This window comes from Elaeis guineensis, chromosome 5 (genome assembly GCF_000442705.2).
Source record: "Elaeis guineensis isolate ETL-2024a chromosome 5, EG11, whole genome shotgun sequence".
Lineage (NCBI taxonomy): Eukaryota > Viridiplantae > Streptophyta > Magnoliopsida > Arecales > Arecaceae > Elaeis > Elaeis guineensis.
In genome coordinates this window covers 129552911-129624999 of record NC_025997.2, presented here as the reverse complement: position 1 = coordinate 129624999, position 72089 = coordinate 129552911, and the positions used below count along the sequence as shown (strand labels likewise).

The window sequence follows — 72089 nt, the reverse complement described above, 5'->3', positions numbered from 1 at the left end:
ATTAATTATAAATATTTCTCTAACTTCCTATCCACAATCCGTTATAATCAAAGAAGTTGAATCAAAGTTAATAAGGTGCCAAGATATTTCATGCCAAAATTCATTTTCTTTTCTTGATGTTTTTGTCACCTATAATGAAGAATATTTATTTTTTTTCTTAAAAAAATGTAGCTGGCAGTACATTGTTTTTTTAAAAAAATAATTACTTATGTTTACATGGTATGAAACATGTTTACACTTAAATATGAAGGTCTTAAAACAAAATCAAAGGACAACATTAAGTGCAAATGAGCATAAGCAATAACAATAGGATGGATAAAGGCCTAGGTAAAAACTGAAGTGAGATCAATAAGCTCCCATGGGAGAGGTGCCTTTGCTGAACTAATATGCTATTTCATTGCCTGCAATTAGCAGGCTGCAGTTGTAGTCAGCTGTAAGTAAATGGTACGCATCCAAAAAAAAAAAAAGTGTTTTTGTAATTGCAATTGCAAGCTACAACTCAACTGCGAGAAAGCCCTAAAACTTATTACCGGAACTACAATCAAAATTAGTCACAATACAAACTGAAAAAGACATGTAATCAGAAAGCTCTTTAGAAGAGGCCCCCTCATCACTCCAACTGTTCCCCTTCTTTCCTTCTCAATAGTATACTTATAGTAAAATAATAATAATATTATTACAACAGCAGTTGCTAAATGAATATATAATATTATAACATTGCTATCTTATTATATTTTGGTATTTGTTACTATAATTATGGTAATATTGTATTATAATAATAATAATCATAATATTACATCATACTATAGCTATATGATAATTGATTATTGTAATATTGTAATATTCTTTTACAATATATTACAATATTATTATATGTTAACATCATAATATGTTACTACTTTATGTTTAAGATTATAGCATTATAATTACTATAATATTATCATGTATAATAATAAGTACAATTACATGTAATAAATATTATATCATAATTATTAATTACTATAATGTATATGATAAATAATACGTCTATGTATTATATTATTGAATTATTTTGTATTCATATATTACTATAGTAATATTCTTGTACTAATATAATATAATTTAATAGTAATATTATTTTTCTATTTTAATTATAAAAAAATATGATAAATATTATAGTGTAATAGAAAATCTGAATAGTTTATTGTTTCCAAAAGAGGTAACCTTGCCAACTCAATTACAATACAACCCTACATCTTTCTACATCAAGCAACCAAAAAATTGGTAATTGCACATACTATTATCGATCAAGAACTACAAAATAAGGCTTCTTTCTCTAACTACAAACAATTGAATTGCAGCCTGTAGTTGAATTGCATGCAAATCACAAACAATCAAGCAGTCCCTAGCAATTATTGGGTAACATATTCATCTTTTGTATCCACATAAAATATTTACTGTCTTAGCCAATCGGTACTCTTAATATGCATTATCATCGTGAGGCATCTTTTGAAGGACAAAACTGTGAGGCCCATACACTAGAGTAGATAATACTTTACGTGTCAAGCCATGAGCTCTTGGCCGCAATAGGTATAATTGTCTAACGTGATGCTTTTTAAGAAAAAACTTTTGGAATCATCCAATTCCATCAAATTAGCTCAATTAATTTTGACCCAGTCAAATGAACACGCCCTTCCTCATATTAACTAGTCAAAGATACAGTAACACCACAGTGTTCCATTATTCTAATTGAATGAACTTGGTCCTCCCTTGATGGAAGACTATTCGCAACCAGCTACCAAATATTCGGTCTCTGGCAACGCGCAGACAGTTTAAATTTGGAAGTCCAAAAGATCAATATGGGAACAAATTTCAAATGTGGGAAAAAGAAACAAATGGGTGTTTGCCAAAAATAATGGTAAACAAAACACAAATCTGAGCCGTAGGACATGCCGAGAGCAACCGATGGAACAGACAGTCAATTAGATGCCGCCGGTCGGCGATTCCCGTCTAATCGGTGGACCCCACCAAATGCACCAAACTCAACTACGTTGCTATCCGAATATCTTTGGGTTGGCGACGCTCCAGTAGTCCATGTTGACGCCTCACCGGCCCAATTAGATTCCCCTGCCCAGCCCCCAGCCCCCAGCCCCCAGCCCCCGTCACCTACGTTGCTCTCCTGGAAGTGGAACCACACGTTGAATTATGTGACATACACCGTTAAAAGACCATGGCCCATCATACGTTGTGTGATGGCCCGTTGATACGAGCGATTATACCCTACACTACGTGCACCACGTGATGTGTACGCAGCAAAGCAAAGTGAAAGTTGAATTCCCCTTTTGTTCTTCCCTTTCAATTCACTTAGATGTCATCCATTTCATCTATTTTTTTTGAATCTTTCTGCTCTTCTGAGCAACGGAAGGATCTTCTTTGGTGGCACCCTCTTGTTTCTATTTAGTCTCCGTCATTTGTAAAAATTTTTTTTACATTGGTTTCCTTCTCACTCTCTCCTCTTTCTTTTATTTCTGAGGTTTCTTTCCGAATCTTAATGACAATAGGCGACAGCATTTTGCCTAGATAGTAGACATCGGTGATAAATAAGAGAATATCAAAAATTCAAACTATAAAATTTTTCAATTCTAATGTAAGATACTTATTAGATCGAATAGAATGATTTTTTTTTGTATCTAGAATCATACAAATTTAATTTATTTTATAAATAAAATGTGACAAATTAACTGGCCAATTATTCTTATGAGCTCCATTCTTCGTGGGCTTGTCTCAAATAGAAGAATTTATTAGGTGGATCAATTCTAGTGGACCAATCCAATAGTCGCTTGACCCGACGCCCCTTTTGTATTTAAACTATTCAGGATCAAAATAAAGATGAGTATTTATTGTGTTACCCACCACATATGTGCTGCACCTTCTCTCATCCTATCTTGGCTTGATCATGAGGTGCATCGCTGATGTGATGCATATGGTGTAGAGTATGCTTTTTTCATTGATCTGGATCTTCTGACGAGTATAGCTCTCCCTAAAAGTACACTCTCGGTGTGGCCTGATTGAATAATTGAAGATGGAATTGACTCGTGTACAAATGAAAGGGTCTATGTATCACTATGATAGTGGTCCAAACTATTATTTACTTAATTAGGGAGGAGTAATAGATGCATCGACCTCCAATCTCACAAAAAGAAGGGTGGGACATGGACAGGGGCATTAGGACCACTATTAATTCAAATAGTTGCCGTCAAGCTTATTTGTAAAGGGTGATCATTGCCTGCATTATTGATATTGCATGATCGATCAGAATATAGCACAAGGGTTGCAATTCACTTTAGTTTAGAGAGGCTATCATCCTTCTTGAGGTGGAGGAGAAAGTTGCATGTTGTAGTGAAGTGTTCACGGGGATGGCATGGTGACAATGAAAGAAAGGGTGATCTGTAATTTTTGCAGGAGATGGTTAACCAATGGAAGGTTAACTTGCAAAGCATCCTCCCTCCTTTTACCTTTTAGGCCTTGAAGGAGAGCAGATATACCAATATGGAAACTTACTCATAATAGCACCTTCTCAATGGAGTCCCATAGATTCATTAATAATGGAAGCCTAGTCCGTCCATACTACAAAGCCAATTGAAAAGTGGAAAAAGTTAAAAGTATTCCTGTAGCCAGCCTTGGAGAACAGACTGTATATATATAAGGGAGGTCTTTGCTAGAAAATGTTGGATGGTGAAAAGATTCTGCTGCTCATTTATTCATTAAATGCTCTTTTACTAAAAATATTTGGTGTACTATTAAGACAATTCTTGAGAGGATGGCTACCCTTGGAGAAGGAAAAAAATCCAACCGTCCATTAGAAAAGCGTGGGATCAATTATTGATTACTATAAGATGGAAAATTTGGCACGAGCGAACGGAACGCGAGAATCTTCGTAAGAAGATAAAGTTCCATCTTTTGGCAAACCTTTCATCATTAGGGGAATCTTTATAATGACAAGGTGATTGATGGTTATAGAAGGATTTTGAGTTCTAGACGTATTTTTGACACCTTCTGGTGCTCGCTATCTCAACTCATACTTGTAACATCTCACTTTGTATATAATCTGGACATCATCTCTCCATTAATAAATCAGAGAGAAGTGTCTCACTTCATCGCGCATGTTACCAGTATGACAGGAGTATGTCATCTCGATCACTGCATCGGATAGCTATGCATAAAATTGATTGAGACCGGGGCGGCTAGTTTTGATGTGCATCACGTCATTTTGATGATCTAAATCAGGTTCAAGTGCTCATGGATTCATTTTGACAGATGCAGAAATATCTACCTCTCATTCACCATGATGTTTGAGGCGAGCAACCATGTACATACATCACATGGACGGACACATCCATGCACCACATATTTCATATGTATATCTTGCTGCATGGTACTGTTGCATGATCCAATGAGCATCGACTGTTCTCAGATTCCTAGTTTTAGTTAACTCACATGAAAATTTTTAGTTAATCATGGATGGACGACAATACCACACCGCTCACCCTCCATCTTATGTATGAATATGCTAATGTTGCCACAAGATGAATGGTGTTGATTAAACCGGATTGAGAAAAACTGGGCTAAAATATGACGGTTGTATCACTTGTATTCCCTTTTGCGAGAAGTCATTTGGGTTTGAATTTGGCAGCATCATGCATGCCATGGAACGAGTGTGGTGGTTGGTGAAGCCCTTAGACCGTCGTATCTGATGCAGTGCTAATCATGCGCCGAGTCTCGAGCCTAAATTATATTTAATTTTAGTTGAGTTTCGGATCAAAATTATTTAAAATTTGATATTTTCGAAACCCAAGTTTTACCTTATGGTCAGCTCTAACCTCACCACTAGATTAAAATGTTGTCTACAAGGGGATAATCAGGTGCGGATAATCCCTTCAATTTTAACAAAAATAAATAAATAAAAATGGTAGCGTTTCTTCTTCTGTGCGTAACATTGCAATTCTCGTAGGACGTCGATGGTTAGTCTAAAAGCATAAATAATTTACGCCCGAGAGCGACAGTTTCCGTGACTCCGTAAACTGACGGGTGAGTAACTTGTGCACGGCCCGTCAAACGTATCAAGCGCCTGAAACAAGCGAGCATTCCGTAACGAGAAAAGCTTGGGAGGGATTCCGCTAGATGTTTCTCGGGTTGACCGTCCGGGCCTTGAATTGATTATAATTAAAAGCTAAAGGTGGGGGAATAAAACTTAGGCATGGGATTCTCTCGGATTTTGCCACCCAATGGTCCGATCGATGTGACCACTCTCCTTTTGGGTAGACACGGCGGGGAGGCAAGACCTCAGCCGTGGATCCACCCGAACCCTACCATGATCTTTTGGCTTCTGTTTGCTCATTGCTCCGAAGGGACCAAAGAATGGTTGTCAAACATGGATTGGGCTGCCCAGCTTTGGGATTTTCCAACGCTGATCACTGTTTTACCGCTTTCAGTGTTGCGTAAGCCAACACATCAGGGTAGGATTGCGGTTCTGGACCACCTACAGGTGCAAGCGAAACTAACGTTGCTTTGGAGGTTCTGTTACATATGGTGCATGTAGGTGTTTCCTTTTTCTTCTACGTTTCTTTGACACTGCTTGGCCCTCCTTTAAATTCTTGCAACTTTGAATAAATAAACTGTCTACATATACTGATGCCATCGTCTACGTTCGTTCAAGACTACGCTACTTTTCTCTCTGCAGAATTCTAAGAGTTCGTCTATGTTTTGATTTGCACCTCTTCCAAGTCCTTGGTGGGCCTCTTTATTCTGCTTTATTGAGAGAGAGAGAGAGAGAGAGAGAGGACGGGGAGGAGCATGGGGGCCATAAGTATCCCATCCGAAGTGTGACCATCAGGTAAAGCCGCCATTCACTTGGTGGACTTGATATCAAATGCAAACTTGTTCAGGGCTGACGACTTTGGAAAAAGCATCGACTATGCGACTTCAAAATATGTCCATAAAATTTTGCTAGTAAAAAGACAATATCAAGTGAGCACATAGAGAAGTCTATCTGAATGCCCTGTATATCATCTCAAAAATGTTCATGCACAACCAAACCCCGTGGCATCTCACCTAAAAAAGATTGACACGGGATGTTAACCAAAGCCTGCATGGAAGAAGACAGCATTGTTGTCGGCCACCCTTACCAAAGCAGACCATGACATTGGAGATGGAAACGAGTTGAACATGAGCCAGGCCACGCCTACTCGTTTAATTTCAAGTCAAATTTGAACTATCGAAATGCAATTAAAAATTTAATATTATTTATAACTTTCGTTTTATACAATTTGGCTTAATAATCTAAACTATAACTCAAATACATTCTATTCTACTTAACATATACTAATTTATAATTAATAATTATAAAAATCCTCATATTATTTATTATTTTATAAAAAGTTTGAAGAGTACCATACAAACATAAATTATTATATCACAAAATATTCGGGTTACTTATACAATAATAAATCAAGCAAATCTGATTGTCGCTTGCCTTGCTTTTCAAGCCATGAGCCATCATGGCCACATAGATCCGCACGCACCATAGGGCAAGGCCAACGGCCCAAAAGCCCAATACTTAGTCAGGCATCCGACACAGACGAGACAAACAGATACACGGGTGCCAGAATCCACAGGAAAAACAACAGGATATATAAGAATATTTAAGATAATATATAAATCTAACTAAATTTAAACAAAAAATAATACAAATTATTGAAAAGAAATTTGTCTCCATTCTAATCAACTTAAAAATTTTAATAAAAATATTATTCAATAAAATTACTTTAATATTTCTATCTTTAGCGAATCTTAAAGTAGAGCACCTACCCACGAGTATCAAAATCCTTATTTAAATAGTTCACCTCCATTTTAAAGAGTTAATTATCTTAGAACAAGATGAAACTTGAAAGCAAAATAACATAGGGTAGCTCTTGAAGAGCATAACTGGGTAAAAATCACTATCAAAAGAATGACCCATGACACAGAGCAGCCATGGGTATCCATAAGCCAATAGAAAGTGTTCTGGAAGCAAAGTTAAACTGATCATAATTCAAAACCCGGCATGCCACAGCCCCGAATTTAATCGACCTCCTCAATCTTGGGGCCAGACCCACTGCCGCCAGCCGAGGGAGCATCATCATTCATTCCAGCACCCATGTCGGCACCAGCACCCTGGTACATCTTGGCAATAATGGGGTTGCAGATGCTTTCCAGCTCCTTCATTTTATCCTCGAACTCATCAGCCTCGGCCAACTGGTTCCCGTCAAGCCATTGGATAGCCTGCTCAATGGCGTCCTCGATCTTCTTCTTGTCTTCGGCAGTCAGCTTGGATGAAATCTTATCATCCTTGACAGTGTTCCTCATGTTGTAGGCATAATTTTCCAAGGCATTCTTAGCCTCCACCTTTTTCTTGTGCTCCTCATCCTCAGACTTATACTTCTCTGCATCTTGGACCATCTTCTCGATCTCCTCCTTGCTCAACCTACCCTTGTCGTTGGTGATGGTGATCTTGTTCTTTTGTCCGGTGGTCTTGTCCTCAGCAGAGACGTTCAGGATACCATTGGCATCAATGTCAAAGCAAACCGTAATCTGAGGAACACCCCTTGGAGCTGGAGGAATGCCGGAGAGCTCAAATTTACCAAGGAGGTTGTTGTCCCTGGTCCTGGCCCTTTCACCTTCATAAACTTGAATCAGCACACCAGGCTGGTTGTCAGAGTAAGTAGAGAAGACCTGCTCCTTCTTGGTGGGAATGGTTGTGTTTCTTGGAATTAAGACAGTCATGACACCTCCTGCAGTCTCCAGTCCAAGGGACAGGGGGGTAACATCCAACAGAAGAAGATCCTGCACCTTCTCATTACCCTCGCCACTCAAAATGGCAGCCTGCACAGCAGCCCCATAAGCCACTGCCTCGTCAGGGTTGATATTCTTGCATAACTCCTTCCCATTAAAGAAATCCTGCAACAACTGCTGCACCCTCGGAATTCTAGTGGAGCCACCAACAAGGACAACTTCATGGACGCTACTCTTATCCATTTTGGAATCCCTCAGACACTTCTCTACGGGCTCCATGCACTTCCTGAAGAGATCCATGTTAAGCTCTTCAAACCTGGCACGGGTGATGGTGGAGTAGAAATCGATGCCCTCATACAGGGAATCAATCTCAATTGTGGTTTGGGCAGTAGATGAAAGGGTCCTCTTCGCCCTCTCACAAGCTGTCCTCAGCCTCCTAAGAGCCCTAGCATTTCCGGTGATGTCCTTCTTGTGTTTCCTCTTGAACTCCTGGACGAAGTGGTTCACCAAGCGGTTGTCAAAGTCTTCTCCACCAAGGTGGGTGTCCCCAGCAGTGGCCTTCACCTCAAAGATACCCTCTTCAATGGTAAGGAGAGAGACATCAAAAGTGCCCCCACCAAGGTCAAAGATAAGAACATTCTTCTCACCAACACTGGCAGCCTTCTTATCAAGACCATATGCAATAGCAGCAGCTGTGGGTTCGTTGATAATTCGCATAACGTTAAGGCCAGCAATAACTCCAGCATCCTTTGTTGCCTGGCGCTGGGAGTCATTGAAGTAGGCAGGTACAGTGACAACAGCATTCTTGACAGTGTATCCCAGGTAGGCTTCTGCAATCTCACGCATCTTCATTAGGACCATAGACGATATTTCTTCTGCAGCAAACTGCTTATCCTCACCCTTGTACTGAACAACAATCATGGGCTTATCCCCAGGGCCAGGAATAACCTTGAAGGGCCAGAGCTTGATATCACTCTGGACAGAAGCATCAGAGAACCGACGGCCAATCAGGCGCTTGGCATCTGTAAAGCAAAGAACAGTAAGAACGGTAACGTAAGAATAAAAATCCATTTACAACAATAGGCCCAAAAAGATGCCATGTGAGGGATGCAGAAAGATCCAAACAAGTAACATCATGCGCGCTAATCATAACAAACGTAGAAGATTCAGAATCAGCTGGCCTATTTCTAGAGTTCAAGGATCTGCTAGAGAATAAAAGATGATGTAAAACTAAATTCAGCGAAAACAACATGCGATGGTTAACAAAATTCCCTAATCAAGATGTAGCACAACTGAAAGCCCCCTATCTCTGGTAACCTCCTGTCAGATGTGGAAACAGTTCTAAACAAAATAAAATCTTAAGGCATGCTAGTTTTTCAAATATGCATTACACTTAATTAACAACAGCTACAATATCCAGCAATACTGAATAACTGTCTTCACGCACTTTCAAATGACCCAAATTCAGCTTATTGATACTTATAAACTATAAGATATCGTGTATCACAAGATTTTCCTCCATTGGGTTTGTTGCTATCAAAATAAAAAAACTTCATGGAAAAGACTTCCACTCAAACAGAAAGAAGATCAGAATCTCAAATATACATGTTTAATCTGTAATTTGCCATTATAAACCACTTATCTTTTACTGACCTGAACGCTTGGTACAATCCCCGCATACCTCCTTCCCCCAGTGCAACTCCACCAAAAGGTACAACACACAAATTAACTCCAATTATATTTGTATTCCTACATTACTGAGTCACAAGACTAATTTTGGACAATCGAAAGTCAGGAAAAAGAGTTGGTTTATCATATTTTATATGAATCTATCCCATCACACATCAAGTAAAACGATACACTTTGATCATACATTATCGCAACCATCCACCCATTGTATCTCAATAACCAATGCTCTCGATCTACTGGGAACATCATGAAATGCAACATATGCATGTGCTTACACATATAAATCACCATAGACAGCTATTGTTTATGCAAAAAAAATCATAATTATTTCTCAAAAAGACACTATATATTTTAAGAAATCATAAAAATGTAACCATATCAAAGATGCTATTGCACCTGCATATGCAATGCTTGCACAGCCAGTGTTCCATGGAGAGCATATATGATCATCATTCCCTTAACAGTATGGTATATTTCATACATTTAAAAGCCTGAAATTTTCCTCCTAGCAAGCCAGTGAACCCAGTTACACCACCCTCCCATCACACATCAAGTAAAACGATACACTTTGATCATACATTATCGCAACCATCCACCCATTGTATCTCAATAACCAATGCTCTCGATCCACTGGGAACATCATGAAATGCAACATATGCATGTGCTTACACATATAAATCACCATAGACAGCTATTGTTTATGCAAAAAAAATCATAATTATTTCTCAAAAAGACACTATATATTTTAAGAAATCATAAAAATGTAACCATATCAAAGATGCTATTGCACCTGCATATGCAATGCTTGCACAGCCAGTGTTCCATGGAGAGCATATAAGATCATCATTCCCTTAACAGTATGGTATATTTCATACATTTAAAAGCCTGAAATTTTCCTCCTAGCAAGCCAGTGAACCCAGTTACACCACCCTACCCCCCAACAACAAAAAAAGGGGAAAAAACCACCACCAAAAAAGAAAGGAAAAACGAAAACAGGTGAGAAAACCTTATACTAGGTCTGGCTCCAAAAAAGGTTATTTCACTCAAACATAAAACCAAGTCTGTTCCATGTCTATGGATTCAAATCCATGTCTATGTCAGATAGAGAATTATTGTCCAATGTAGACCTTATACTACAAATATACACTACAAAAGAACGACAAATTGCATTCTGCTGATATATCAGATAGAACACCAGGGCCAGGTCAACCAAATCAGAGTTGGATCTACATCAGACTGAAGTGACCAAACGTCGATATTTTTGTACTATTATAAATACATGACTAACACCTAGCCTACATCTCATCTCAATAAAGCCAAAGTAAAACCTAAGATCTTAGGATTCAACATGAGGCATGTCGAATTCTTCATTTTAAGAGAAACAGTCCTAAAGAGTGCCCTTTTTTCTGGGTTTAAGATAAGGGATCCCTCTGCTAATCACATATGGGAGGTTGCTAATCACATATGGGAGGTTCCAAGCTGAGGTGTTCTGATACAAATTTGCCTTCTTCCTTTCATAATCAATAAAATTTGATCTGGTAAAATATAAAGAGAGAAAATAATGTACTCCAAATATTTCATCACACTGCTATACATTGGATCTCAAACAGTAATGTTTAATATGATTCACCATGGGAAGCATAATACATACTCAAATAAAAATTTTACATAAAGTATGTGGGTGGTGCAGTAAAAACAAGGTTTTTATGTTTTTACTCCTACCTTAGATCATAAACGGACAGAAGGAATTATTTCTGATTCAAGGAAAGATCTCAGTTATTATAAAACAACTGGATTTCCATGCTGATTCCCTTTTTTGTCTTAACAAGTTAAACTTCCTCTCTAGCAATATAACATGCTATGTCCAAAATATGATTCATAAACTGGAGCCACAACAAGATAAAAATAAGGATCACAGGCAAAATAACCAACCATATTTCAGTGACAAATCTTGCTGTGATGTTTGACGTAAATCTAAATAAAAGAAACCGAAATTTTTAAGTAAAAACCTCCGCAACTAGTTGGGAACAAGGAAAAAATCACTTTTTTAAGTTAGCCGAAAACATTGATAGAGAAAGAAATATAAATTGTTTCCCTGATTTAAAGGAAAAGATATTCATGGCAACCAAAAAGATTCAGATCTATCAAGGTGATTCAAATCAACCTAACGAGACACACGAGATGACAGATCTAACAGGTTTAAGATCGACAGATGAGAGATCAGATCGACAGATGAGAGATCCACAGGAATAAATACAGATCTACTTAATGTACCAACAACAGATCTAGGAAAGGAGACATCGGAGGGCAAGAGACTCACCGAAGACGGTGTTGGTAGGGTTCATGGCGACCTGGTTCTTGGCGGCATCGCCGATGAGCCGCTCGGTGTCGGTGAAAGCGACGTAGGAGGGGGTGGTGCGGTTGCCCTGGTCGTTGGCGATGATCTCCACCCGATCGTGCTGCCACACGCCGACGCAAGAGTAGGTCGTCCCGAGATCGATCCCGATCGCAGGACCTTCGCCCTTCCCGGCCATTGCGTCGACGGATCACAGAGAGTGGAGGCGAGAAGAAGAAGAGGAGAGGAGAGAAACAGAGCCAAGCGGGACGGCGCAGCTAGGGTTTCTGAGAAGGAGGAGAAGGGGAGACGTCCCAATGTCATTATATAAGAGGTCTAGGGTTCTGGAAAGTTCCGAAGACTTTGTTGGGCCGCCCGATCTAATTGGACGGTTCAGATTTGCTGTTTTTTCTCGGGAAGGAGGTGGGGTGGACGTGGACTCTAACTCTCCTCCGCTTCCGAGCGACAGGGGACGCGAATGAGGTCCCCTAACGAAGCGCGCTGATTCGTTGATAGAGCGACGGGAGATTGGGACCCACGCATGATGTAGGGCTGTGAGTGGAGATTGGCTGGCAACCGGGTTATGGAGGGTTTTCGTCCACGTTGAGGATTATAAAACGCGACTGATCTAAAAGTTGGAATCATCCGGACGTGAAAACTATTTCCAATCTGCTTGGAAGCGTTTGGTAGCAGAGAAAAGTTCATGCGGGTCCCCGCAGTCCGTATCATATACGAACTGCTTTGCTCTTCTCCGTTCCGACAAAAAGATTATGCTATGCCGCGCCACCACATTTACCGATCGACACCATCCTACGTGGAGTTGATGTGGCTCCCGGTTTCCCGTTATTATAACCAATGAACTCGTGCCACATCAAGAGAGCATCAAGCAATCAGAAGACAGGTGCAGCGTAGTAATTTTTTGCAAATCACTTGGAAGAGCATCTTACTTAAATTTCAATACTATATGCCGTTGGAATGCAAAGAGAGATTGAGAATGAATGATTTCCAAGTCATTGGACTGAGAAAAAAATTATTTTTATTTTAATTTTTAAAAATAAATAATTTTTTTTAATTCTTAAAATTTAATTTCTATTGTTCTATGGTATTCAAATTTTGTTTGGATTTCAATCATAAATCAAACATGTTAAAGAATATGGCTGTTTCAATTTCTATTTCAATTTTGATTCGAATTCTAATTGTAAAATTGTCACATCCCGAACTCAATATTCGGATCAGATACGTGATGGCCGCACACTCCTTAGAGTAAGCCCTTAAGAATATACAAGATCAAATTAAATCATTACAACCTTAATATCTATAACAATTAATTTCAACAATAATTCGTAAAATTTTGGATAATTACAAATTAAATTTTTTCAATTCTCTGATCAGATACTATGACACTCTATCTATCCATCTGCTCATCCATAAATCCAAGCCATAGCCAATCATAAATATCCTGTAATTCTGAGAAGAAAAAGAAAAATGAAGGGTGTAAGCTTCACAATCCAGTAAGAATTTTCATATCACATCAATATATTAATATAATCTAAAAATAAGAATAAATAATAAAATATAAAATTCGATGTTCAATGTCCAGAATAATGCAAACATTCACAAATTATCTATCTTGTCAAAAGAGATGCATCATCATATATTAACAAATAAAATATTTTTTTATTCAACAATTGTTTCATATCTTATCTTTTATTTTTTTTTCATAATCACATGATTTTTAATATTTTCTTTCTAGTTCTGGACTAACCAAGTCTATACCTCAGTCATCATCCGAATCAATTTTCACTTAAAAGCTTTTCAAAGCTGTCCCAAGATAAGCTTCTAGCCAGTTGTCCCACGTACGAAAGCCCGCGAGAAGCTGTCTCAGACATAAGCTCCTGGCGGACTGTCTCAGGTATGAGCTCCTGACCGGCTGATCCACATATAAGCCAGTGGGGGCTGTCCCAGGCATAAGCTCCTGACGGACTGTCTCAGACATTAGCTTCTGATGAGCCGTTCCACATGATAAGACTAGTCCAAACCATATCTCTTTTTTATTTAATCATTATATGTTGATTTCATCAAATCAATTTCAATTTACGCTATGATTAAATTAGATATGTCATATCCATATAATCATGCCATTAATCACTGATATATATATATTGACATAATATACTCATGCTCAAAAATCATATAAGCAAATAACAATGTTTCAGATATAGCAAATTCATCGATCTCAAATCCAACGATGCAAAATCAATAATGTAAGACCAACGATAAAATAGCATGTATAATGGTGATCATGTACAGAAATTCTTACCTTTATCGGTGACTGATCCAAGCATAGAAATCAATGTTCTTCTTTGATTTATGAATTTTGAAAATAAGATATTCCGCTCGACATCTTATGCAAACAATCGTATCTCTTTATGATCCTACGATCCTTATGCAAAATTTCGGCGATCCTTGTCGTTGGCTCCCGATTTCTTGATGGGAGGGAGAGGGGAGAGATCTCCTCCTTAAATAGAGCTGGAGGGGAAGGAGTTTGACTCCTCCTCGGGGATTTTCCGACTCTGATTAGGAGCCGGTCGGGAGGAAGAAGACTCTCGTAGGGAGAAGACTCCTACAGGAGTCTTCTTCAATTTGTTTTTTGTGGGATTTAGGCTTCTCAGATTTTGGGCCTGATCCAAGGCCCAAATGGACCGGGTATTACAAAAATAAATGCCCTTATAGTTCAACCTACCAAGCCAACTCATAAAATAGTATAAGATGAGCTAATTTAGGTTTGGCATTAACAAACTCGGATCATAAACTGGTTGACCCAAGTTATTTATTAAATAGTCTCAATTCAACTTTAAAATCATGACGTGTTTAACATGTTTTGTGCCGATACTAATTTGGCCTAATTATAACATTAAGGCATGCTCAACACATTTAAGACTCTTTAATCAATTTAAAACCCATTTAACTTCTTTGACCCAATTGAGTCGGATTAGGTTATCTAACTAATAAACAGGTAGAATTTGGCTTCCGATTTCTAACATACCAATATCCAAGTTGGTTACCGGTTTTCCCTAATTCCAATATCTCAATCTGTCAGGAACTTGACCCATCACCACCTCCAGTTAGGTCAACCGATGCTTTATCCAGTCCATGCTTTGACCGGGTTAAACCAACATCTTTATGGCATATGTCGAGTACTAGTCAATCTAGACTGGCTTAAAGTGTGCTAGGGACATGGGTTGTGACTTGTGAGCCCAATAGCTATAGGAGGGCCAACCTAATATGTAACGTACGTAGCCCAGGCATGTATGTATGTCAAGCATGGGTTATGTATACATAATACATGCATATGTACATCAGATCAATATCTGCTTCAATATCGTGTGCCAAGGGTGCTTCGAATGTCTGTGGGGGATAAGACCGACGGGCGGTAGAACATGATAACTGTTACCAACGATAGTGGCGGGCCGAGCAAGTAGGGAATTCAGAAGATGGCTCAAGTTGCTGAGAAGTGCAGATTTGAAGATGAGGTGCAGGGGACGTCTGCTCACTATAATTTTTTTTTTTCTTTATGAATGTAAATTTTTTTTTAATTTTTTTTGACTCACAATCACTGTAGGACTATTAGTGCCCTTCACATTATTAGAACTATAACAGAACCCCTAGTCAAAAAGGATTCTGATCATGAACCTCACGATTTTTTTTTTTAAAAGACGTATTATGTAGAAAAAAAAATTTTTCTCCTTATAAATACGAATCTTTCTTGATTCACAACCGATGTGAGACTGTTAGGAAGTCTCCTTTGACTCACAATCGATGTGGGACTATTAGAGAGTCCTCCTTAACTCACAATTGATGTAGGACTATTAGTGCCCTTTACATTATTAGAACCACAACAGAGTCCTCTAGTCAAGAGGGACTCTGATGTGTATAGTCCGAAAAGTTCTACAGTCAGTCGAGACAGACCTCGATCCCTTTCTGGTGCGTTATTGTTGTAGATAAAGACTCAATCCGTCACATGAGATATTGTCTATTCTGATTTATGAGCCTCATGATTTTATCTTTTAAAAAATATCTCATATATTTATAAATATAAATTTTTTTTGATTCAAAATCGATATGAAATTATTGATACCCTTTGTATTATCAGAATCACAGCACCAAGATTTGTAGATTTTATTTGGCCTTACTGCGATGTAGACTTGTGGCTGTTGGTCCATGGTACTTTTAATGTTTTGATACCCAATACAATTGTTCCTCTTTGAAGCACACGATACCCGTGTTTTTCTGGTTCTGGCTGCTTTTACTATTGAATTGAATATTTAGTCCGTTAGTCAAAAACTCTTATTAGTTATTTAAGAATTAACCAAAATTTAGATATTCATGTCTCCTGTTTCATGTCACTGAAACTGGTTTATTTTAACTTGATGAACATTATCTTGATTACAGAAATAGGCTGGTCCTTAGGATCTATCTATATATCCTGATTAACTGGACATTGCTCTTGCTATAGATAATGCTTTGATCAACTGCTCATTGGTCTTGCTATAGATTATGTATGTTTTATCAAATATCTGTGATAGAAGCGTGTGCATGCTTGATAAAGGTTGAACTCCGTTCCAACTGATTCTTTAGCGAGGTAGTTGTAGGGACTTCCTATGACTGGCGTTGCAGAGACTCCTGCAGCAGAATTTTGTACTTGAATTTAGTGTATCTATTTTCATCCAAAAAAAAAGAACAGGAATTTAGCATATGTATTTTCATCCCATAAAGAAAAAAAAATTAATATATGTGTTGGGGTGGATGTCTGACCAGGATACAATTTTTTAGGATTTTTTCAGTATCACGCGATGCAGCAGGAAGAAAGAAGAAATAAAATAAAAATAATTAAAATATGTGGATCAGCCACAAAAGAGTTCTTCTCCACGGGACATGCAAACTTCACTACGAAAAAGAAATTTTACAAGAGGACTCACTTTCAATCTTTATACACCAAATTTCTCTCTCAATTGAAGTTCTCCCTCACAAAAGCTCTCTCTCTTGAAAGACCCTCTGAACTTCTGAAGCGACCGCTATCCAGGAGCCATACTCTTTCTCAGCGTCGTAGGTTCTCTCTCTTTCTCATATGGGTTTTCTATTGTGGTTGGGTTTTCTGTGCCCACGCAGGACCACTAGGCCACCATCCCTTTATTTCCCGCGATAAAAAAAAACCACCACACATTCCACAGTTCACGCACAGGTCTTTTATAAGCTAAAACTCGTATTAGATTAGGATTTTCAATCCTAATCAAGCCCAAGCACAGCTCAAATAACCCAAATCAAGATCTCAGACCGTCGGATCAAGATCGGAAGCCACCCACATTGTCTGATCACGCTCCGATCCATGGAATAGTGCCATAGACCGTGAGAAATATCCAGATAGTCTACAGACCCAGCCATGGACCGTCCGGTCCACAGTGGATCGGGGTACAGGCCCAGGCGCAGCACCTGGGCCTGGGCTGGCCCGTGCGTGCGGGCCTAGGCCGCACCCGCGCCGGGTGCCAAGGCCCGGGCCGCACCCCGTGGGCCTGCACGTGGCCTGGGCCGCACGCCCGCCTGGGACGCGCGCTCGCTTGGGACGCGCGCCCGCCTGGGCTACACGCCCCGTGCGTTGGCCCCGCCTGGGCCGTGCTCCGCCGCCTGCGGTCGCACCGCAGGCAATCCTCCGTCGCCTCGGATCTCATGCAATCTTCGAAAACTCGTATATTTTCCATCCGAGCTCCGTTTGGGGTGATCTTGGTCTCGTTGGACTCCGTTTTTCACCGCGGACCTCACTGTGGGCTCAATGTGGATCGAATCTCAAGGTGTTAAATCCTAACAATCTCCATCTTGACTCGATATTCGGCCTCCTCCTAACTCTGAGAGTTTCTGGATCTCCTCACCCCTATGCCTTGGGGCAATCACCTGCTGATCATGGATGGACAAATATGGGAGTCGAGCCAGGCCGCTCGATCCCATCTCCGTCGTATGCTGTGCTCCTCCTGACCTGAGACCTACTCGGGGCATCATCCTGTGGTAATAGAAATCTCACCTTACGACGTCGTCTCTCATCCTTCCGAGTCTCCTGTCTCGTGCCCGATTCACCTCACTTGGCTCTGGGCTCCACCTGGCTCCTGAGGCTCCACCTCACACTGGACTCTCCGTTAGGTAATAATGTCCTTTGCTCTCCTTCTTCCCCTTCAGCACAATCCTATCGTCGCGTAGCACCCTTAGGATTCCTCCACCAGCTACCGTCCTGTAGCCTCTCGAATCTGGTCTGCTAAGTGAAATAAGATTCTGCTTGAAATTGGATATGTATCAGACCTCCCCCAATCTCCTTACTACATCATCATGTGTCGTCCAGCTGACCGTCCCAATGCCTCTAATCGTACAGCTCGATCCATCCGGCAGATATATAGTGCTTTCACTGTTCTTTAGGGAGTCAAACTGCTCCTTTCTATAACATACATGATAGGAGCATGCAGAATCTAATATCCACTGCTGAGAAGAAGTAGATAGCTCATCAGATATCTCTAGGACATCTTCATCTGAATCGCTGCCAGCCGTCGTTACAGCAGCCACCATCTGATTTTTGAGTTGAGGGCAATCTCTGGCTAGATGCCCTAACTCCTCACACCGGTAACACCTAATTTTGCTCAAGTCCTTCCTGGACTTGGACCGCCCTCATCACGATCTCCTATCGTTTCGTCTACCACCTCCTGCTCTTTCAGAAGCCACCAAAACTGAGCTATTGTCATTTGAGCTCGAAGCCGAATTCTCCCTTTTGAGAACCTCATTCTGGAGTATCGCCGTGGTGATCTCGTCCATCTTGATGATACTCTTCCCTACTAGAAGAGCAGTCACCAAGGACTCATACGAAGGTGGAAGCGACACTAGCAAAACCAGCATCCTGATCTTCTCCTCAACATTCTCACCAATGTTGAGGAGGTCGATGAAGATCTTCTAGAAGTGACTTACATGCTCTTGCACACTCTGTCCCTCAGTCATCTGTAGCTGGTAAAACTGCCTCCAGAGGAAAAGAGTATTGGTGAGAGACTTTGCCATGTACAACTTTTCGAGCTTCGACCACAGCACCGTCGGAGAAGTCTCGCTCAGCACATGGATCCCACCTCATCCGTTAGGTACATGCGGATGATACTCACCACCTGCATCTGTAGCCATTTCCAATCCTGCACCTCAATGGTGGTCGGCTTTTCATCGCACAAGAGAGCATCGATCAACCCTTGTTGGATGAGCACGTCTTTCATCCTTGCCTACCACAAAGAGAAATTGCTCTTACCATTAAATTTGTTGATCTTCATCTTGATTGTTTCTGTCTTCTCCATCTTTAGTCTTGCTCACCACCATTGCAATCTACATCCTTGTACCGCCTCGCTCTGATACCACTTGTCGGGATGGATGTCTGGCCAGGACACCACCTTTCAGGATCTTTTCAGTACCACACGATGCAGCAGGAAGAAAGAAGAAATAAAATAAAAACAATCAAAATACATGGATCAGCCACAAAAGGGCTCGCCTCCACGGGGCATACAAACTTCACTATGAAAAAAAAATTTTACAAGAGGAGATCTCACCCTCAACCTTCGTACATCCAATTTCTCTCTCACCTGAAGTTCTCCCTCACAAAAGCTCTCTCTCTTAGAAGACCCCCTGAACCCCTGAAGCGACCGCTGTCCGCTGTCCACTGTCCAGGAGCCTTGCTCCTTCTCAGCATCACAGGTTCTCTCTCTTCCTCATGTGGGTTCTCTACTGTGGTTGGGTTTTCTACGCCCATGCAGGACCACCAGGCCATCGTCCCTTTATTTCCCGTGATCAAAAAAAACCACCACACATCCCACAGTTCACGCATAGGCCTTTTATAGGTTAAAACTCATATTAGATTAGAATTTCCAATCCTAATCAAGCCCAAACACAGCTCAAATAACCCAGAACAAGGCCCCAGACCGTCGGATCAAGACCGGAAGCCACCCACGTTGTCCGATCGTGCTTCGGTCCACGAAATAGTGCCGTGGACTACGAGAAACATCTGAAAAATGCCCAGGTAGTCCACAGACCCGGTCATGGACCGTCCGGTCCATGGTGGACCGGGGTACAGACTCAGGCGCAGCACCTGGGCCTGGGTTGGCCCGTGCGCATGGGCCTGGGTTGGCCCGTGCGCATGGGCCTGGGCCGCACTGGTGCCGAGCGCCTGGGCCCAGGCCGCGCCCTCCAGGCCTGCGCATGGGCCAGGCCGTGCGCCCTGCACGTTGGCCCCACCTGGGCCGCGCTCCGCCACCGGCCGTTGGCAATCTTCCGCCGTCTCGGATCTCGTGCAAGCTTCGAAAACTCGTATCTTCTCCGTCCGAGCTCCGTTTGGGATGATCTTGATCTTGTTGGACTCCGTTTTTTACCGTAGATCTCGCTGTGGGCTCAATATGGATCGAATCTCGAGACGTCAAATCCTAACAATATGTATACTTCTTTATGTGCTACTCTCCTTCCATTTGTTATGCAATTCTTGTATTATTTATTTTCTTTGCAAATCCAGTATGACACTAGTATTTAACATTTTCAATTAGCTATATTCACTTCTTTCAAGAAAATTAGATGTATTCGCAAGGTAAGTTTTGCTATGAGGTGCTTAGTTCGTAATCGGAATCAGAATCGAAATGGATTGGAATGGGAATCGGAATGACTAAATTTTTTGAAATATTTGGTTCATGATCGAAATTGGAATCAGAATAAAATTTGAATCCATAGGAAAGAATAGGAATTGAGTTTAGGTAGCTTAGACCATTCTCATTCTATCACAAAATTAGAATTAGAATGGAATTTCTCCCAACCAAGCTGCTGTGATTGGAATCGCTTATTCCGATCCTTACTTCAAACCTCCATTCTTTTCAATCAAACATCCCCTCAATGTAGTTATTTATTTGTGAATGCATGTTAAGAATCTTGCTGCCAATCATTAAGCTAGCTGTTGCTTTATAACCTCACAAACACTTATGAAAGAACACTTATTTGATAATAGCAGCGTTTTTCTTGCGCCACCTGCTGAGAATATCTTATTACATTTATTACAAGTTGTGGGAATGGAATGTAAGTCAAATCTCTGCCTAGATCAACTATGTGGATTTGGCATGCACAAAACAGCTCAATTTTCAATAGGGGACACCAAGAAGACATTTATATGGACGAATATGCTATTGAGATGCAGCTTATGTATGCTACACATGTAATTACAATTGTTTATATCAACAGGGATGCGCAATTACATAGCAAGTAATTCATGATCTCTACATGTGCAAAAGATAGTTGCTACAATTGGTCCAGTATTAACTCAACCCAAGCTGAGAAACCTTAAGAAGACTAGTGGAAGGTGTACTTGCATTTTAGAATGTTATGCCCAGCCATTTTATTCCAACTCTTTTAGGATAAAAGTGGGATTGTTAGATTTTACACTTGTTGTCACATATTATCATGCGATTTTGTGATGTGTACACTGTAATATGTGATGTGTGCATTATGATTCTTGCATTCCAATCATAAGTTTATTATTATGAAATGATCGCTGTACACTAAGACTAGCTTTTATTCAATATCTGAAGTTTTTTACCATGTCAATCTCAAGTTTTACATTGTGTCATTCGTATCTGTCTTGTTTGCTAACCTGAGAATGTCAACGTCAAACTTGGTGGTGAGTGGCAGTTTAAGGTGTTCAGAAAGTTGCTTGTTTGATCCCCTAATTTCTGCTTCACCAGTGGATGCTGTGTAAGCATATTAGTTTCGTAGTCATACGATACTAGGATTTCTTCTTTCTGAAAATTAGTGGAAGTTTCCTTCAATTTCATTTTAGATAGCTACCGGGAGTCAGAAAATGTAATCTTTGCTGTGTAGCCAAAGAAATGCCAGCACAGCTTCTGAAATCTAGCATGAGAAATTGATAAAAAAATGCAGAGAATTTTAGTTTAAAAGTTGATTTAAGCAAAAATTATAATACTACTCGTCCCAGAGAGAATTCTAATACAGCCTTGGGAAAATTTTAGCATGAGGATTTCATGAGAGATCACCCATCCTACTACTTTCGCTCACGCATGTTTAACTACAGAATTCTGATGGGATCTGATCCATGAGCCCTGATATATTCTCACCCTGGATACATTCCAGTTTTGAAATGTGGAAGAGAGCCAATGGAGTTTGATACAAAGCAGCATTTTGGTGTAAACATATTATAATTGTTGATTTGAATTCTGCACATATTGTGACATTCACATGCCATGTAAAGGTGTTGAAGGCCTTGTCGGGTGGGGGTGCCGAGCTTTCTTTTCTTCATTATTAGCACTGCACTCTAGAACATCTGCGGCCCCAGCAACCCCTTGATATCCCGCAATAGCTCTATCATATTAACTTTTCTCAATTTAAATTTGCATTCTTTTCATAATAGCTTATGATTATTATCTGTGTGGTAATATAGCTTTAGAAAATAGGAATATAGCTCTCTGAACTTCTGCTTTGATATTTCTGCAGGGAGGTTGATAGTGGATCAAGCTTCCTGCTTTGAAGCATGGTAACAAAATTCTACAAATGTTTTTTTTTTTTTTTTTAAATCATGAATAATTTGTCTCTAAATATTTGATCAAATTATTCGATGAATAACTCATTAATATATTACTATATCTTGAAAAAAATCCATTAAGATAGTAAAAGTCATGAATATTCATGACTTTCTGAATTATTCGGTGATGATGAAAACCGAAAAGGTTTGTTTCTTCTTCTCTTCGCCTCCTCGATCCTATATTGTTTCTTCTCCTCTCCACACTTGCTTTTTTCTCAGCCTCCGGTGCAGCGGCTCATGGGTTGTAGCCTTGAAGGCTCCCTCTAAAAAGGTGGCTAGCTGGTTTGTGCACTCATAATTTTGACATAAGTATAAAGTAAATCATATTCCAAATTTTTTATTTTAATCTGAAATTTTAAATTTTTAGTTTATATATTTCCTATTTTCACTTTTTTTTTTTGTTAACTCTTTTTAAGATTCAGTGACATTGGTTATAAATATCTACCATATTGTCACATTGTGTTTTATATAAACAATATACATTCATGTTCACAAAATTTCAGTTTTTTATTTAAATTACTTTGGATTCTTTGTTTTGTTCCTTTCCTGAACTTTACCAGATTTTTGCCAAATTCTGAACTTGTAGATCATGATGAGTCTTCTGGAACACAAAATTGTAGGCTATGCCTTTGAGGCACTTTTGGACATGATCATTCATGTGAGTTTAGGCTCTTAGACTCTTTCAGCTTATTTGTTAGTTCATGAACATATGCTTCCAATGGTTTGACATATTGGCAATTTGGCATAGACAATATCAATGTTTATAATAGCCAGGAGGTTTGGCAAGCAGCCAAAGCCATCCATAGCGGTAGATTGTGGGAGAGGCAATAGAGAGAGTTGCAAGGCTTCCTACTTCCTGCTTGAGCTCAAAAGAACATCGGTAATTTCGAATCTCCTTGATCAAGAAAAAGCATTATATCTCTTCCACCAAAACAGGCCCACACGTGTGAGTGGAAAACACGCCCACACTTGTGAGTGCAAGGCAAATCGACCAAAGCATCCGGTGGATCAGATGTCCAGATCATGGCCCCTCTTCCCCGCAATCAGCAACCCTACTTGCAATGCGCTCTGAGAACGACATAATCATTATAATTTGTTGATGATTGGTCCGTAGAGAAGGTTATGAGTACAAGCCATTAAGGTACCAGCTTTACATTTTGGTTTTGGTTTGATGTGTAAAAGTGGTGAGGTCCTTGATTCATTTATAGATTGGAAGGTGGAGATGTGGTCCTCCAACTTTTTTTGATAATTAGATTCCCTCTCCAAAGTATGTTAGTGGAAGATGGGAGAACGGCTAAAGAATAAATTGAGGTTTGGATGAAAGTTATCAAGAGTTCTAACGATTTAGATTTTTTTTTGTATATCATTTATATTTTTTATTTTCAAAATCAATTTTTGTATGTACTCAAATTTTTTAGGCAAACAAACCATCTCTAAACCAGTTTTTAAACTTATTTCAAGTTGCAAACTGGATGCCACTCTCTATCATATATGAAAAAAATATGATGCATTCCATGAAAGATTTTTTCTTTTTTTTTTTTTTTTGCGCTTGGCAAACTTCATGTGCTAGTTGTCACAGATGGAAGCACCAACCTAGGCCTTCCTTTACGCACTGTAAATGAGTACTCACAACAGCAACTCCAACCTGTGGAGTATCAATTATCAAAATGGCTTTTATCACTTATTGGATGTGACTAGATAGGAATAGCCAGGCGGCACCTTGCAGCTTACTAGGTTCATCTTGGAGAGAGCCTTAGTCTAGATGACAAAGATCACCAATTTTCCTTCAGATGGAGTGATGTTGATAGCTTGGTACAATGGGCGCATGGAGCATACTTTAGTTTTTATCATCTGGAAGCTTCCACTCTTGGGTTTTCTTAAGATCAATTTCAATGGCAACATGATTGATGACAATGACTTTCGTCATTTTGGGCTAGAGGGCCTCATTGCGGCAATAATCACATTTTTTATGTTTCAATTTTTGAAGCTGAGTTGAGAACAACTTGTGCTGGCATCAATCATGCGTGGTGGATCCTGAGAGCAGATCATTTAATTATCGAAGAGAACTCTACCACGATGGTAGGATGGACCCATAGCTTGCCGGATGCAATTCAAAGCCATCCTCTTTTGTATCATATTCGGAGAGAATCTTAATGCGTGTGCCTTTTACTGGTCAAGCATATCTATCTTGAGACAAATAGTGCAACGAATCAAATTACATCCTTCGTTGCTCAGCACTCTAGGGATATATTTTGGTCCGATGTATTAGCTACTCCATCTATTTTCAAGATATTTTATTTTTTGATTTTATTAGATATACTCGTTCTCAACTGATATGACTAGCTCACGTCCATCAAGAAAAAAACTTAAATAACTCTATTAGATAGTTTGTTATGGGATAACATTATTTATTCTGACAATCGGATAGGGTTGAACAAGATGCAGACTGGGCCAATCTGATACATGATAGATCAAAAATCTAGATCCGAACCTAACGAATTTATTAAACAGATAAGCTAGCTGAATCTACAACCAGTTGAAACAAGTTAAATGGGTTAAATATTTAAGAATTTCCACCCCTAGCTTATTCTACCGTTCCACGGTCCACTAGGTTGAAGAGATCATAGACCTGGAACCTCTAGCCAGAAGTTGAGGAAAAGCAGGCAAACAGAAGTAATGGATGTTTAGAAACACCTAAACAAACAATGGAAATGGGACAATTGCAACTTGACTTAGAAGACTTGGGTGCTAATGCACAATTTGCTAGCTGGAGGGATCCAATTCTCCCAAACGACAGTCTAGTCTCATTTCCTGGAAGGACACAGATGCTTGTCGTGTGACGCGGGGGTCACAGCATATGATTCCAAGACGACCAAGGCCCGGAGATGCATTTATTCCGTCCGTCTTATTCTAACAGGACCCAAGCTCTTTGCCCGTCGCTCACGGTTGTCACGTATAAATTGTGTGGTGCAACCGCTCCAGCCCAAAGAGCGTGGACGGATGAAGAACACTGGATTCTTTTCTGGAGAAAGGTCACTTTCGGCAAGTCCAATTTCACGGTTTCTTCACAGCCACCACGGCTTTGATGTTTAGGAAAAGGCCAAGTGATGATCGCCACCTCCATCGCTTTCAAAGCTGTCACTTTGTTGAGACCCGGAAAGCTAGTCCATTTTTAAAAGTCCTAGCTGGGGTTTGTCTTTCCTTTTGATGATTCTCCTGTCTTGCACCCACCGCCTCGAACCATCCATCCCCTTCCTACTAAATTTCGTTGGCATATCCATGCTATTGTATTCAACTCATACCCGCCCACAAGATTCCATAATTTAGAGCATAATTTGGATTTGTTATGTAGATGCAGTAAAGCCCTTGTCTTAGACAATTCATTTCAGCAAAGATTAAAATTACATAAGAAATAAATTTAAAATATAAAAACAATGAGACCGAGAATCCTCTATAATGCATGATTTGGATCGTAGAGTGCTGCTATTAAAAAAATGGACGGCCATCAAACAAGACGTGTACGACGCACACATAAGACCGATTTGTTTGATTGACCTCCATCATCTACTAAGGTGCAGCACTCTATGATTCAAACCGCGTACGCTGAGGACTTGTGCTCAAAGAATGACCTGCTCTCTTTAGCAAGAATGAAAAGAAAAACAAAAAAGAAAACCTGATAAGTAATTAACACGCCACTCCATGATGCTATCCGAAAGACTTGTGCAGGATTATCAGATTAAAGAATTGAAACAGAGGTATCTTCATCTGTCAGAAAAAGGAATTGGTGTTCTTGGCCCTTACAGAGACATGGCCAAAATGCAAGTAGGAAATGTGGCTTTTGCCATGGACCACAAATATAGCACATGTATTGCAGATCAGCACCAACAAAGGTGCAAAGGCTACGAACTTAGGTGATTTGTACTGTAAATATCGCCATGGGGTCACACGTGACTTGAATTGGAGTTAGAAAAAGGCATTGGAAATTCCCACAAGTACTCTAGCTTCCAACCCTTCCCCATTTTTGGGTGAGAAATTAGGTTTGCAGCTATTTTGTTGAATTGGGATCACACGACTAATAAAGATGTAAAGCTTGCAATCCTTCCCCTCTTAGCAGGGTTACTTTCTTAAGTTGACAACCTCAGCTCCCCACCCACCTCAAAAATCATCTGGTATATCTGCCACACTTTGCAAGGGAATTACCAACTCCCATCTCATAATAGAGTGATTTTACTCCAACCTCATCCCTAGAGTAGCCTCATCTAGAATACCTAAAACCTGGTCCTTTATGTCAAAATCCTTGTCCTTGTTTTTTGACCATCTCTAGATCCCTTCCAATGGGGGATGAATGAACCAAGGCAATATTTAACTGGGTTAAAAAGAAATAAAAGAAAAGTTCGTGGAGTTGTCTGGAAGTAAATGGAAAGAGTAGGAAAGTGAGTTCTCTTGAGAAAAAATAACGCAACTGCCTCATCTTTTGACAGAGAGAGGCAAGGGGTTGCAGGGCCAGCGGGACCACTCACATGAATAATTACAGGTTCGGACACTGGAAGACAAGAGGATGGAAACTACACTTCTTTTCTGGTATCTCTGCAGTAGAGAATCTCTAAATATCGATTTTGGGGGCTTTAAAAAATAAAATTGGAATGATGGCAAACAGAAGCTCATGATACATAGAGCACGGCAGCCTCTTGTGGATTAAAAAGGGACAAATAAAAGACAATGTTGCACAGTATAGGAGTGGAGAAATTAAAATACTAAAAACCTGAATGGGCTACCGAACTCACTGCCGGATTGATAAGCAAAACAGAGTTTCTTTTATATTCCTCTTTACAACCTTCACAGACAAATCTAATGGTAGACTAAAGATCAAACAACAATTAAAACCATGACTACTACTCATTCCTTGGAACTCAGGTGAGAAATAGGCTTCCCATGGGTTGCTCTAATGTTTGAAGGAGAAGAAGGTAATGGAATTACCTGCGAAGAGCTTGAATAGAGTTGGTGCCCCTTCTCTCTGTTCTTTCCCATGACTATAGTGATGAAAGACCCATCCTCCTCTTCTGGTGGGCATGTGGGAGGAGAGGCAGCAGCAATAGGCTTATGAGAAGGAACAGAAGCTTGTTTCTTGGCCACATCCTCGACGACTTCCCCATTTCTCTGGGGCTTCATGGCTTCTTCCATTAGTGTTTTCCTTGAGAGCTTCTCCTCAGCGTCCTTCAAAAACTTGAACTTTGGAGGGGGTGAGGACTTCAGCCTACTCAAATCATCTTCCTTCGAGGATTCAAAGAGGGGGTTGAATCCATGTTGACTGTAGCAATCCAAAGGGGTGAGAGGTGGGGTGAAGAAAGGAGGGGAAGAGAGAGGAGTTAAAAATGGGGTCTCCACAGAGACCAGCAAATCACTCAAGCTCTTCCCTCTGGAACCTTTCCTGCTCCTCCCTCCTCTGGATCTCCCATCCTCTGACTCCAAGTCCTCTTTGGTCTCCTCTTTGATGGTGAAGAGAAACCTTGGAGGCCCTGAGAGGCTGTGAAGCCTCATGAGCTCTGCCTCCATGCTCTCTTCTCCTCCTCCAAATGGCCTCAAGAGAAGATCCTTACCTGAGTTCGAGTGGAGGTAAAGATGACCATCATCGGAGTGACCTGTGGCATTTGCAGAAGTGGAGATTTCTTGGGGATTGAGAGCTGTGGGACTCTGAGAAGATGGCTTCTTCCAGCAGAAGAGATACAGTAGCTCTCTCACGGGACTAGTGTAGTTAGCCTCTATATCTCTGTTAGGTTCTCTCTTCTTCCACCAAAACAAGTAGTAAAGCTCTGCTGCCAGCGCCAGGAACAGGAACCCTGAGACAAGGCTCAGCCCGATGCGCAAACTGCTCAAATGTCCCATCTTTTTGCCTCCAATCGCATCCCCAAACCAACAAACCACTGATGTTTTGTTCAACAACAGCCCAAGAATCACTATGCCATTCCTAATAAAAATCCCATCTTTGGCTCATCCCTAAAGCCAACAGTAGTTCTTGCAATCAGAGAAACTAAAAAAAGAACAAAAAACCCACCAAGAAAAGATACAAAAGCCATACTCTTGGGAGGAATAAATTCACAATCCCAAAATCCCAAACAAATACAACATTTCCCAGAAGCCAAAACACAGAAAACAAGGCACAAATTCCTGCGAAAAAATTTTCCCAAGAAAACTCCGACTTCTTCTAAAACCCAGAAACGCTAAAACGACGTAAAAGGAACACACCTTTAGCATCGAGACCACATTCTGAGACCCACCAGCCATTAGCGGCAGCTCCAAAGCTCCAAAACACCTCGGCTTTTGCTGGAACCAGCCATTCCGGGACAAATTTCTCAGCTTTTGCTCCCAAAAAGACCAGCTTGGACCCAGGAATCGTTCATGGAGTGCAATAAAACCGCCACCAGCTTGCGAGCACGGACGGCCGATAAGCGTCGCGTCGTTCGAGAGCCGATCACATGGCCTCGAGAGGAAAAAGGCCGGTGTCGTTTCTCCAAAGCCAATGAACTCCAACCTGTGAAAAAAAAAAAACACAACAGAATTACTCCCTCTGCATTGGCCTTCACGGCTATAAAGCTGCCTGTTACGTTGTCTCGCGGAGATGTTCGCGTTGCTGCGCGTCGCTCGATCTCGACCGTTGAATTGGTGGTGTGCCTGACATGATAAACAGCGTGGCAGGGGTTATGGCCTTGATTATTGTGGGAGCCTGGGATGCTATGTTTTGCAGGTGCATCCAATGGGAGATGGACACGTGGTGGCATGATAGTTGAATCTGTTTGTATGGCGGTCAATTTCCGGGTTGGTTGATGTACGACCGCTAAGTATTGGAAGGACGGTGGAGATTGGATTGATGAATATGATCATGAAAGATGGTGGACTGTAAGTTTTGAAGGAACAATTTGGAGCCTTTTCTAAAGTCACCTCTTCAGAGTCCACACCGCTCCCATTAGATGCTGACATGATGATGACATGATGTTTGTGGTGAATTGAGATCCTCTCCCATCTTTGGTTAAATTGGATAAATCTAATCTTCTAATCATGATAATATATATTTTGCAAAAAATTATGCATGGAATAGATTCTATATATAGTATCTATCTTGATAAGTCCCGCTTCTGATTGTTGCTGGATAATAAAGCAAATCAATGGCGGCTAGTCATATGGTCTCCACTAAAAATATTATAAAGCCATTTAAAACTCTTCAAATGGATGACCATCATGGCTGCACACATTTTATGCAGTTAAGCCTAGCAATATGCATAACATGCCTCAATAATAGGCACTGGTTTTTAATCTATATCCGGAAGAGATTTTTAGGTGCGCTTTCTCTTATTCTAACATTCTTACTTTCCCTACTCTCAACTCTTCGTTATTTTTTAAAATTATTGCACGACTTAAACAATGGAGAGTGCCAAGCAAACTCCAATACCCTTTGCTATTATTTTTCTCTTGCTTTTAGGTTAAACTTTTAGCAGATCTTTTCATCTAAGCATGGCTACAATTGATCACTCATCGTTCACAAGCTCATCCAAACTTTCTAGCTCTGAGTTTGTTCGATTTCTTCAGCTTAGATTTTGCTGGCAACATACATCACAATTCTTATACAATACATGAATAGTGATGATTGGTAAAATATGTGATGTCCATTCAACCATGAATTAGAAAATGTTATCAAAAAAAAAAAAACTATGCATATTGATCTTAATTTTCTCATATTGTACAAGTTTATTTATAAAAAAATATTTATATTTTAATATTTTATTTTATTTTATTTAAATTATATTTTATCTGATTAACATTGAATCGAGCAAATGATATTATTATTTATTTTTGTTATAACAGTATATGTTTGCTGCAGTGGCTATTATTTTCTTTTTATAAAAACTCAATAAAAGACACATGAGAAATAACCGTAATTAACGATATTGTAGCGGTAAATAACAATTCCTCGACAGGGTCCACCGTATGGGAGCGTCAGGCTTGTTGAAATAAGACTTGGTTTTCATTTTTGAGCAAGGGAGCCACATTCGCATGGATTTGATTAGAGGGTTCAAAAGCTAAGATATTCGTTGAAAGTTCTAAAAGTCACGAGTGGAACAGCTACCAAACTAGCTACATCATATGTAATAAAGAAGGTACATGTGTCAACTTACAAGGTCATATGTTCGTAGCAAGGGATGAGACAAGTCAAAATGCCAGGTCTAATATTCTATAGCCCTGATGGTCCTTGCTCCTAGGGTTAGGTGTTAGAATAGAACGGAGGGAGACAAGAAGAGATATTAGTTGTCCTAAGCAAGTGCTCACCTGCTACCGCGGCATCATAACCAACGGCTTGTAGGGTGGATCTTAAACAAAAGTCACCCATTTGGCCTCCAAGGCACGACGCCGTTCGATCCTTTTCGGTGGAATGGACCACGTCTTTCAAAGAGACCATAACCAAATTGCATTCCCAAATATTACGAAGCCACAGCTACCTTGTCACACTAGCAATGATAGCATGTCCAAGAGATGGTGCAGAAGGATGTCTTTTTATGGCCCAAAGAAGGGCATGAGAAAGATATTGAAACGGAGAGATTTCTTTGTACCCAAAAAAAAAGAAAGCAGAGACATTTGTTAGGAACAGAATTTATGAAGATGACTTCATCTTAGGCTGGAGGCCAATTTTGTGACGTCTAGGAGCATCTAATTAACATGCTCTGCCTAGCTTTCCCTCCTGTATGATCCTTTCTTTCTTTTTTTTTTTTTTGGTGGGGTGGTTGGTGTTGTGGAGAGGAAACAATGCTATATTAGAAGTAAAAGGTCAGCTGTTTACAGAAGACACGGACAGGGTAATTACAAAGAGGCGAAGATATACAACATAATGTAGACAGTTTGAGAACAGAAGGCATGCCAGCAGTCCAATGAAGCCCAATGATAAGTGAAAGACATAATGCTTCAGTGATAGTAACTGGTAACAGACACATAGCAGCAGTGACGATCAGTTTTATGTAGCCATAAATCCATAGAAATACTCGGATAGAGAGAGTCCATTATAACCATGGTGCATAATAGAAATGAGTGATATAGCAGACGGTCAAAGTAGCTGAGCAAAAGTCCGATGAGCCCCTAATCTTTCAACGACCCTATCATGATCCATTGCCGAGTGCTTGGGAAGTTATGTTGATGATGAAGTCAATGCATGATCCTTACTTTGAGGAGACAAGCAATGTCACAGCAGATAGCAGAATATATGAATAAGCAACGCTTATAAGCATAGCAATACCAACTATGATGATGGGAAGAAAATAGACAACCAGTTGAATGGTTGCAGCCATAGGAGGAAATAAAGCAATACTCAGCCAGACCATCGTGTTGGAGCAGCAGCAGTGAAGGGATTACCAGCATCTTGGAAGCGGAAGTAAAGATGAGCAAGAACCATCTGAATAAAGATCGAGCAGCATCTTGAAAGGTGAAGTGATAACAAGCAGATTGGAGGAAACACACAACCTGATAGAAAAATGATCCAGAGAATACAGTTGATCGCAAATAGAGAAGCAAAACACAAGTAATTCTGATCGCCCTGACATTCGCATGCATGAGGGATATGAGATGAAATTTCGAAAGAGTAGTAAATCTAATGTCTCTGAGGTTCTTGTGCTTGAGAATCAATTCTTGAAGTTTCCAGAGTAGAGTGCTTGAAGAATTGAAATAATGGATTGACTTGAATACAGTATAGTAATTGAGAAAGTCCCTTGCTTCATAGAGTTAAAAGTATGTGTCACGTCCCCGACTCGAGATTGTGAATCGAGGATCGCAGCAACCGCCGCATACTCATGAAGAACTCTCTCCATAAGCATGCAAGGCATCTCATCACGATATCAATGCATCACAGCGGAATAAATTTAAATAATTATTATTCAACTGTAATTCAAGTAATTATATCAAATGTCTTACATCCAATAAAATTTTTGCTAAAAATAAAACAATAGATCTAAGTTTATTGAAGTTGACAATGCTAAATCTCGCCTCTAAAAGCTCTGTCCCAATATTTCTTCCCACGCTCGAAATTAATTATCTGAATCTGAAAAATAGAAAGAAAGGTAATGAGCTAGACAGCCCAGTAAGTAACAAATATCTCAACTAGATATTTCAGATATTATGTATTTTTCAAGAATAATATTGCAAATAAACATAAGAGTATATTTTATGCTGATTTAATACAAATCAAATATTTTCAAATATTCACATATAAAATAATCATAAATCCGATTCGATGCAAAATACTCGTAACTCAACGGCCTTGACTATGACCAACGTTTAACCTCCATTGGCGGGGTCCACAGAATACCAGCGCACAACTCCCACTGGCAGGGTCCACAAACACCAGCGCACAGCCCCCACTGGCAGGGTCCACTAAGTACCAACGTATAATCCCCATTGGCGGGGCCCACTGAAACATAGTTAGACTGAGAGCATCAAAATACTTTGTATCATAATATATCATAATTTTTCACTAAACATGTGCATAATCGACGTACCATAATATTTCAAAAGTACTTTTCTTTCAAAACATAATTCATAATTCATGTATAATTTCAGAGAATAATTATTTATTTTTAGAATAAATATGGAATATCTCGAGAAGATGATTCATTACTTACCTTTCACGGAGCACTGAATGAATAGATCGACTAACTTCTAGGAGATTCTTCCATGCCTATTATCCAAAATTATATTTTTACATTAATTTTAATTCAAAATTAAATTTAACAAATTTCAAAATCAAAACCTCACTTAAAATCAGACTCTTCCCTAAACTCGATCAAAATCATCAAATGAAGCCTTCCACTACGCTAATCCTAGAGGAATAACTTTAGAGAGAGAGAAATCCATCAAGAGAGAGAAACAATCTAGAGAGAAAAAATTTTAGAGAGAGAAAGTCCAATTCTAAAGAGAGAAAATAAGGGTTCAGACTGAAAGAAGAGAGAGAAGAGAGAGAAACTCTCTCTCTCATCATTTATTATTATTATTATTTTTATTTATTTATTTATTTATTTATTTATATATATATATATAAATATATATATTTATTTTTATTTTTTATTTTTTATTTTTTTTATTTTTTTTATTTTCTTTTTCTCTTTTTTTTCTTCTTTTTCTTCTTTTTCTTTCCTTTTCCTTTTTTTTTCTTCTTTCTCTTTTCTTTTTCTTCTTTTTCTTTTCTTTTTATTCTTTTTCTTTTCTTTTTTTTTCTTTTTCTTCTCTTTTCTTCTTCTTCTCTCGACTCCTTCCAGGCCGAACAGGGGACGGCAGTCCCCTCCTTGTGCCAGGCCGTTCAGGCCACGGCCGTCGTGGTGGAGGACGACGGCAGAGGGGGGCCACTCCCCCGGTCACAGAGGAGCATGGCCGGCGATCGGTTGCGATCGCCGACGCCGAAAAATTCACGAGAAAAAGAGACCAACCGATCGCCGGCGCCGAAAAATTCACGAGAAAAAGAGACCAAAACAGAGGTCCCTTTTTCCGACTGAAAATTGGCGACTCTCGTCGCCGGCAGCCGCGCACAAATGCAAGGGAGGAAGGGGAAAGAAGAGAGGAAGAAGAGGAAGACTCACCTCGGCCTCCGGTGACCCCACCGACGGGCAATCACGGTGAAAACGAAGCAAGGATCCGCGGCTCTAATTCAAAAAAATCGGAGAGGAAAAGAGGGGAAAAGGGCCGATGATTGGCTTCAAGGGAGGGAAAGGTCCTTTTATAGAGAACCCTAGGACTCCGAGAGGTCCTAGGATTCCGATCTCGCCTGGGTCTCGCCGGAGAAGAAGACTCCTATCGGGAGTCTTCTTCCCGATTTTGATTCCTCTGTTTTTTTTTTTTTTTTTTGGGGGCTTGGGTCTGCTGGATTGGGCTTGGTTGGGCTAGGTTTTGGGCTATGACATTCTTCACCCCTAAAAAGAAATTTCGTCCTCAAAATTTTTCATACCTGTCATCATTGTATTGGAAGCCTGTGCATTCTGTTGAGTAAGCACATAAACTCTTCCCTGGGTTTTAGAAATCTGTCCACCACCCTTATGTTGTCCTTCATAAGTTCTTTGACCAACTTGATTTTCTGTATTTAGTGGGCAGCTAGCAATTTTATGATCCATCTGACCACATTTGAAACAAGCACCTATATTCCAATAGTAATCCTTGTCTGCATGATTTTTGCCACATCTGGAGCACGGCTCACTATCAATTTGTTGAGTCTTATTATCTATTGCTCCCTTAGCTGATCTTTTGATGTTTTTATTATTCTGCCCTTGTGTATCATTTGATTTTGCTCTCTTTCTTTGCTTTCTTTCCCTTTTCATGCGTCCTTCATTGACTTCTCTTTCAATTATCAGTGCTTTGTTTACTACATCTGCATAAGTTGTCAATTCATATGGAACCACTTGTTTTCGAATCTCAGTTCTCAGTCCCATCTCGAACTTGTGAACACGTTCTTGCTCACCATCCACTAATCTCGGAGCAAATTTTGCTAACTCTGTAAATTTTGCTTCATATTCAGTCACACTCATACCCTTTTGCTTCAAATAAATAAACTCTTGCTCTTTCTGGATCCTTATACTCCGAGAAAAATACTGATCATAGAATGCAATCCGAAATCTTTCCCAGGTAAGTATTTCGCCGTCTTGTTCATACTTGCGCTGTAGTCGCTGACACCAGTTGTATGCTTCTCCTTGTAGTAAATAAGCTGCATATCGAATCTTTTCTTCATCAAGACACTCTTGGACAGCGAAGGCCTTCTCCATCTCCATTATCCAGTTATCAGCCTCCAAAGGTTCAATAGTCCCCTTGAAAGCTAGAGGAGCAAGCTTTTTAAATTCTGAAATGTTGTTCCGTTGTACTGGTTGCTCTCCATGTTGTGATGGTGGATGTTGATGTTGTTGTGTATCTCGTTGTATCTGCTGTTGTTCAAGCATTTGCTGCTGTATTTATTGTTGCGCTTGTACCATCCTGATTAGGGTCTGCATTAACTGAGCCATATCTGGTTCTTGACGTGCTTCGAAGTACTCCCATTAGGATCTACGACTCCCTCCTCCTGAGGGGTGCCACTGATTAGATGGGGAGTGCTACCATCCCGTGGTTGTGATGTCTCTCTTGCAATTCCTTGAGTAGTTCTTGTCATTATACGGGGAGGCATGGTAACCTTGTAGTAGTAAAACCTTATTAGATTCATTTATCTATTTGTTAGGATAGATTTATTATGATGCTCATACTTTAACGTCCCAATATACCTAATGTTTACCCACCTACACTCATACTATGTCAAATTCTATGTGTCATAATTTATCCACTTATGCTCTGATACCATATTAATTGTCACGCCCCCGACCCGAGATTGTGAATCGAGGGTCGCGGCAACCGCCGCATACTCATGAAGAACTCTCTCCATAAGCATGCAAGGCATCTCATCACGATATCAATGCATCACAGCGGAATAAATTCAAATAATTATTATTCAACTGTAATTCAAGTAATTATATCAAATGTCTTACATCCAATAAAATTTTTGCTAAAAATAAAACAATAGATCTAAGTTTATTGAAATTGACAATGCTAAATCTCGCCTCTAAAAGCTCTGTCTCAATATTTCTTCCCATGCTCGAAATTAATTATCTGAATCTGAAAAATAGAAAGAAAGGTAATAAGCTAGACAGCCCAGTAAGTAACAAATATCTCAACTAGATATTTCAGATATTATTTACTTTTCAAGAATAATGTTGCAAATAAACATAAGAGTATATTTTATGCTGATTTAATACAAATCAAATATTTTCAAATATTCACATATAATATAATCATAAATCCGATTCGATGCAAAATACTCGTAACTCAACAGCCTTGACTATGACCAACGTTTAACCCCCATTGACGGAGTTCACAGAATACCAGCGCACAACCCCCACTGGTAGGGTCCACAAACACCAGCGCACAACCCCCACTGACAGGATCCACTAAGTACCAACGTATAATCCCCATTGATGGGACCCACTGAAACATAGTTAGGCTGAGAGCATAAATCCGATCTGTATCAAAACAATTTGTATCATAATATATCATAATTTTTTACTGAACATGTGCATAATCGACGTACCATAATATTTTAAAAGTACTTTTCTTTCAAAACATAATTCATAATTCATGCATAATTTCAGAGAATAATTATTTATTTTCAGAATAAATATGGAATATCTCGAGAAGATGATTCATTACTTACCTTTCACGAAGCACTGAATGAATAGATCGACTAACTTCTATGAGATTCTTCCGTGTCTATTATCCAAAATTATATTTTTATATTAATTTTAATTCAAAATTAAATCTAACAAATCCCAAAATCAAAACCTCACTTAAAATCAGACTCTTCCCTAAACTCGATCAAATCATCAAATGAAGCCTTCCACTACGCTAATCCTAGAGGAATAACTTTAGAGAGAGAGAAATCCATCAAGAGAGAGAAACAATCTAGAGAGAGAAAATTTTAGAGAGAGAAAGTTCAATTCTAGAGAGAAAAAATAAGGGTTCAGACTGAAAGAAGAGAGAGAAGAGAGAGAAGAGAGAGAAACTCTCTCTCATCATTTTTTATTATTATTATTTTTATTTATTTATTTATTTATTTATATATAAATATATATATATATATATATATTTATTTTTATTTTTTATTTTTTATTTATTTTTTATTTTATTTTATTTTTCTCTTTTTTTCTTCTTTTTCTTTCCTTTTCTTTTTTTTTTCTTTTTCTTCTTTCTCTTTTTTTTTCTTTTCTTTTTCTTCTTTTTCTTTTCTTTTTTTTTTCTTTTTCTTCTCTTTTCTTCTTCTTCTCTAGACTCCTTCCAGGCCGAACAGAGGACGGCAGTCCCCTCCTTGTGCCGGGCCGTTCAGGCCACGACCGCCGCGGTGGAGGCCGGCAGTAGAGAGGGGCCACTCCCCCGGTCACGAAGGAGCATGGCCGGCGATCGCAACCGATCGCCGGCATCGAAAAATTCACAGAAAAAAGAGACCAAAACAGAGGTCCCTTTTTCCGACCGAAAATCGACGACTCTCGTCGCCGGCAGCTGCGCACAAATGCACGGGAGGAAGAAGAAAGATGAGAGGAAGAAGAGGAAGATTCACTTCGGCCTCCGGTGACCCCACCGACGGGCAATCACGGTGAAAACGAAGCAAGGATCCGCGGCTCTAATTCGGAAAAATCGGAGAGGAAAAGAGGGGAAAAGGGCCAATGATCGGCTTCAAGGGAGGGAAAGGTCCTTTTATAGAGAACCCTAGGACTCCGAGAGGTCCTAGGATTCCGATCTCGCCCGGGTCTCGCCGGAGAAGAAGACTCCTATCGAGAGTCTTCTTCCCGATTTTGATTCCTCTGTTTTTTTTTTTTTTTTTGGGCTTGGGTCTGCTGGATTGGGCTTGGTTAGACTAGGTTTTGGGCTATGACAGTATGATAGCTTAACACAGCAGGAATTGGCACAAGCTGTTGAAGCCGATGAATCAAAGTAAGAGCCCGCATAGAAAACGTACTGAGAGCAGCTAGATTAACATTCCCATTCTCAATCTGCTCTTTATATTTTTTTCTCCTTCTCACTCTCATTCCTTTTTCTTTCCTTCTCTTTTGATTCAATTTTTTTTTATTTTCTTAAATTGAAACATCTCTCCCTGCCTCATATACAGCTTACTTTTGAGAACCCTCCAATGCTTCTTTTTGCCATACAGTAAGTTGCTATCCATAAGTAACCAGTTTATGGTAATGATTCCATAATTTAGAGCATAATTTGGATTTGTTATGCAGATGCAGTTAAGCCCTTGTCTTAAAGAATTCATTTCAGCAAAGATTAAAATTACATAAGAAATAAATTTAAAATATAAAAACAATGAGATCGAGAATCCTCTATGATGCATTATGTGGACCATAGAGTGCTGCTATCAGAAAATGGACGGCCATCAAACAAGACATGTATGACATAAACAAGACATGTATGACATACACATAAGACTGACTTGTTTGATTGACCTCCATCATCTACTAGGTGCAGCACTCTATGATTCAAACCGCATACACTAAGGATTTGTGCTCAAAGAATGACCTGTTCTATTTAGCAAGAATGAAAAGAAAAACAAAAAAGAAAACCTGATAAGTAATTAACACGCCACTCCATGATGCTATCCGAAAGACTTGTGCAGGATTATCAGATTAAAGAATTGAAACAGAGGTATCTTCATCTGTCAGAAAAAGGAATTGGTGTTCCTGATCTTTACAGAGATATGGCCAAAATGCCAGTAGGAAATGTGGCTTTTGCCACAGCCTTTGTCATGGACCACAAATATAGCACATGTATTGCAGATCAGCACCAACCAAGGTGCAAAGGCTACGAACTTAGGTGATTTGTACTGTAAATATCGCCATGGGGTCACACCTGACTTGAATTGGAGTTAGGAAAAGGCATTGGAAATTCCCACAAGTACTCTAGCTTCCAATCCTTCCCCATTTTTGGGTGAGAAATTAGGTTTGCAGCTATTTTGTTGAATTGGGATCACACAACTAATAAAGATGTAAAGCTTGCAATCCTTCCCCTCTTAGCAGGGTTACTTTCTTAAGTTGACAACCTCAGCTCCCCACCCACCTCAAAAATCATCTGGTATATCTGCCACACTTTGCAAGGGAATTACCAACTCCCATCTCATAATAGAGTGATTTTACTCCAACCTCATCCCTAAAGTAGTCTCATCTAGAATACCTAAAACCTGCTTTATGTCAAAATCCTTGTCCTTTTTTTTGACCATCTCTAGATCCCTTCCAATGGGGGGTGAATGAACCAAGGCAATATTTAACTAGGTTAAAAAGGAATAAAAGAAAGGTTTGTGGAGTTGTCTAGAAGTAAATGGAAAGAGTAGGAAAGTGAGTTCTCTCGAGAAAAAATAACACGACTGCCTCACCTTTTGACAAAGAGGGGCAAGGGGTTGCAGGGCCAGCGGTACCACTCACATGAATAATTACAGGTTCAGACACTGGAAGACGAGGATGGAAACTATACTTCTTTTCTGGTATCTTTGCAGTAGAGAATCTCTAAATATCGATTGTGGGGGCTTTAAAAAATAAAATTGGAATGATGGCAAACAGAAGCTCATGATACATAGGGCACAGCTGCCTCTTGTGGATTAAAAGGGGACAAATAAAAGACAATGTTGCACAGCATAGGAGTGGAGAAATTAAAATACTAAAAACCTGAATGGGCTACCGAACTCGCTGCCAGATTGATAAGCAAAACAGAGTTTCTTTTATATTCCTCTTTACAATCTTCACAGACCAATCTAATGGTGGACTAAAGATCAAACAACAATTAAGACCATGACTACTACTCATTCCTTGGAACTCAGGTGGGAAATAGGCTTCCCATGGGTTGCTCTAATGTTTGAAGGAGAAGAAGGTGATGGAATTACCTGTGAAGAGCTTGAATAGAGTTGGTGCCCCTTCTCTCTATTCTTTCCCATGACTATAGTAATGAAAGACCCATCCTCCTCTTCTGGTGGGCATGGGGGAGGAGAGGCAGCAGCAATAGGATTATGAGAAGGAACAGAAGCTTGTTGCTTGGCCACATCCTCGACGACTTCCCCATTTCTCTGGGGCTTCATGGCTTCTTCCATTAGTGTTTTCCTTGAGAGCTTCTCCTCAGCGTCCTTCAAAAACTTGAACTTTGGAGGGGCTGAGGACTTCAGCCTACTCAAATCATCTTCCTTCGAGGATTCAAAGAGGGGGTTGAATCCATGTTGACTGTAGCAATCCAAAGGGGTTAGAGGTGGGGTGGAGAGAGGGGAAGAGGGAGGAGTTAAAAATGGGGTCTCCACGAGACCAGCAAATCACTCAAGCTCTTCCCTCTGGAACCTTTCCTGCTCCTCCCTCCTCTGGATCTCCCATCCTCTGACTCCAAGTCCTCTTTGGTCTCCTCTTTGATGGCGAAGAGAAACCTTGGAGGCCCTGAGAGGCTGTGAAGCCTCATGAGCTCTGCCTCCATGCTCTCTTCTCCTCCTCCAAATGGCCTCAAGAGAAGATCGTTACCTGAGTTCGAGTGGAGGTAAAGATGACCATCATCGGAGTGACCTGTGGTGTTATAGCCCAAATCCATTACAGCCCACAAAGCCCAAAACGGAAAAAAAAAAAAAAAAAAAAAAAGGAAACAGAGGAATTCAGAACCGGAAAGAAGACTCCCGATAGGAGTCTCCTTCTCCGACTAAATCCGAGCAAGAATCGAACTCCTAAGACCCCTCGGAGTCTTAGGAGTTCCTATAAGAAGACCCCCTCTCTTTAGAATCGATCCATCGACTCTTTTCCCCTCTTTTTCTCTCCGATTTTCCCGAAGAAGAGCCGCGGGCACAGTTGGGTTCTCGCCGTGTTTTCTCTCCGACGAGGTCCCAAGAGGCTGAGGTAAGTTCCTCTCTTCCTCCTCTCCTTCTTCTCCTTCCTCCCATGCTCCTGTGCATGGCTGCCGGCGACGAATGTGGCCGATCTACCGACGGGAAAGAGACTGTTTTTGAGTCTCTTTTCCTTGAAATCTCCGGCGCCGGCGATCGGAATTGACTGCCGACCCTGTTTCCTTCGTGATCGGGGGAGATGGCCCGTCGGCCGCCGGCCTCCGTCGTGGCAGCCACGGCTCGAACGGCCGATTGAGGCCTGAGGACAAGAGTCCTCTGTTCCGGCGCGGGAAGAAGAAGAAGAAAAAAAAAAGAAAAAAGAAGAAAAGAAGAAAAAGAAGAAAAAGAAAAGAAAAAGAAGAAAAAGAAAAGAAAAAGAAGGAAAAAAAAAGGGCTGAGAGAGAGAAATTCTCTTTGCTCTCTCTCTCTCTCTCTCTCTTTCTCTCTCTAGATCATAGGATTTATGGAATTAATTTATTATTAAAAAAAAATTTAGCAATAAAAATAAAAATAAAATTAGGGTGTCCATGGGTTAATTCGAAAATCGGGATGCTGTCGACGAATTGATCCTAGTGAAAATATTAGATTTTTAATAAATTAGTTATTTTTAATTCGATGAAATTTTGATTTAAAATATGATATTTGACGTATCAGGTTCTGAGAAGGATTTTCGAGATCCCTAGAATTTCTAGTTTGGACTTTCTTTTGAGGTAACTAGTGTTTACTTTTACTGAATTTATCTGGTAAATTATGAATTAAATAAATTTATGCATGATTGTGATTGAAATTATTTATTGAAATAATTGTTGGAATTATTTATGATGAAAGTTAATTATAAAAAATTATTTATTGAATGATGTTATTTGCTGAGCAATTATTATGATGATATATGATCTCAAAGAATGTTATAATTGATTTGACTCGAATATCAATTAATTTTATTATTCTTGAAAATAATATATGAATTGGAAGACAATATGAAATTGACAACCTGACTGTGTTGAGGACCCCGCCAACGGGGGCATATACGTTGGCAATTGACTGTCCTGAGGATTTACGTCGCCAGTAAGACCAGCGACATGTCGCCAGATAGACCAGCGACAAAACCGCCAGTTAGACCAGTGGTTCCAAAGGACTTGGCTGCCAGATGATTCGCAGCCCACTGCAAGCAGATACGCGGTATTATGACCCTGCCACAGGGATAATGTGGTCATAGTCATGGTTGGTAAGAAGAATTTAAGAAATTGATGAAATTAAGAAGAAAAGCATAATTGAAAATTATGATGAATTGACTTCTAAATATGATTGACAGTATGAATATGATTTCATGAAATTATATATTGAATTGTTATGCATAGTATTATTTGCCTGATTATTCAGTTAAAGGTATACACTGCTTACTGGGCTATTTAGCTCATGATAAGTTTTATGTTTTTCTTACAGATCCAGAAAATTAGCATGATGCGGGATTTCGGTTGGGAGAGCGATTAGAGATGAAGTTAACTCATTGATTTAGGATTTTCTCAGAATTGATTCAAGACCTTTAGTTTTGTTTTTAGTATTGACATTGTCAGACAGTTACTTTCTTTTGAACACTTAGTTTTGATTTGTTATTTGAACCAAGGTTTGATTATTGAATGAAGAAAAATTTATTTAACTGTTTGTGAAGATATCATGATGAGATGCCTTGCATGCTTATGGAAAAAGTATTCTATAAGTATGCGGCGGTTGCCATGACCCTCGATTCAAATCTCGGATCGGGGGCGTGACAATTAATATGGTATCAGAGCATAAGTAGATAGATAGAGACATGTAGAATAAAGTGAGTGATGGGTAGACATTAAAAAATTGAAAGGTTAAGTTATGATAATTATGATTTGACTTGTCACAAGTTATAACCTTATTAAGGATAAGTTATTATCTCAAATCTAACATAGGTCAATATGCCTCCGCGACGAGCGAGGAATACTCAAGGAACGGTAGGAGGGACATCAAATCCACTTGGCGATAATACTCCCCAATTAAACAGTGGTACAACTCAGCAGGAGGGAATCCATGATCCTACCAGAAATACTCCGACAGCACAGGAGCCGAACATGACTCAACTAATGCAAACTCTGATCGGAGTAGTTCAAACACAACAACAGTTACTTCAATAACAACATGCACAGCCACATCAGCATTTTCCACCGGCACCTGGACATGGAGAACATCCGATGCAAAGAAACAATATCGTCAAATTTAAGAAGCTAGCCCCTCCAGCCTTCAAAGGGACCATCGAGCCACAAGAAGCAGATAACTGGATTATGAAAATGGAGAAGGCCTTCGCCGTGCAAGAATGCCAAGATGAAGAGAAGATCCGCTATACAGCATATCTGTTACAAGGCGAGGCATACAACTGGTGGCGTATACTGGAACAAAAATATGAGCACGATGGGATACCACTCACTTGGGAGAGATTTCAAGATGAATTCTTTGACAAGTATTTCCCCCGAAGTGTCAGAATACAGAAAGAACAGGAGTTCATTCACCTGAGACAGGGTAACAGATCCATTGCAGAATATGAAGCTCATGCGGAGCGTGAACGGAATCAGAAGAAGAGAAATAGATTTAGTGAAACTCAAGGACGAAACCAGAACAATAAGGTTCCAGCAAAGAAGCCAGCAACTGATAAGAATCGTGAGAATGAGACAGCTAAATGTTCGAGATGTGGCCGAAGAGAGCATGAGACTTCTAATTGCCCATGGAATACTGGTTCGTGTTTTAGATGTGGTCAGAAAGGACACAAGATTGCAGATTGCCCGCAGATGGATGAAAATAGATCAACACAAGCAAAGGACGGAGGTCAAAGGTCGAAAACTCAAGGAAGAATCTATGCCCTCACACAACAAGATGCTCAGGCCTCCAATGCTGTGGTGACAGGTACCATTCCTGTATCTGGTATTCATGCTTCAGTTTTGTTTGATTCTGATGCTACACACTCCTTTATATCCACTACTTTTATTAGACAGCATGATATAGGTTGTGAACCCATGGAAACCAAATTATATGTTGAGACACCAGTAGGTGATATTTTGAGTACCGAAAGTGTGTGCAAGTCCTGTAGTATTAAGATAGGAGAAAGAGAATTACCAGTAGATTTGGTGGTCCTGGATATGTATGATTTCGATGTCATTCTAGGAATGGATTGGCTGGCTACCTATCATGCCTCTGTGGATTGTCATGGAAAAAGAGTGAACTTTCACATACCGAAAGAATTAACTTTTAGTTTTGATGGAAGTATAGGAACCACCCCTCCACGTATTATTTCACCTGAACAAGCTAGACAGATGATAAGAAAGGGATGTAGAGGTTACCTAGTATCAATAAAGAATAAAGAACATGATGAATTGAAGTTACAGGATATTCCTATCGTAAATGAATTTTCGGATGTATTCATTGATGATTTAGTCGGACTACCCCCAGATAGAGAATTTGAATTTACTATTGAGTTGGCACCTAATACCAATCCGATTTCTAAAGCTCCTTACAGAATGGCCTCTATGGAATTAAAGGAGTTAAAAGATCAATTACAAGATTTATTGGATAAACGTTTTATAAGGCCTAGTGTATCTCCTTGGGGAGCTCCAGTCTTATTTGTGAAGAAGAAAGATGGTAGTATGAGACTCTGTATCGACTATAGAGAGTTGAATAAAAATATTATCAGAAATAAGTATCCTCTACCTCGAATTGATGATTTGTTTGATCAGCTGCAAGGTGCACAAGTCTTTTCTAAAATTGATCTTCGTTCAGGGTATCATCAGTTAAAAATTAAAACAGAGGACATACCAAAGACGGCATTTAGAACTCGTTATGGACATTATGAATTTTTAGTGATGCCTTTTGGGTTAACCAATGCTCCAGCAGCCTTTATGGATTTAATGAACAGAATATTCAGATCTTATCTTGATAAATTTATTGTCGTATTTATTGACGATATCCTGATATATTCAAGAAGTAAATTGGAGCATGAAGAATATTTACGGTGTGTACTACAAATATTGAGGAAAGAGAAACTTTATGCCAAATTTAAGAAATGTGAATTTTGGTTGGACAAAATAGCCTTTTTAGGACACATCGTATCTAAAGATGAAATTTCTGTGGATCCAGCAAAAGTGGAAGCTGTGATGCAGTGGAACAGACCTACAAATATTTCTGAGATTCGAAGTTTTCTGAGAATGGCAGGATATTACAGACGATTTGTAGAAGGATTTTTCCGCATAGCTGCACCTTTGACTCGTCTTACTCAAAAAGGAGTTAAATTCGAGTGGTCTGAAGATTGTGAACAGAGTTTTCAAGAATTAAAACAACGATTAGTGTCAGCCCCTATCCTTACTATACCAACAGGAAATGAAGGTTTCATAATATATAGTGATGCATCTAAAAAGGGACTCGGATGTGTATTGATGCAACATGGTAAGGTAGTAGCCTATGCCTCAAGACAACTGAAACCATATGAATAAAATTATCCGACACATGATTTGGAATTAGCTGCAGTGATTTTTGTCCTAAAAATTTGGAGACATCACTTATACGGTGTGCAGTGTGAAGTGTTTACAAATCATAAGAGCTTGAAGTACATTTTTACACAGAAAGAATTAAACATGAGACAGAGAAGGTGGTTAGAACTATTAAAAGATTATGATTTAACAATCCATTATCATCCGGAAAAAGCTAATGTTGTTGCTGATGCCCTTAGTAGGAAATCTGTGGGAAATTTGGCGGTGTTAATCACACACCAAAGTCAATTGTTAAAGGATATAAGAAAACTGGAATTAGACATCCGAATATATGACTCAACAGTACGGTTAGCCAACATGAGGGTTCAGCCAGCACTCATTGAAAGAATTTCAGTTGCCCAGAATGATGATCCACAACTAATAAAAATAAGAAATTCAGTGGAAGCTGGTGTTCAATCTGAATTCAAGATACATGAAGACGGTTCGTTAAGGTTCGAAAATAGGATTTGCGTACCCAATGATTCAGCACTCAAGCATGAAATACTTCAGGAAGCACATCAGACCGGTTATACAGTTCATCCGGGAGGTACCAAGATGTATAGAGACTTAAAAGAAATGTACTGGTGGAATAATATGAAGAGAGAGATCGCTCAATTCGTGGCTCAATGTTTGGTGTGTCAACAAGTTAAAGCTGAACATCAGAGACCTGCGGGACTACTTCAACCTCTTGATATTCCAGTTTGGAAGTGGGAACATATCACTATGGATTTTGTAACTGGACTACCAAAGACTCCCAGTAAAAATGATGCAGCCTGGGTGATTGTAGACCGATTGACAAAGTCTGCACACTTTCTTCCAATTAGAGTTGGATTTACCTTGGAACGACTAGCAAAGTTATATATGAAAGAAATTGTAAGATTACATGGAATTCCAGTGACCATCGTATCGGATAGAGACACCAGATTTGTATCACAGTTTTGGAAGAGCTTACACAAGGCATTAGGAACAAAATTGAACTTCAGTACAGCCTTTCATCCACAGACTGATGGTCAGTCAGAGAGAACTATTCAGATCTTAGAAGATATGTTGAGAACCAGTATTTTGGATATGAAAAGTTCATGGGATGAGCATCTACCTTTGATTGAGTTCGCTTACAATAACAGTTATCAGGCTAGCATTGGTATGGCACCTTACGAAGCTTTATATGGTAGAAGATGTCGATCACCGATTCACTGGGATGATGTCGGTGAGCGAAGAATATTGGGTCTTGAACTTGTTCAACAAGCAGTCGAGAAGATTCAATTAATTAAAGAACGACTTCGGGCAGCACAAAGCAGACAGAAAAGTTATGCAGACAACAGGAGACGAAAATTAGAATTTCAAGTCGGTGACCATGTATTTCTCAAAGTATCTCTTTCAAAAGGAATCTCAAGATTTGGCATTCGTGGCAAATTGAATCCCAGATATGTGGGTCCGTTTGAGATTTTGGAAAGAATTGGTGAGGTGGCTTATCGACTTGCCTTACCCCCTTCACTTGCAGGAGTACATAATGTTTTTCATGTTTCTATGTTAAAGAAATATTTACCAGATCCAAGTCACATCGTGGAACTTGAACCAGTACAAGCCAGGAAGGATCTAACATATGAAGAATACCCGATACGGATCGTAGACCGTAAAGAACAGGTGCTGAGACGTCGCAACATTCCTTATGTCAAGATACAGTGGAGTCGACATTCAGAAAGAGAAGCTACTTGAGAGCTAGAGGAAGAAATGAAGCAAAAATATCCCCAGCTCTTCGAGACTACAGGTATGAAAAATTTCGAGGATGAAATTTCTTTTTAGGGGTGAAGAATGTTATAGCCCAAATCCATTACAGCCCACAAAGCCCAAAACGGAAAAAAAAAAAAACAGGAAACAGAGGAATTCAGAACCGGGAAGAAGACTCCCGATAGGAGTCTCCTTCTCTGGCTAAATCCGAGCAAGAATCGAACTCCTAAGACCCCTCGGAGTCCTAGGAGTTCCTATAAGAAGACCCCCTCTCTTTAGAATCGATCCATCGACTCTTTTCTCCTCTTTTTCTCTTCGATTTTCCCGAAGAAGAGCCGCGGGCACAGTTGGGTTCTCGCCGTGTTTTCTCTCTGACGAGGTCCCAAGAGGCTGAGGTAAGTTCCTCTCTTCCTCCTCTCCTTCTTCTCCTTCCTCCCATGCTCCTGTGCATGGCTGCCGGCGACGAATGTCGCCGATCTACCGACGGGAAAGAGACTCTGTTTTTGAGTCTCTTTTCCTTGAAATCTCCGGCGCCGGCGATCGGAATTGACCGCCGGCCCTGTTTCCTCCGTGACTGGGGGAGATGGCCCGTCGGCCGCCGGCCTTCGCCGTGGCAGCCACGGCCCGAACGGCCGATTGAGGCCTGAGGACAAGAGTCCTCTGTTCCGGCGCGGGAAGAAGAAGAAGAAAAAAAAAAAGAAAAAAGAAGAAAAGAAGAAAAAGAAGAAAAAGAAAAGAAAAAAGAAGAAAAAGAAAAGAAAAGAAAAAAAAAAGGTTGAGAGAGAGAAACTCTCTTTGCTCTCTCTCTCTCTCTTTCTCTCTCTAGATCATAGAATTTATGGAATTAATTTATTATTAAAAAAAAATTTAGCAATAAAAATAAAAATAAAATTAGGGTGTCCATGGGTTAATTCGAAAATCGGGATGCTGTCGACGAATTGATCCTAGTGGAGACATTAGATTTTTAATAAATTAGTTATTTTTAATTCGATGAAATTTTGATTTAAAATATGATATTTGACGTATCAGGTTCTGAGAAGGATTTTCGAGATCTCTAGAATTTTTAGTTTGGACTTTCTTTTGAGGTAAGTAGTGTTTACTTTTACTGAATTTATCTGGTAAATTATGAATTAAATAAATTTATGCATGATTGTGATTGAAATTATTTATTGAAATAATTGTTGGAATTATTTATGATGAAAGTTAATTATAGAAAATTATTTATTGAATGATGTTATTTGCTGAGCAATTATTATGATGATATATGATCTCAAAGAATGTTATAATTGATTTGACTCGAATATCAATTAATTTTATTATTCTTGAAAATAATATATGAATTGGAAGACAATATGAAATTGACAACCTGACTGTGTTGAGGACCCCGCCAACGGGGGCATATACGTTGGCAATTGACTGTCCTGAGGATTTACGTCGCCAGTAAGACCAGCGACATGTCGCCAGATAGACCAGCGACAAAACCGCCAGTTAGACCAGCGGTTCCAAAGGACTTGGCTGCCAGATGATTCGCAGCCCACCGCAAGCAGATTCGCAGCCCACCGCAAGCAGATACGCGGTATTATGACCCTGTCACAGGGATAATATGGTCATAGTCATGGTTGGTAAGAAGAATTTAAAAAATTGATGAAATTAAGAAGAAAAGCATAATTGGAAATTATGATGAATTGACTTCTAAATATGATTGACAGTATGAATATGATTTCATGAAATTACATATTGAATTGTTATGCATAGTATTATTTGCCTGATTATTCAGTTAAAGGTATACACTGCTTACTGGGCTATTTAGCTCATGATAAGTTTTATGTTTTTTTTACAGATCCAGAAAATTAGCATGATGCGGGATTTCGGTTGGGAGAGCGATTAGAGATGGAGTTAACTCATTGATTTAAGATTTTCTCAGAATTGATTCAAGACCTTTAGTTTTGTTTTTAGTATTGACATTGTCAGACAGTTACTTTCTTTTGAACACTTAGTTTTGATTTGTTATTTGAACCAAGGTTTGATTATTGAATGAAGAAAAATTTATTTAACTGTTTGTGAAGATATCATGATGAGATGTCTTGCATGCTTATGGAAAAAGTATTCTATAAGTATGCGGCAGTTGCTATGATCCTCGATTCAAATCTCGGATCGGGGGCGTGACATGTGGCATTTGCTGAAGTGGAGATTTCTTGGGGATTGAGAGCCGTGGGACTCTGAGAAGATGGCTCCTTCCAGCAGAAGAGATACAGTAGCTCTCTCACGGGACTAGTGTAGTTAGCCTCTATATCTCTGTTATGTTCTCTCTTCTTCCACCAAAACAAGTAGTAAAGCTCTGCTGCCAGCGCCAGGAACAGGAACCCTGAGACAAGGCTCAGCCTGATGCCCAAACTGCTCAAATGTCCCATTTTTTGCCACCAACCGCATCCCCCAAACGACCAAACCACTGATGTTATGTTCAACAACAGCCCAAGAATCACTATGCTGTTCCTAATAAAAATCCCATCTTTGGCTCATCCCTAAAGCCAACAGTAGTTCTTGCAATCAGAGAAACTAAAAAAAGAAAAAAAAAATAACCAAGAAACAAAACAAAAACCATACTTTTGGGAGGAATAAATTCACAACCCCAAAACCCCAAACAGATACAAGATTTCCCAGAAGCCAAAACACAGAAAAGAAGGCAGAAATTACTCCAAAAATTTTTTCCCAATAAAACTCCGACTTCTTCCAAAACCCAGAAACGCTAAAACGACGCAAAAAGAACACACCTATAGCATCGAGACCACATTCTGAGACCCACCAGCCATTAGTGGCAGCTCCAAAGCTCCAAAACACCCGGCTTTTGCTGGAACCAGCCATTCCGGTACAAATTTCTCAGCTTTTGCTCCCAAAAAGACCAGCTTGGACCCAGGAATCGTTCATGTAGTGCAACAAAACCTCCACTAGCTTGCGAGCACGGACGGCCGATAAGCGTCGCGTCGATCGAGAGCCGATCACATGGCCTCGAGAGGAAAAAGGCCGGTGTCGTTTCTCCAAAGCCATTGAACCCCAAGCTTTGAAAAAAAAAAAAAAAAAAAACAAGAGAATTACTCCCCCTCCGTTACTCTTCACGGCAATAAAGCTGCCTGTTACGTTGTCTCGCGGAGATGTTCGTCGCTCGATCTCGACCGTTGAATTGGTGGAGTACGCGACATGATAAACAGCGTGGCAGGGGTTATGGCCCTGATGATTGTGGTAGTCCTTGATGCTATGTTTTGCAGGTGCATCCAATGGGAGATGGACGCGTGGTGGGATGATAGTTGAATCTCTTTGTATAACGGTCAATTTCTGGATTGGTGGATGTACGACCGTTGATATTGGAAGGACAGTGCAGATTCGATTGATGAATGAGATCATTAAAGATGGTGGACTATAAGTTTTGAAGGAAGAATTTGGAGCCTTTTCTAAAGTTACCCCTCGAGAGACCATACCCGCTCCCGTTGGATGCTGACATGACATAATGACGACGTTTGTGGTGAGTCGAGATCCTCTCCCATCATTAATTGAATTGGATAAATCTAATCTCCTCATCACCATGATACGTTATTGGTGTATTACATCGATGTCATGCCACGTGATATCATCACATAATCACATAAGATCATTAAATTATTAATTTTAAAATATAAAATTATAATAAATTAACTTATTCATAAGTGAGTAACGAAATCAGATGTCTTTCGATATATCGAAAAATATATTGATGTCACGTATATCTAAAATTTCAGAAGTTCCAGATAAGTTAATATCCGATCTCCTCTAATGCACATCGATCTATAACCGATATTAACTCCTACATTATCCACCGCAATCATTTTGTAGAGTTTATCTATAATCTTTATAACTAAGCCACAGATGACCATACTTTCATATATAGTGGCAGATACAGTTAAATATAACCTCACTTCTAGCTAATACATACTGCTATATTCTAGTTCATTTACAGTTGGCTCTAACTGCCTAACAAACTCCTCTAATGGCCTAACAAACTCTGTAACGGTCTCACCACCTCCTCTATAAATAGAGGACTAAAGATCCTCTGATGGTAAATTCTAATCTCAAACTAGAGTGAGACTCTATCAGTGTGAACTTTGCTAGTTCTTGAGCAAGAAACTTTAGTTCCTACAAAGTCTAATCTCTTTAGTTCCATACAAATCCTCTTTTTGCTCTACTACTCTTTTTCACCACCTATTCTCAGGCTTCAGACTGACTTAAACATCGGAGAGTCTAAAATCGAAGGACCTCCATCGATTTTTGACTTGTTTTGTAAATTTTCTCAAAAGTATCTCAGATCAAACTGCGACCGACTTCCAGCTCGGCTTCGTCCGATCTCCTTCGTCTCAGATTTTGAGTCTCGCAACAATAGTTTTGCACCAGAGGAAGGGCCTTGATTGATTCTTATTATGGAAAAGATGGTCAGAGCATGGGTACCAAACAATTCTTTGGCATCTCTATCCTCTCCAGACATCCTGTTAGAAGCTTTCCAGCAACAACCAATTGCTGTTGATCCTCAATAATTCAGCCTACTTGTTCAATAAGTTCAAGTCCTAACAGTAGCTGTTTAACAGCTTCAAAAGAATGAGGAGCGACGATAAAAAAAAGCTACTCCTCTGAAAGTTGTCTCTCAACACAGCCATCAACCAGTCCATCAAGATGAACACCACATTGATGATGAAGCTGATAGTGAATCTGCTCCAAATAATACATAAGTTCAAAAAGGAGATGATCTGAAGCACAAGATCCAAGATCTTGAGAAACATCTGATGGATATTCAGGTAGGAGCACGTCCTCAAGCTAAAGATATTTTAAATTTTCGATCTCCTTTTTCTCAAGAAATCCTCAATGGGCTAATCTCAAATTGGTTCAAAATACTGATAATTGAGCCTTTCGATGGTTTTACTGATCCATTGGATCATATTGAGGGTTATCAAGCCCTCATGACATTACAAGGAACATTTGACGCCCTATTGTGCATGGCCTTTTCGGCAACTCTTAGAAAAGTTGTCAGAATCTGATTTTCTGACTCCAATCGGGGTTCATTTCATTTTTCAAGCAACTCGGGAGGCTATTCATCACCTACTTCGAAAATAATCAATCTCATTATTTTCTATTAAGCAGCAGAATGGGGAAGATCTCTGTAAATATGTGGCTCATTTTAATACGGTCATTTTAGAAGTCAAGAACTTCAATGAGTCCGTCGTGATGTCTACTTTAAAATGAAGGCCAGCACGGAGGCTGGTATGGCCCATGGGCCATCAAAGGGGGTCCACAGGTGGTGCAGGCCGATGGCAGAGTAGGCCAGGCCCAACGATGGAGTAGGCATGTGGCCCATGCACGGCCAAATGCACGGGTGGGCCCAACCGAGGGAGCGTGCTGGCCAACCGTGGGTGCTTCCCAACACAAGCGAGCGCATAGGCACCCAGGCCCACTGAGAGTCACGGTGCATGGTGGACTGGGCTCAGATGCATGTCGCATGGACCGACTGGGCATTTCCCACCCAGTTTCTCACGGTTCATGTGGATCGATGGGCAGTTTCTCGCCCCTTTCTCACGGCTCACGATGTTTTGGTGGATTGATGACTCATATGTTGCACTATCAGACGATCAACATAGGTTGCAGTCGAGATCTGATGGCTTGGGGAGGTTCTAAAGTTCTGTAAGAAGTATTTCTCCGATCTAAATCCTGTTTGAGGCCTTTAAAGGCCCTGTGGGCAAAACGAAAGTTGTGGGAGTAGCTAGGTGTGTTTCGATAGTAAGCCTTAAGCAACAGCAACAGATCGAGTGGAGCCGACAGAGAGTAGAAGTAGGGGTTCTTTAGGCAGACTGTCAAGCAGCAGATAGCGATCATTTCAGAAGTTCAGAGGATCTTCTAGAGAGAGTTTTTGTAAGGAAGAGCTTCTTGTTGAGAAAGAAGGATTGGTGTACGAGGATTGAGGATGTGATCTTCTCTTGTAAATTTTTTTTATTTCATAGTGAAGCTTGCATGTCCCATGAAAGCGAGCCTTTTAGCTGATCCACATATTTGATTATATTTTTATTTTTATTTTTTTTCTATTGTAATGCATGGTATCAGAGCTAGGTGGTACCAGGATACAAGTTGCGGTGATGGTCATCAAGATTGAAGATGGAGAAGATAGGCTCAATCAAAGTGAAGATCAACAGATTTTATAGAAAGAGCAATTTTTTTTCGTGGCAAGCGAAGATGAAGGACGTGCTCATCCAGTAAGGATTGATCAATACTCTTTTGTGCGAGAAAAAACCGACTATCGTGGAGGTGCAGGATTGGAGATGGCTCCAGATGCAGGCGGTGAGTATGATCCACTTATATCTAATGAATAAGACGATGATTTATGTACTTGATGAAACTTTTTTGATGGTACTGTGGTTGAAGCTCGAAGAGTTATACATAAAGAAGTTCCTAACTAACACTTTCTTTCTCTAGAGGTAGTTCTATTAATTGTGGATGACTAAGGGATAGAGCATGAAGAAGCATCTCAGTCACTTTCAGAAGATCCTCACTGACCTCCTCAGCATTGGTGAGATAGTTGAGGAGAAAATCAAGATGTTAGTCTGGCTAGCGTTGCTTCTCCCTTCATATAAGTCTTTAGTGATTGCTCTTCTAGTGGGGAAGAGCACCATCAAGATGGACAAGGTCACTGTCGTGATTTTTTAGAATGAGGTTCTCAGGAGGAAGAACCTAGCTTCGAGCTCAGAGGACGGCAGCTCAGCTTTGATGGTTTCTGAAGGAGTAGATGGCAGCAAACGGAGTGACAAGAGATCACAATGAGAGCAATCCAAGTTCAGGATGAGGGACTTGAGCAAGATCAGATATTACCAGTGTGACGAGTTGGGATATCTAGCAAGAGATTGCTCACAATAAAGAGATCAGATGAGGGCTACTGTAGCAACGATCAGTAGCGAGTCAGAGGATGATGTCCTAGTGATATTTGTCGAGATATCTACTTCTTTCCAGTAGTAGATTTTAGATTCTACATGCACCTATCATATATGTTGCAGAGAAGAGCTTTTTGACTCTATGAAAAATAGTGAGAGCACTGTTCATCTGTCGGACAGATCAAGCTATACAATTAAAGAAATCAAAACAGTCAGTTAGATAATACATGATGGTGCAATGAGAAGATTGAAAGAGATCCGATATATATCTAATTTTAGATAGAATCTTATCTCACTGTGCAAACTGGATTTGATCGGCTACAGAGATCTAATGGAGAAATCTTGAAGGTTTTGTGTGGCGATAGGATGATATTGAAGGGGAAGAAGAAGACGAGAGGATATTACTATCTGACGAAGAGCCCAGTGCAAGGTGAAGTTTCAAGAGCCAGGAAGAGTCCGAAGCAAGGTGAAGCTCCAAATGGAGGTTGATCAGGTATGAGATGCGAGACTCGAAAAGATGAGAGGCGACATCGTAGAGTAAAATTTCTATTGCTGCAAGAGGCTACCTCAAGCAGGTCTCAGATCAGGAGGAGCACATCATATGATGGAGATGGGATAGAGCAGTCTAGCTCGACTTTCATGTTTGTTCATCCATGACCAGCAGACATTTGTCTCAGGATATGAGAGTGAAAAAATTTAGAAGCTCTCAAAGTTAGGAGGAGGCCGAATATCGAGTCGAACTGAAGATTATTGAGAAAAATACTTTGACATTCGATTCATAATACGTTTAGAACAAGATCCAAGATAACAAACGAAGTCCAACAAGCCCAAGAACAATCCAAACAGAGTCCAAACGGAGGAGATACGTGCGATAGAAGGCTAGTACAGAGGCTGGTAAAGCCCACAGGCCATCGGAGGGGGCCCATGGGAGGCACAGGCTGGCGACAGAGTGGGCCAGGCCCACGATGGTGGAGGCTGACGTGTAGGATTGTGTGGGTCAGCTGCAGGTACGGCCCAGCATGGGTGAGCGCATGGGTGCCTAGACATGATGAGAGTCACGATCCATGATGGATCAGGCTCACAGGTGTGTTGAATGGATCGATCGGATGTTTTCCATCGATTTCTCATGGTTCATATAGACCAGTGGGTGGTTTCTCACTTGTTTCTCATGGCTCTCGGTGTTTTGATGGATTAGAGACTCATGTGTTGCATAATCGGATGGTTAACAAAGGTCGCAATCGGGATCTGATGGCTTGGATAGGCTTGCAAATAGATCGGGTCAGATCGGGTCCTCAGTGATCCCGACTTGATCCAATTTTTTGATCGGATCTTGATATTGGATCCATACCCATCCCTATAAAAAATCAGATCGGATATGGTCGGATCCATGGCTGAATTAATTGACCCATTGGATCATTCGAGTCAGGTCAGATCCATATATAACCCGACCACAATCCATAAAATGTGGATCTAGTTCGAATCCGGTTCGAGTCGGATCGGATCATGAATTTAATTTATTTGAAATCTACCATCAATGAATACTAATGCTGGATGACAACTAAAAAAGGCCTCTTTTCTTTTTTTTCCTCCAATCCTCCCACTGTAACTTCTAATAATTAATTGTATTGGATAGCAGAGGGAAACAAACAGTTTTTGAAAAAAGTCAAGATTCCAGAAGTTCACACAAAAGAAGAAAAGTAAAAAAAATATAAATTTTATATAGTGATATAATTGTTCCAATCTAAAATATCATACAAGAAGAATACTTGTACATGATTAAAAATGAAACTGCATATACTGTGGATGACACAACATCTGTGCACATTAGAGCATGCTCTGAAATTTTTTAAAGTCAACAAAATGAATTGAAATTTCAAAAGCCCTCTTGCTTTTGTACCTCATGATGTAGTAAACACAAACCAGAAGGTTTAGAAAACTGAGCCTAGCAAGAAACCAGAAGAAGTAATCGAGATGTCCTTCATTTAAATTATCAGGAATTCATCCAATCTTTTCTCCTCGGGTTGTTATACATATTACAACAGTCAGAATAAAAGAATTGAAGGATTTGAAAAATTTTTAACTTTGAAGATTTTTAGTTTGGAAATCAGATAGAAAAAATTGAAGGGTTTGAAAAATTTTGGTCCAAGTCCAAACTCCTACTTGGGTGAGTCACTCTAACTGGATTCGGATCCTATGTTTGGATCTGAATTGGGTCAGATCGGGTCGGGTCATATTTCTTAAGATCCAAATTAATCCAAAAGTCTCTACAGATCGGGTCGGGTCGGGTCTAAATTCAGAAAATCCAGACCCGACCCAAAAAAGGGAACGGGTCGGGTCGGGTCTAAGCATCCATTTTCTAAGAATTTATTTCTTTCATACCTTTCGATGCTCGGTATACTTATAAAATTATTTTCTAAATTTTTATACCCAAGCCATCTTGGTTCCATTGAAATTAGTGCACATGGTTTCTTTTGGAATCTAAATTTATTTAACACAAATATGACCATTTCTATAGATGTTATATTCAAAAATTTTATTACCTACTTTATTACATTTAAAACATGTAATGAAATGATTTTCAAGTGAAGCTTCAGTAAACATATTTTTAGTACATTTTTATTTTCATAAAAAATTAAAATCAATTTCAATTTTATTGAAAATAATATTTTGATTGTCCAGTATTAATTGAAGCTTTTGATAACTAAACGTAAACTTTTCAATAATAGGCTTTAAAACTTTAATTTTTTTTTCTTAATTCTTCATTCTCTTCTACTAAAAACTTTTCATATTTCAATAATATTTTTTTATTAACTATAGAGTTCTTTTTCTTCATAATTTTTTTTCCTATCAAAATCTTATTCTTTTCTTTGGCAAAGATATATTTAAACTTTTAAACTCCTTATTTTACAGCCTTAACTTTTTGAAATCATTTATTAATTTAAAAAAAGCTTCAAATAATTCATCAAATAAAAAATTGAAAGAGTTTTCAAAGTTTACCTCATCATCGTGAGCCATGAGATAAGGATTTGCAATACCTTCTTCCGCTTTCTCATTTTCTTTCCGTGCCTTGTTTTTCCTTAATCAATTCTTTCTTTTTTCTTTATTTCTTCTTCTTTTTTTCTTTTCATTCTCATGAACTATGAGGCATAAGTTAGAAAAAGCTTCCTTATCTTCTTGTGGATTAGCTCTCTCATAGATTGCTTCCAATTGATCCCAAATTTATTTTTTTAAAATATATAAAAAAATTACATTAAATTTATTTATGTCTAATAAATAATAAAGCATATTCATAGCTTTGGTATTTAGTTGGACCATTGCTTTATCATGCTCAATTGATGCATTAGGGGTGTGTGCGCCATTGACTATAATCCTCCATAAATTATAACTGTGTGCTTGCATGAAGATTTTCATCTTAGCTTTCCAAAAGATATAATTAGAACTAATAAAAAATGAGGGTCAATCTATAGAATGGTCTTCATTTAAAAAAGATTTAAATTGGATTGTCATTATTGGACCACTTGGTCAACAAATAATATTAGAATGCCTGCTCTGATACTAAATATTATCCAGAAAGATAGCAACCCAAGACGGGGATGAATTAAATTTTCAAAGATTTAAATAAATACATGCTCTTTTTGAAATCAAAACTAAGTAAGATGCTATGAATGTGTAGTGAATGCAATGTATAGCAGTAGAAGTAAATGAGCGAAAGTCAAACAAGAATGTAAATCAAGTAGAGACAAACACACCACACAAACACAAAGATTTTATAGTGGTTTGGTGCACTTTAAGCACCTATATCTACTCTTCAAGCTCCACTTAAAAATTTTCACTACAATCTTCTGATTACAGTATGTTTGTTTTAGCCGAGATCACAAACAAATTCAGTTGATTTTTTAAGCTCATCAATTAAAATCTATATCGATTATTTTTTGGATTCACAATCATTTCGGTTGATTTTCTGGGCTCACCAGCCAAATCTACAATGTTCAATTTCAGACTTGGATGAAACTTAATCCCAAACTTTTTTCTCTCAAAGAAACTTGTAAAGAAAATAAGATACAAGATAACAATTTTCATAACAGTAAAAATAGAAAACAAAAATTTCTTTGAAGCTTGAAAAAATCGATGAAGAGTTGCTCAAATGAAGCTTGACTTCTTTTTCTTGATATTTGGAAGAATATTGTTGATGATGGAAAAGATTGTTCTTGAATGCCTACTAAAATCTTTGCACAAAATCCCTCTTTTTTTTTTTCCAAAGATGTTTAATAAACTCTCTCAAAAATAATAATTATCTCTTTCTAATTTGTTCCCCTTTTTCTCTTCTTTTTTTCAAATGATCTCCAGGCATTCTAAAGTTTTTTGAATTGAAAACTAGCCATTTGAGATGCTAGGGATGGAATCTAGTTGTTGAAATAATTTTTGGATGTTTCTGCAGTTTTTTCTATGTAGTTTGTTATTACTATCAAAAGCAGTCGAGTCGACTTGAGTACTGTAGCTAGAAATTTAGCTCTCTATTTTTTCTATAGGAGTTGACTCGAATTCTAAATGAGTTTCCTCGAGGGCATGCCAAAGCTATGTTCCAATGCCAAAATGTGCTAGAGTTGACTCCCTGAAGCCATGAGTCAACTCAACTTCCTTCATTCAATTTTTCTTACTTAATTCTTATCCAAACTTAGTTTTCTTAATTCAAAAGCTTCCCAAGTGTATCCAAATGACTTCAAAGCTTATCACAAGGGTTAGCTTCTTACAAAAACATTCTTAACTAAGCTTTAAAGATGTTAGCCTCTATTTATACTTTAATATTGTGTAATCATCAAAATCAATCTTTGGATCAACATAACTATAGTAAAAAAAAATTTAAAATGATTACAATGTCGTACAGCATCCTAAGTTGAGGATGATCGAAGCAAGACCCAGCTAATGGAGGGCAAAAAAACTATTAATAAGGCAGATCTTCCAAAATATAAATAATCCTAACAAAGTGGAAATAATGTTGTGAGTTGCCAACTCAATGAGAATCCTTTGACATGAATAAATGGAATAACAAACTTCAGATATAAGTTGAAATAGGCTTGTAAAGTAATATTCATATACTTCATGTTTGTTAAAAAAAATCTTAAGATTCGATCCATAATAAGCCTAGAACAAGATCCAGAATGATGAACGGAGTCCAGTGAGCCCAAGAATAGCCCAAATGGAGTCTAAATGGAGGAGATACATACGATAGAAGACCAGCACAGAGGTTGGTACGGCCCATGGGCCACCGGAGGGGGCCCACAGGTGGTGCAGGCCGGTGGCAGAGCGGGCCAGGCCCAATGATGGAGCAGGCATGTGGCCCATGCACAGGCACGGCCCAATGCACGGGCGGGCCCAACATGAGGGTGCGTGCTGGCCAACCATGGGTGCTGCCCAACGCAGGCGAGTGCATAGGCACCCAGGCCCATTGAGAGTCGTGGTCCACAGTGGATTGGGCTCACATGCATGTCGCATGGATCGACTGGGCATTTCCCACCCAGTTTCTCACGGTCCACGTGGATCGATGGGTAGTTTTTCGCCCCTTTCTCACCGCTCATGGTGTTTTGGTGGATCGAGGACTCATGTGTTGCATGCTCGGATGGTCAACATAGGTCGCAGTCAAGATCTGATGGCTTGGGGAGGTTCTAAAGTTCTGTTAGAAGTGTTTCTCTGATCTAAATCCTGTTTGTGGCCTTTAAAGGCCCTGTGGGCAAAATGGAAGTCGTGGGAGTAGCTAGGTGTGGTTCGACAGTGAGCCCTAAGCAACAGCAGCAGATCGAGTGGAGCCGATAGAGAGCAGAAGTAGGAGTTCTTCAGATAGACTGTCAAATAGTAGACAGTGATCATTTCAAAAGTTTAGAAGATCTCCTAGAGAGAGTTTTTGTAAGGAAAAGCTTCTTGTTGGGAGAAAAGGATTGGTGTACGAGGGTTGTGAGTGTGATCTCCTTTTGTAAATTTTTTTTATTTCATTGTGAAGCTTGCATGCCCTATGGAGGCGAGCTTTTTAGCTGATCCACGTATTTGATTATATTTTTATTTTATTTTTATCTTTTTTTCTACTACAATATATGGTATTAGAGCTAGGTGGTACCAGGATGCAAGTTGCGGCAATAGTGATCAAGATTGAAGACGGAGAAGATAGGCTCAATCAAGGTGGAGATCAATAAATTTTATAGACAAAATAATTTTTTTTATGGCAAGCGAAGGTGAAGGATGTGCTCATCCAGCAAAGATTGATCGATGTTCTCTTGTGCGAGAAAAAGTCGACTATCATAGAGGTATAGGATTGGAGACGGCTCCAGATGCAAGCGGTGAGTATGATCCGCTTGTATCTAATGAATAAGGCGATGATTCATATACTTGATAAGACTTCCTCGATGGTACTGTGGTTGAAGCTCGAAAAATTATACATAAAGAAGTCCCTAACCAACACTCTCTTCCTCTGGAGGTAGTTCTATCAACTACGGATGACTGAGGGATAGAGCATGCAGGAGCATCTCAGTCACTTTCAGAAAATTTTCATCGATCTCCTCAGCATTGGTGAGAAAGTTGAGGAGAAAATCAGAATGTTGGTCTTGCTAGCATTGCTTCTCCTTTCGTATGAGTATTTAGTAATTGCTCTTCTAGTAGAGAAGAGCACCATCAAGATGGACGAGATCACTGTCGTGATTCTTCAGAATGAGATTCTCAGGAGAGAGAACCTAGCTTCGAGCTTAGATAGCGGCAGCTCAGCTTTGATAGTTTTTGAAGGAGTAGATGGCAACAAATGGAGCGACAAGAGATCACGATGAGAGCAGTCCAAATTCAGGATGAGGGACTTGAGCAAGATCAGATGTTACCAGTGCGATGAGTTGGGACATCTAGCCAAAGATTGCTCATAATAAAGAGATCAGATGAGGACTAGTATAGCGACGGCCAGTAACGAGTCAGAGGATGATGTCCTAGTGATATCGTCGAGGTATCTACTTCTTTCCAACGGTAGTTTTTAGATTCTGTATGCACCTATCATGTATGTTGCAGAGAAGATTCCTTTAGCTCTCTGGAGAATAGTGAGAGCACTGTTTATCTATCGGATGGATCGAGCTATATGATCAAAGAGATCGAAATGCTTAGCTAGATGATACATGATGGTACAGTGAGGAGATTGGAAGATGTCCGATATATATTCGATTTTAGATGAAATCTTATATCACTGAGCAAACTGGATTTGATCGGCTATAGAGAGCTAATAGAGAAATCTTGAAGGTTTTGTGTGGTGATAAGATGATATTGAAGGGGAAGAAGAGGATGAGAGGATATTACTATCTGACAAAGAGCCCAGTGCGAGGTAAAGTTCCAAGAGCCAGAGAGAGCCCGAAGTGAGATGGAGCTCCAAATGGAGGTGGATCGAGTACGAGATGCGAGACTCAAAAAGATGAGAGGCGACATCGTAAAGTAAAATTTTTATTGCCACAGGAGACTACCTCGAATAGGTCTCAGATCAGGAGGAGCACAGCATATGATGGAGATGGGATAGAGCAGCCTAGCTCGAGTTTTATGTTTGCTCATCCATGATCAGCAAACATTTGTCTCAGGATATGGAAGTGAAAAAATTTAGAAGCTCTCAGAGTTAGGAGGAGACCGAATATCAAGTCGAGGTGAAGATTGTTGAGAAAAATACTTTGATATTCGATCCATAATAAGTCTAGAACAAGGTCCGGAACAACAAACGGAGTCCAACAAGCCCAAGAACAATCCAAATAAAGTCCAGACGAAAGAGATACGTGCAATAGAAGGCCAGTACGGAGGCTGGTAAAGCCCACAGGCCATCAGAGGGGGCCCACAGGAGGCGCAGGCTGGCAGCGGAGTGGGTCGAGCCCATGATGGTGCAAGCCGATGTGTGGGAGCATGTGGACCGGTCATGGGTGCGGCCCAGCACGAGCGAGCGTGTGGGCACCTAGACATGCTGAGAGTCACGATCCATGGTGGATCAGGCTTACAAGTGTGTCGCATGGATCGGTCGGGCATTTTCCACCCGATTTCTCATGGTCCACATGGACCAGTGGGCAGTTTCTCACCCATTTCTCATGGCTCATCGTGTTTTGATGGATCGGAGATTCATGTGTTCCACAATCGGATGGTCAACAAGGGTCGCGATCGGGATCTGATGGCTTGGGTAGGCTTGCAAATAGATCGAGTCAGATCAGGTCCTCAGTGATCCTGACCTAACCCAATTTTTTGAACGGATATTGATATTGGACCCATACCCATCCCGATAAAAAATTGGATCAGATCCATGGCTGAATTAATTGATCAATTGAATCATTCGGATCAGGTCAGATCCATATATAATCCGACCCCAATCCATGAAATACGGATCCAGTTCAGATCTGGTTCAGGTCGAATCAGATTATGGGTTTAATTTATTTGAAACCTACCATCAGTGAATACTAATACTAGATGACAACTAAAAAAGACCTCTTTTCTTTTTTTTCCTCCAATCCTCCAATTGTAACTTCTAATAATTAATTATATTAGATAGCAGAGGGAAACAAGCAGTTTTTGAAAAGAGTCAAAATTTCAGAAGTCTACACAAAAGAAGAAAAGTAAAAAAAATATAAATTTTATATAGTGATATAATTATCCTAATCTAAAACATAATATAAAAGAAATACTTATACATAATTAAAAATGAGACTGTATATACTGTGGATGACACAATATCTGTGCACATTAGAGCATGCTCTGAAATTTCTTAAAGTCAACATAATTAATTGAAATTTAAGAAGCTCTCTTGCTTTTATATCTCATAATATAGTAAACATAAACAAGAAGGTTTAGAAAACTGAGCCCAGCAAGAAGCCAGAAGAAGTAATCAAGATGTCCTTCATTTAAATTATCAGGAATTCATTCAATCTTTCCTCCTTGGGTTGTTATAGTTGTTACAACAGTTAGGATAAAAGAACTGAAGGGTTTGAAAAATTTTTAGTTTTGAAGATTTTTAGTTTGAAAATAAGATGGAGAAGATTGAAGGGTTTGAAAAATTTTGGCCAAAGCCCAAACCCCTATTTGGGTGAGTCACTCTAACTGGGTTCGGATCCTATGTTTAGGTCTAGATCGGATCGGGTCATATTTCTTAAGATCCAAATTAACCCAAAAGTCTCCACAGATCGGATCGGATCGAGTCGGGTCCAAATTCAAAAAATCCAGACCCGACCCAGAAAAGAAAACAGGTCCAATTTTTGAACCTGACCTGGCTCCATGGGTCTTTTCAATAGGTCCGGATCAGGTCTAACCAGATCGGATCGGATCACGGATCAATTCGACCCATTTGCAGCCTTAGGCTTGGGGAGGTTCTGGAGTTCTGATAAAAGTGTTTCTCCAATTTAAATCCTGTTTGAGGCCTTTAAAGGCCCTGTGGGTGAAACGGAGGATGTGGGAGCAGGTGTGGATCAGCAATAAGCCCTGAGTAGCAGTAGCAGATCGAGTGAAGCTGACAGAGAGCAAAAGCAAGGTCCTTCAGGCAGACTGCCAGACAGTAGACAACGATCATTCCAGGAGTTCAGTAGATCTCTTAGAGAGAGCTTTTGTAAGGGAGAGTTTCTTGTTGAGAGAGAGAGATTGCTGTACAAGGGTTGAGGATGTGATCTCCTCTTATAATTTTTTTTTTCCATAGTGAAACTTGTATATACCATGAAGATGAGCTTTTTTGGCTGATCCACGTATTTGATTATGTTTTTATTTTATTTCTTCTTTCTTCCTATTGTAATATGTGATATTGGATGCTACACAACAATGTTTATATCACAACATCTCACTCAAAACTATTTTAAGGGAAACACCCTTCAAGATCTTACATAAGTAAATTCCCAATCATTTAGTCTATTGAAAATCATTCATGTTTATATTGATCCATAGGAAATCACCCTCGGCCACTCTGACCTACCAATACCTCCCTTGGATAATTCGGCCTACTGAAAACCTCCCTCAGCCATTTCAGCCTACCAAAACTGCTTTTCGCCGGCAAAGGTCTACAAAAATCTTCCTCAATCATAAAGGTCTCCAAAGTTCCTCTCTTAGCCAAAATGGCCTACTACATCAATCCGTCAACCACGAGGGCCCACAATCTCACTCTTATCTACAAGGGCCTACAATTTCCATCTCTCAGCCCCGAGGGCCTACCTTATCCACTCTTGGCCAATAGGGCCTACAACATACAACTCTCGGCCCTAAAGGCTTACAATTTCCATCTCTTGGCCATGGGCCTACCATGTCATCTCTCGGCCACGGTACCTACAATGACCTCTTGACCACTAAGGCCTACCATTTCCATCTCTCAGCCCTGAGGGCCTACTTGTCAGCTTTTAGTGACTAGGGCCTACTACATACATATCTCGGCCCAAGGGCCTACAATTTTCTTCTCTCAGGCAACAAGAGCCTGCAAACAACTTCTCTCGGCCGAAGGCGTACCAAAGCAACAACTCTCGACCAAAAGGCCTACAATCAACCACTCTTGGCCTAAAGGCATACCACATTCATCTCTTGGCCATTAGGCCTACCAAAATATCAATTCTTGGCAATAAGGCCTGCCAAAGCAACAATTCTCGGCCGAAAGGCCTACCACATTCATCTTCCAGCCATTAAGGCTACCAAAGTGCCAACTCTGGGCCATAAAGCATACCAAAGCATTCACAACACAATAACAAGCTTATATCATCTCAAGAAGTGTCACATTTTACATTTAACAGTTTAGACATAAGAAATGAAACATTACATAAATTCATATAAATTGAATACTTTCTTGGGTTTTAAACTCATTGCATGTGATTCATTCTTCTCAGGCTTGTAATATTTTGGGGGAAAACCACCATTTGGTTGGACTATTGTTCTCGGTTAGGTGGGTCTCGTCTCGATCATCCTCAGCTTAGGTTTGGCATGTCATCGCATTCGTTTTGAAATTTTGTACTTTGATTTCTAAGGTAGAATTTGTATAAGTATGTGGTTCAGTCTTGTAAATGAATGTTTTGGATTGTAAAGTAATAATGAGACTTTAATACCTGTAGATCCTCTCTGCCTTTGAAGGCCTAGTCCAAGTAAAAAAAAAAAAAAGTGTTGTGTGATGACTATACATGTTTTGTGGTCGTATAATAATCAATGTTTTCAGAATCGAACTAGATCAGTTGGATCGATCGATCGGACTGCAGACTATTTTTAATCTCGATCCGAAACTTAGGCTAAAACCAGTTGAATTTTAGCCCGCAAAAAACCATTAAGACCCGATGTACCAGTCTACCCGTGATGAACTGGCCGGGTCACGGGTCAATTATCTTCAGATAAAAAAAAAAAAAAAAAAACAAAAACTATTAAGGATTAGCGATTGCTAGGGTATTCATTGTTTCTTTCTACTTGTCGTCGCCGCCCAGAGGCCCAGACTCGTATTCATTGCCAGGGAAAGGGACCACTCATGCATGTTCTACGTCTCCAGGTATCTGACTGATACGAACAAGCACATGTTACTGGTCTGTCACGGAACCAGGTAACCTTCTCAGACCCCATATTTCATTCTCCTCTGATATACCACTAGGAAGGGAAGATGAATGGATCCCTCCAATGATGTCACCTACAACCAGATATTTGGAATGGGCTGAGTTACAGGGATGGTCAATTTTCAGTGCAGGTCTAAGTTTTAATCTGATGGGAAATAGGTTGGATGTTAATGAATTCTTGGCATGGAACTTTGAAGTTTGGACCAAGTCAGGATGAGTCAATCTCTGTTACCTCTAAACTTTGGATTATCTTTGGTTGATTTACTGGATCTAGAGTGAGGTAAGGAATAATTGTGAGGTATTCAACTCTAGCGTCTAAGAATTTGGAATTAATTGTTCTTCTTGGAGGGTTTGTAGTGCTTGGTTTGGTTCAGGATAGGTTTAGTTCAGGTTGATTGATGAATCTGGAGCGCTCTTTAGCTGATTTAGGGTTCCCAAGAATTGGCTTGGTATTTCTATCTGTTAAGCACTGGTTGGTGATCATATGATTAATAGACTGCTTCTTTCTTCCCTGGTTCTATGGATTCATTTTGTTGAAGCATTGATCCTTTCTTTGACGTTTGAAGAAGCAACACAGAGGTATCATTAAGCAGTTTGAAAATGGTTCTAGATTTGATGCAAATTTGGAACGAACTTGCCATTCAAAGTGCAATAATTTTATTCGACAAGTCTTAGTTCCGTTGATTGGATCCCACCCGTTCTGAATGTGAGATTCAAAGTTCTGTTTCTTTTTCTGGCATATGCAAATATACATATTACTTCTTATTTATTTTATTGCAGAAGCTATAGATAGATTCATGTTTGTTTTTCTTTTCTTGAGATACATATACATATCACTTCTTCTTTATTTTATTGCAGCAAATGAAAGCTACAGACTCATGCTCAACTCCATCTGATACACGAGAACAATCAACACAAAAAATTCGACAAAAAAAAGATATAGTATGTAAATATATTACTAAGGTGCTAAATGATCAAAGAAAATAGATATTTGTGATTTTTGTCGCAAGCCACTTACTGGTAGGGGCCTTAATCAAATGAAGCCTGGGGTAAAAAATTAAGTTAGAAAATATTCAAAAGTTTCTTTGGATGTTCAGAATTTAGTAGTACAATCATTTCAAGAGAATATTGATAAAACACAAGAGAAGCGGGATATCTTTAATGAATAAAATCTATATGGTCAAAGTGTGCATAGTTTTGAAGGTGATAAAATGCAAAAAAGTTTCTATTTGCCTACTAAAGAAAATGCTAAAGGTGCTGATGGACAATTCTCCAAAAGAAAAAGAAAGGCTAATTATGATATTTAAAATTATTTTAAATTGGGTGTTTGTGATCCTTTTCAACCAACTATCAAAGCTTGCTTGCAAAGTCCAGAGAGATGGCATGATACTGATTTATCTATTGCTTATTGGTTTTAACATGCTTCCATCCCAATAAATGCGGTAAATTCTCCTTTCTTTCAAATTCCAGTTGGTAAAATAGCATCTATAGGTCATGGATATACTGATCCGTATCTTGCTTTACATGTTAATTTATTAAGGGATGCGAAAAAAGATGTATAATTAATTGTTGATTCTTATATTCTCCTAAGAGAATATCATTCATTAAATCAGTTAATGCATCCGATATGGTATCAGATTATGAGATATTGTGCAACTTATTTGCTGAGATTGTTGAAATGGTTGGTGCTAGTAATGTGGTTCATTTGGTGACAGGCAATGCATCCAACTACAAAAAAGCTGGAATAGAGCTTTCTAAGAGATATCCAAATATTAGTTGGTCACCATATGTAGCACATTATCTTAATTTGATCATGAAAGATGTTGGAGAATTATCTCATGTGCAAAGTATTGCTGTCCTTGCATCAAGGGTCACTATTTTTATCTATAATCATAAACATACATTGAATTGGTTAAGAAAGAGGCTAAATTGGAGAGAGAGAGTTCGCTCTAGGCCTACTCATTTTGCCACTACTTTTATTGCAGTAAGGAGCTTACACGACTACATAGAAGACATGCAAGCTTTGGTTACTAATTTTGATTATAAAAAATTTTTGGAATTGCTGAAAGCAAAGAAAGTGAAACAAATCATTCTAGATGAGTGGTTTTGGAATAATTGCTTAATCATTGTGAGGATCATGCCACTATTGATATGTTTGTTGCATTAATGAGATACCTACATTGGGATATGTGTATGAAGATATGTACAGGGCATGCGAAGGCATTAAAGAATTAGTTAAAGACAAGATGAGATCATATAAGCCATACACGATATCATAAACAATCATTGGGATAAGATGCTGTGTCAAAATATTTATGCTTCTGCATATTGGTTGAACTCAACTTTTCAATATGATCAAATAACTTTTGTCAGAAGCCGAAAATCATGTTAGGACTACTTGATATTATTGAGACCAAAGCAACAGAGAGTAAAACTAAATTATTGGATGAGACAAGATTGTTTAGAGAATGTCTAAAAAATTTTGGACGACCGATTGCTATCATGTCTTGCAAAATCATGCGGCTCGATAAGAAATGCAAATTTACAAGTTTGTAGCTTTATACTTATTTATACTTTATAATACAATTTCTAATACATTATGTGAAATTTGTGTAGATGAATGGTGGAGAATGTTTGGTGGTGATGTTTCTAATTTGCAAAAGCTTGCAATTAGCTCCTTAGTCAAATAGTTTCTTCTTTGGGATGCGAACGCAATTGGAGTATGTTTGAATTTGTTCACATCAAAAAGAGGAATAGATTGGAGCATCAAAGGCTCAATGACTTAGTATATGTTCATTATAACTTATATTTACAAAATAGGTATTAAAATAATTTTATTTTTTCTTTTTACATTTTAAATGTGATATTTTGATTTGGCTATATGGTTATAAGAATTGCTAATGAGATTTTATTTTAAATGTTTATGATATTTTAACGTGTAGGATTAAAATGGATAAGAGGCCTTATGTTCCAATTGATTATGAATCAATTGACAAAACAAAATTTTAGATTGTGGAAGAAGATCCCGAAGGAGAGCTTGAGTATGATCAGTTAGAAAGCATTCTAGAAAAAGAGCTACCAAAAACTAATGAAGAATTAAGTTCTAATGCTCCTAAAGGTAAATTCAAAAATATTCATTTTTTTAAAACTTATTTAGGTACATATCTAAGCTTTTATTTGAAACATCTTATGATGAGTTCTATTTGTTTTGTTGTTCTTATAGACAATGAAGATGATAATGATATGATATTGTTGGATGAAGATGTTGATGTAGCATCTTTTAATAGGGGAGATAATGATGATCGTGGTGAAGACAATGATGATATATGGTTGGATATGGATTGAGAGATGATTAGAAATATTATATTAAGTTTGGTTGTGAAACAATCTTATTAAACAGATTTATATATTCTTTTGTTTGTGCTGTTTTTTTGTGTAGAACTTTGTTTGTGTTGTCTGTTGTGTAGAATGTTTGTTGCTACCATTCAAATTTATGTTAGTGCTTCTATTTATTAAAGTTTATGAAGAAATATTGATTTCTAAATTTTTAGGTATCTTTTAAAATTAAGAATAGGTGAAAATTTTAGATATGCATCATACATGATTTTATCAAATTATTAATCTATTTTTATTTTTTTATTATTTTTAATATTTTTTATATTTTTGAAGAATAAAATATATTTATTATATCATAATTATGTCATACTGATGTCATGGGTCAATCGATCGGGCCAAGGTTGACCTAGTTGACCCCTGACCTTTTTTTTTCACTTTGATCCGATATCCGATCTGGTTCTAAAAACATTGATAATAATGTTAGTGTGTGTAACCTCCTTACCCTTGGATTAATAGGTTGTGACCTGGGATTAGGTTTGTCCAAGGTAGGTGGGTCATTACATGTCAAGAAGAAAAGTTTTCTAGAAAAACTGGGGATGAATAATACACCAACACTGTAGTTTTTGGAAGGCTTTAGCATGACTCAAATTGAGTTTTTCTAGAAAATTTAAATCTCCTATGACCTTTTAAGCTGTCATAATTAATATTTTACCATTTTACCCTCATCCTCCAAGATTACAACTTTAACCTTTATAGTTTTTAGTATTTTTCCATCGAATTTTACTGCAGTACACCAAAGGTTAGTGTGGTCATTTTCTTTTTAAAAAAAAAAATCTGACCATTCAATTAAGAAATAATAGTCACAGATGAGGTACCAGCTCTTTTCCATAGCTAGTCACGATCATGGCTAGTGCGGATAATTTTTTCAACATTCAGGGGCAAATTAGCAAGAAGTGGACTAGTTAGGGTAGTAAAATTTCAGAACATTGGGGGCATTTTGAATGTTAATTCCTTCCTCATTTCTGATCCCACACTTTCCTCGTTATCAATCATTATCTCTTATCACCGAAAAGTATTGAAGAAGAGGTACTAGATCATGGCAAGCGAACATTGGTGCTCATTGGTGGTTGTGAAGGATGTGTCATCTTTCCATTGGTGTTTGTTGATGGTGTGCGGTGATGGCCATGATGTCAAGGATTCATAGGATTATTATCGGATCGGTCTTGTCTGCTGGAGCATGTCTTCTTCTGCACCCCCCCACCCCCCAAAATGACCACTGTTCCGGTCTAATGGGCCTATGGCTAGAGCACAGCTTTCATGTGGCTGGATAATTTTTTTTTCTGCTTGATGCCGTGCCGCTGTTTGATGAAATGCTTTAGAATCTGTTAGATATTCAATTCTCACCTAAAGATTATTGGGGATGGTGGACATCTAAATGAATGCCTATATTCCAACCCCTGGTGGAGAGCATAGGCTCAGTTTGTGTATATAGTCTTTTCTGTTACATGCCACACCACTGTTTGATGAAATGCCTTTCGAAAGATGCACTGCGATGTGAGGTTTTGTATGACGATTGGTGGCAGTTAAGGAGAGGATGATGAATGAAGGAGAAAGATGCATCGTTCGGTGAGGTCTAAAAAAACCTCGGTCAGTGGAGCATGGCATACCGCGAAGGAGAAGATGATGGTGGAGGAAGACAATTGGGCTAAACAAATCGGGGAAGAATTTGCTAGAGCTGAACTAGCTTTCCCACACCTATCACAAATAATATTTTAAAAGTATAATAATAAATATAGAGAGGTTGGGCAATCGGTTGGCAATTTGCTGGCAACTTGTTATTTTAAAAGTACTGAAATACCCTAACATATTGGACGGTCAGAATCTCCCTCCGTTTTCTATATAATAATATAAAAGGGCACCATAGCAAAATCCTTTTTCCAACACTCAGCAAAAATGGTTAATTCTTTCGCTTGGTTCACTAATACTACCGGCCATGCACTCAATTATTTTAAGTCACCCACACCCTAACTCATGCATTAAAACAAGGTTCATGAGATGCATGAACACAAGGTGCATAAAATGGTGCAACCAAGTGATGTTTCTTGCTAAAAGTGAAAGACGTTATAGGCATCAACAGGAAGTCCTAAATAAGTGAAAGGCAATTTGACAACCTTGTAACCCATGGCTTCGGCAACTCATTGCACCAAGCCTCATCAACGCCCAAACCAACGAGGCTACTTCTGTTGAAATTTATTTTCATCACAAATATCATCTCAAAACTCCTCAAGATTCTCTTCAAATTTTGTAGCATCTCCAAATCTGCTTGACAAAATAAAATAGTAGCATCAGCGAATTGAAGATGAGTAAATTCAAGAAAGCCCACCTTAATTCCTTTCAACAATCCAATATGATTTCCATCCTTCAGCAAACAGTTTAATCCTTCTGCCAGTATTGTAAATAGCAATGGAGAAAATGAATCACCCTGTCGAATCCCCTAGCTTTCAATTTGAATCTCCTCAATCAGGCTTCCATTTACCAAAATGGACACCCTAGCTATTCTCAAACATTCTAGCATCCAGTCCCTCCATTTCTTCCCAAATCCTATAACCTTCGTCATTCTCAATACAAAAGGCCAACTAACACAATCCTATGCCTTATGGAAATCTAATTTTAAGACTACAACCTGTTTCCTTTTTTTCTTCAAATAATCCATCAATTTGTTAACAATTAAAACACTGTTAAAGATTTGCCTTTCACTAATAAAGGCTATCTGAACATCATCAATAATGAAAGGCTAAACCATCTTCAATCTGTGCACTAGCAATTTTGACAACATTTTACAATCAGTTCCAATAAGAGACATAGGTTTGTAATCCTTGAAATCCATAGAATTATTAACCTTAGGGATGATGGTTAAAAAGGAAGATTTCAAGCCAGGCACCAACTTACCATTGTTGCGGAATTCAACCAAGAATTCCATCACATCCTATTTAATAATCTTCCAAGCCTTTTTAATAAAGTTAAAATTAAATCCATCGGACCTAGGTGCTTTATTTCTACCATAGCTTCAAATAGCACCAACAACTGCATGTTCTGAAAAATTCTCC

At 39.2% G+C, this 72089-nt stretch overlaps 2 protein-coding genes and 1 pseudogene across 3 annotated transcripts; all 3 read right to left on the bottom strand.

Moving 5' to 3' along the window:
• Positions 1-6864: 6864 nt before the first annotated feature.
• Positions 6865-12137, bottom strand: LOC105045690 (heat shock cognate 70 kDa protein 2). Its single transcript, XM_010924055.4, has 2 exons — positions 11819-12137; positions 6865-8831 (listed from the first exon to the last, which is right to left on the bottom strand). Exons 1-2 carry the CDS (start codon positions 12030-12032, stop codon positions 7099-7101), a joined length of 1947 nt encoding a protein of 648 aa, XP_010922357.1. The 5' UTR covers positions 12033-12137; the 3' UTR covers positions 6865-7098.
• A 15123-nt stretch (positions 12138-27260) lies between these two features.
• Positions 27261-29031, bottom strand: LOC105045691 (uncharacterized). 2 transcript variants are annotated; one of them, XM_073258569.1, is made up of 2 exons: positions 28713-29031; positions 27261-28390 (listed from the first exon to the last, which is right to left on the bottom strand). In XM_073258569.1, exon 2 carries the CDS (start codon positions 28350-28352, stop codon positions 27366-27368), a length of 987 nt encoding a protein of 328 aa, XP_073114670.1. In that variant the 5' UTR covers positions 28353-28390; positions 28713-29031; the 3' UTR covers positions 27261-27365. The 2 variants fall into 2 exon arrangements, with proteins under 2 accessions (XP_073114670.1, XP_029120669.1); XM_029264836.2 differs by having other exon boundaries at positions 27261-28463; positions 28713-29030.
• A 2215-nt stretch (positions 29032-31246) lies between these two features.
• On the bottom strand, positions 31247-50232 carry LOC114914214 (uncharacterized; annotated as a pseudogene).
• Between the last annotated feature and the right edge of the window lie 21857 nt (positions 50233-72089).

Coding starts and splice junctions, on each gene's coding strand:
- LOC105045690 (XM_010924055.4), bottom strand. CDS start 12,032: ATGGCCGGGAAGGGCGAAGGTCCTGCGATCGGGATCGATCTCGGGACG. Junction 8,832..11,818: donor CCCTACCAACACCGTCTTCG/GTGAGTCTCTTG, acceptor TTTGCTTTACAG/ATGCCAAGCGCCTGATTGGC.
- LOC105045691 (XM_073258569.1), bottom strand. CDS start 28,352: ATGGGACATTTGAGCAGTTTGCGCATCGGGCTGAGCCTTGTCTCAGGG.